Source organism: Bidens hawaiensis, unplaced genomic scaffold (genome assembly GCF_021521415.1).
Source record: "Bidens hawaiensis isolate Kalapana, Puna unplaced genomic scaffold, B.hawaiensis_p1.1 tig00001685_1, whole genome shotgun sequence".
NCBI classification, from domain to species: Eukaryota; Viridiplantae; Streptophyta; class Magnoliopsida; order Asterales; family Asteraceae; genus Bidens; species Bidens hawaiensis.
In genome coordinates, this window is record NW_027491095.1 from 3,020,031 (window position 1) to 3,092,119 (window position 72,089).

A 72,089-nucleotide genomic window follows, 5' to 3' on the forward strand; every position below is an offset into this window, starting at 1 on the left:
ATAAAATGAATTAAACAAAATAAAAACTCATAAATACAAGTTTTTATTAATAAGAAAGTTCCGAATTACATTATCGAGTCGGGTAAACATAAACGAATACAAATAAAAAAATTCGAGATGTCACGACGGTAGAACGACGAAGACGATGATGCTTGGGACAAGCCCACCACACGCAGATGAGACGACGGCGCGGGTGGTGCTGCAGTTTAGATTTGTTTTTGTGTTTTGTTTCTTTTTTTCGAACTCGTTGTTATGTATTTAATATTATTATATAAATTTTGTTTTGTTTCAATTTTAAAATTGTTGTTTCGTTGTAATTTTAAAACCGATAGATTGAAAACAAGAAAATTATTGAAAATAAAAATTGGTTACCCACCACTAAGGCTATGTGTAGTGGAGTGGTTACAAATTAGGCGAATTGCGACACGTAGCGCCCAGTCAGCAAATAGTAAGAATTTGTTTTTGGGGTGTAATGGTGTTGTCGCCCCTCCAGTGTCGCGTCACAATTTTTTTATTATTTTTTATATTATATTATATTATATTAATTATATTATATTATATTAATGTTGTTACTTATTCCCGAACTCGTTTGTTTTTTTTTCGAACTCGTATTGTAATAATTATTATTATTTTATAAATCTGGTTATGCGTTATGCTTATTTTGTTCGTTTTCAATTTTAAAATAGTTGATTCGTTATTACTTTAAAATCGATCAAAAATCTGTTACACCCGATATACAAAAAAAGAAAACAAACATAAGTCGTTATGTACTAATTATTATTATATAAATCTCGTTCCTTTTATTTTGTACGTTTTTAATTTTAAAATTGTTGTTTCGTTGTCACCTTCCAAAACCGATCAAAAAACGGTTACACCCATGCAAAAAAAACAAAACAAACAAAAGAAAATAAATAAAAGAAAAGACAACAAAAAGACAAAAACATAATAAAATAAGAAAAAAAGACAGCAAAATGACAAAAAAAAACACAAGTTTCCAAAACACCCAACCAATATGCGGCGGATTAGCCGATCCGCAGCTTAGTGGGTGGGTGTTTAGAAAACACCCCATGGTGTATCTAAAAAACCCTATTAGTAACTGTGTCACAATCGTACTCATGGCAAAGGAAACAATTTTCCTAAAACTTTTTGTATTTTTAAATAATTATTTTAAAAAAAATCACCAATTTCTTATGTTGATTTATTTCTAGGATACTCATTTTTAATATTCTTAAATTTTACATGTCTAATATTACTCTCAATTTTTAATTTTTACCCATCACTTCGAACTTTCATTGTATTTGTTTTTGGTACTCTCAAACTTGACTGATCATAACTCCGTTTGTGTTCTTGCTAACATGATATTTTTTGAACATACGTTGAATGCTTTTGTGAAAATAACTTAAAACAAAAACTAATTTCATATAATATACCACGTACTCATTTCCTTGGTTGATTTTATTATTAATAATATTATATTACAACCAATACTTAATTAATTTAAAAATATATAAAACTTATGTTTTTTAAATTAATATTTTTCAACAAATTATACATTTTAACTACAATAAAGGGCTTTCATCTGGTTCTTCTTCTTTCCGGCTTGCATTTGGTCGTTTTGTAAACCTGTGAGTTTGTATTAAATATTAATCAATCGTCAAAAGGAGAAACTAAGACCTAAAGAGAACACACTATAGCATCTCAAATAATTTGTGTTGTTGGCCGTACTTTTTCTTTAAAGGATAATGTTACAATTTTTTAAAATTCAAAATAATACAAATAAATCATTTTTTTCATACAAGTCATGATCTATTACAAAATATATACAAATATGAACCCATTATAAAGAGTGCAAGGTTAGCCAATAGCCAACAGCGTAGTTTTTTTTTATTTTTATATGCAATATATATGAAGGTTTTTCAGCCTGTCTATGAGAATTTGAACGCATACTCTTGATTATTTTAAACTTAAAAGCAAACAACCTTCACATGTAGTTGAAGAACAAAGTGAAAAAAAGTTTGAAGTTTGATTAATTATATCAATTAGTTTTCTAAATGAGTATTGAACGGTCTATTGACTTGGTGGTCATAATCATCTCAAGGTTTCCCGTATCAATATATATTTGTTACGACCCAGCACCAACTAAATATTCCAACATCTAGTTAAATGACATACGAATATTGGAGAAAACCCGAGCTGGGTAGGAGAAAACTATGAGTCCGTCACTGATATATACAAATACTAGATGGAAATAACGATATGTAATGTAGCTTGTGGTGCTGAGAATAGGCAAGCCAAATTCTCTTGCGCTAAAGACAAATTAATAACATAATAAATATTTAATCTGATATTGTATCTTTTTATTAAGGTTATATGAGTAACAACTAACAACCCAACTCGTACAACTTTTGTCGTCACTATGGAAAATGGATATAATTCTATTAATTTTATGAAATGAATATTTTTGTATTTTAACCCAATATCAAAAAGATCTCTATGTATTAGACACCCTTGAAGTTTCTATTGTGTCACTTTCAACGTTATGTACCCCCCCCCCCCCCCCAATAGTTCTAATATTAACCAGTGTCGAAGGTTGGAAGTACTAATATGTCACCATCAATGTAATCAGTGTCAAAGCATGCGGCGTTGAATCTCAATTTTGATCGATTAAAATAAATTAGACTAGTCGGATCTAGGGCTGTTCACGAGTCGAGCCCGAGTCGAGCCAAGGTGGTTTCTAGCTCGGGCTAGAAATTAAACGAGGCATCTCAGCTAAGGCTCTAGCTTGATTTTGAAGCTAAACGAGATTTAAATCGATACAACGAGCCGAGCCATGATCGAGCCGAGCCGAGCTTGATTACAAAAATGAGCCAACTAACTCAGAATGTTTCAAATCAAGTTTTTTTAGCTAGTTTTATTCGAGCTTTTATCGAGCGAGCCACGAGCCCGAGCTTCGAGCTTTTTGAACAGCCCTAGTTGGATCCTATCATCTTATTATTCTTTTATATCGAAGCTCGGGCTTTTTGAACAACCCTAGTTGGATCCTATCATCTTATTATTCTTTTATATTCAACATATGCATGCGCTCCTATTGAACTCAATTCTTTGATAAAAATCATACTGACTATTGTTGGATCAATACACAAGCTGATTTAATTTAGACAAATTTTTCTACCACATTAAGCCTATTTCTGTAAAAATTAAATATATCCATGTCCAAAATATATAAGCAACTTAAATTCATACATCGGCATTTTAACAAGTTAAAGATGTCGATTTCCGTAAATATCAAACATATCCATGTCCATACTTGCATAAAGATAATTTAACAATCCAAAATATATAACTAGCTTCATTTAATACATGCCAAATAGGAAAGTAATACTAATAGTTTTTTCCAGATAACAAAAACCACATTTCTCAGGCTTTCCTCATTTCCCCCTCACCTGTCAAAAACAAGTTGGAATTAAAACCGTTTCAGTTAATCAATTCACCATAACTTTTCTTTTCATAAATATCCAACCCATAATTAATCAAAGACACAACCTAACATGTTCTGTTATCTAAAAGTAACAAATACGATGATCACCTTAAACATTCCACCTTCAGCAAGCGCCCACGCCATCACTATAGCAGGCAGATCACGTCGAACCATCGACATCAGCAAACCCGCTCCAAATCCAGCCATCATCCTACCCAAAAACAAAATAATAATAATAATAATAACCTGTTTGCCACCAAATTAAACTGAAAAAAACAAATAATCATAACCTAGTTATAAACAGTAACAAAACAATATTGTTAACCAACAATTACCTAGTATGAACATCGTCCTTTCCTCGTACATGTTTCACCAGACTTTAAACCAGCAGTAGCTCCAAGCAAAACACCCGTGTCACGCGCACGAATCAAACTCCTTCTCGGAATCTTGAGAACAGTGAGTTGGGGGGGGGGGTGTACTAGGAAAACTAACAACATAGGAGTAAATAGTGTCTAAAACGAACGTAAAGGCGAAACCTAAGGCGGCGGTGTCGACGGTGCGGCGGCCACTTCCACCGCTAGCGGCGGCGGAAACAACTTCTTCAGAAAGGTTTCAAGTCTTTTCATGTTACCGTTAGGCGCCATTGATACACAAGTTAAGCCCTAGGACGTTGATGATAAATAGTTAGTAACAAAATTAATTATAAATAAAAATAATATGAATGGGTTGATGATGAACATTGGGAGAAAATAAATAAGTATTCAAACCTGAAATGCTTCAGCTGGGGAAAACGCTTTACTGACCTATTTTTTTAGTGAGGAGGTGTGATATTATAGGCAGGTATCAGTGGATATTGTTGTACATAATGGACAAAAATCTGCAAGTATAGGGTTTTAGACAGTACTATGTACTCAACTGTTTCCCCTCGAATTATTTTTGAAATTTAATTCTTTTACTATTATTTTCTAATACAGAGATGGGTGGTTCTACCGTGAACGCAAAGCCAAACTCGGATGTCAGGGTTGATCCCGATCATGTCAACATAGTTAGCCTGAGTGGGGTGATTGGGCACGACGTGTTCGCGTAATGAGATAATTTAACTGTGAAAATCACCGTTCGAAAAACAAAAAAACTACATGTACTATTTTAGTAATAGTAATTTTATTACTAGTTGAAAAGGTATAACTTGTTAAAATTAGAATATCTGAATTAATAAAAACTTTATGTTTTTTTGTTGTCATATAATGTGTAAGTTGTAGTTAAAAAGTATAGTTTAATGGAAAAAAAACATTGATAAAAACTAGTATTACCAAAATAAGATATAAAAGTTAATAAAAAAATCATAGCATTTCATATGTGATATGTCACTAGCATAGGTAAATAAACTTAGTTTTAAACTCTGAATTGTGTATTATAGTTTCTACGTTATTTAAAATCTTGGATTAACGTTACTAATACTATGTCTCTACAAATTTATAATAATTAATAAACTACATTAGATTTTAATAGATATTTTAAAAATATAATAGGTTCAAAATAATTAGTCAATTCCTCACTCCTGGCCGGAAATCCGATCGTAGCAGATTACCTCATCGGTCATGACTCATGAGAGCAAGCAAGCCTATTGTTACACCAGCAGGAATTTATTACCCAAAAGACAAAATGGCCGTAACAATAAAAAACTGGTAAATATAGTGAAGAAAATTTACAATTACACTTTTATTTCTCTAATAAGATCATTCCCAACCCATCCCCCATAATTATGTAAGGGGATTGGATAATTATAGGGTATAGTTTTGAATGATTGTGAGTGTAAATTATAGGGTGGAGAGAAAAATGTAATGATTTTTTGTAGATTTGGGAAAACATTTGGGGAACATTGTTTGCGCATATTTATTTTTTAATATTTGTTGAATTGGTTGTGAGTAGAGGATAGAGAAAACCGTAATAATAAAGGTATAAAAAGTATTATTTAATTAAACATGAAAGAAAAATATAGTGTTTTGTAGTGTAATTATAAGGATATGGATGTGGGATGGACTATGAATGCTCTAAAGAGAGGGTAAAACTACTCATAACATATTAGTTATTATAAGATCATTATCTTATTAAAAAAAGATGTTGCGTAACGTTACATATATACTTTTTATTTACAATTAAATACTCTTCGTGGTTATAGAAAGACTTCTACATCTTAAATAAAAAGGTAAGCCTTTTGTTTTTGTTTAGAATCGACAAGTATACCTTTTGTATCATAAGAAAAACTAACAAGAGGTGACAAGGTAACGTACAATTGTAACACAATTAGATTAGTTATGTGTCTTCTTACTTTTATTATTATTACTTATTTACTTTCCTTCATACTTAAACCATTAATATTTTGGTTAGATTATAATTTAACACTAATACTGTTTAGGTATTGTTACTAAATTCAAGTAACTTAAAACTCATATTAACATTACATTTTATTTGATTTAATGATTTTTAACAAGTTCAAACAAAGTATTAAAAATAAAAAGTTGTGTTTCTTATATTTCTATATTATTGTGTGATACTATGTCAATAACTAACAAGATAACAATTAGCATATTTCTCGATGAAACTATTAGATCAATTTTCACTTCAATGTGCCACGCCTAATTGCCTCACTGGTGATGTTTGATTCATTAGGCTATGCGTAGTGGAGAGGCTACAATTGGGGGCGAATTGCGCCGTGTGGCGCCCAGTCAGCAAGGGGTAAGAATTTGTTTTTGGGGTGTAATGGTGTAGCGGCTACAACTTGTAATATAATATATATATATATATATATATATATATAATATATGTATATATAACACACACACACATCCATACATGCCGGCCCCACCACCACACATTTCGCCCCTTCTTCCAGGCGAGGAGAAGACCTCGCCCCCACCCCATTTCGCCCAAAAATCGCTTAGCGGGCGGTGTTCGCGCCCCTTCGCGTCCAAAATCACCCAAATTGTAGCCCCACTACACATGGGCTTATGTCCATGGACAATGTTGCCAGATGTAATAACTTGCTTTTATCTTTAAACATTTTATAGATGCTGCCAGATGTTACTTATATTATTAGTCAGGGACTCTACTATGAATGGCAATAACTTTAAAACGCAAATGAAATGCAAGTAACATTGTAGACTCAACGGCTAACACAATGAGTTAAGAGATCTTGTGTTAAAATTATGGTGTTTTAGATTATTTAAGTAATTTTAGGTCATAACAAGTCATCCATAGACTAATGGTATGTGTTTGATGTAAAGTCCACTGATTTACCTTCATATATACTTTCAAATTCATTATTAAGAGTTTCAAGGACAACGGCTAAAATGTGTTTAACATAATCTTATCATAATTAATTATAATTTTATAGGTCGTTGGTTACCACAGATGGCATTGTAAAATTTGATTTTTTTTATGGTTTAAAAGTGAATTCGTCATAGATACTACTTTAAAAGTTTATTTATTTTTTTGAAGAAACATATTCAACAGAATAACTCATGTTTCACTTATACACTTCAAAACATAAATATGTGAAGGAAGTTCGTAAATTTGTTGCTAGAAAGGAATAATTTAATGGATAACTTTAACGTATTGGCCAAATGACTAAATATTAGGGCTGAGCATGGTTCGGTTCGGTTCGGTTTTTAGGTGAAACCGAAACCGAAACCGAAAATTTGGTTTTTTCATATATAAAAACCGTTCGGTTTCGGTTTTTCGGTTTTCGGTTTCGGTTCGGTTTCGGTTTGGTTTTTTTTATTTTTTCTTGTTTTGTTTTTTTGTTCTATTAATTGTTTTATGCAACTAGTTTCTATGTACAAAAATAAATATTAACATTTACTATTCCTTTCACAAACTCTAATTTCTCTTACAAATATATTGAAACCAACAAACTCCTAATTTGTTTCGGTTGTTGTCGCATATGGCTTAGTATAAATATATTTAACAATCATTTAAATTATTTATTTTAATATACCAAGTTAATCGGTTCGGTTCGGTTTTTTCGGTATTTTTGAAATGGGTAACCGAACCGAAACCGAAATTTCGGTTTTCCAAAAAAACAAAAAAAAACCGTCGGTTAATGCTTCGGTTCGGTATTTTCGGTTTTCTGCTCACCCCTACTGAATATTGCTTTGTAAAATAATAAACAAAAGAAATCAACCGAAGAAAATAGTACTTGTGCAGGCTAGTAATCATTGGCAATATTATTTGCGTGCACCACAACTTCAAATGACCATTAAGGTGTCAATCAAAGGCATCAAGTCAAATCGTCCCACATTTGTGTCATCAAACTTCAAAATTTAAATAAATATTTTAGCAAATTACCAAAATAGCTCATTTCATGAGAGAGAAAACATCAAATAGCACGTGAGATTTTAAATTCCCAAAATAGCCTTTCAAATCTCACGTACACGTGAGTTTGTGAGATTCCCCGTGACTTTTCGTGGACGAATCAGATTTTGCCAAGTGTGTTCCACTCCCACCTACCCCGATATTTTTCATCCCAAATCTGTCGGAAACGTAACTTTTGACACCAAATATAACCTGAAAAAAACCAACTGTAATGTGATGTTTAAAGCTGTTTTTATCGGTAAAGTGAGTTTTCAAATAAGATGGATTTGAAAGGTTTTTGAAATTCATCTCCTTAGATGAATTTCAAATGAATTTCAACCTCCGAGACAATTTTAGTTTTAGTTTACAATTTAACTGCCAAGATGATTTTCATTGGACTTTAAACTTTTGTTCATACATTATATAACGTGTTGATTATTTTCATTTCATTTCACTTCTCATAAATCAAACAAAAATCTGGGTGATATCATCTTCAAGAATGAAGTTTAAGCGCGGAGATCCGATAGAAGTTGTTGATATGGGGCCGGGTTTCTTGGGATCATTTTATGATGGAACCATTATTTCACGAGTTGGGAAGGAGACATACATCGTGATTTTCCGGACACTACTAGAAGCTGATCAATCCGGCTTGTTACGAGAATTTGTGAAAGCCAACAAAATCAGACCGAAACCATTTGATGTTCTTGTTAGTGCCTTTGATCTTGGTGAGAAAGTTGATGTGTTTGCAAACGATGGTTGGTGGGTTGGTCGCATTATTAGCAAGGTTGGAGAAAGTGAGTGTCTAGTTCATTTTGACAGCACGAACCAGGATATCCTTTACCCGTTTTCTGACATTCGTGTTCATCAGGACTGGGATGCTGCAAATAAGGTTTGGGTGTACTCTTGTAACTAAATGGTGTTTGGAGAAGTTGAAGGTATGTGGTGCATGTTTGTGTTGTTTGATGGTGTAATAGTTTGTGTAATCGTTGTTGTGGTGTAGTTGAAACATCTTTTGTTTTGTTGGTGTGGTTCAATGTTAGGTGATAATGTAACGTTTAACACTAAGTTAAACTTAGTGTTTTAGTTTAATTAATTAATGGTATGTTTTTTAAGCTATTTTGTGTTTTATGTGTATGCAGTGGTAACGAAATATAAAAAATATTAGCCAATAAAACAACATAAACTAATCTCATCAAACTACATTTTTACAAGAAACGAAATGAAAATTACAATTTCAAAGTTATACATTAGTCGATTTCCATGTAATCAACACCCTTTTCGTCTTCTTGTTTTTCTTTCTTTGAATCGGTTTCACTTTTATTTCCAACCTGATTTTCATGGATCTTCAATCCACTAAATGCTTCCTCCCAAGCTGCATCTATGTCAAAGTCATCACCATCCCATATGGCAAAGGGATCATCTGTTGTTTCGTTGACTTCGGGTGGGGGCAAAACCCTCTTTGCTTCGACGTGCATATCTTCGAAAACATGTATGAAGGTTTCAATGTCGTCGAACTTATCAACATTAGGGAGAAGGCTTGTTTCTGGATTGTTGAAGATCGATGTTGACATTGTAATGAGTTTATGCAACTTTAGGAAAAATTGTTGTGTATTTGACATAAAAGATTTTAAATATGAATTATTGTAGAACCGATAAATTTTGAACGAAATATAAATTTTACGTTACAATGTGGCCCAAAAAATGTAATCAACGTTAAATTATTGGTGGGCCCGCTAAAAATAAGGACCAATTTTATGTTATACGTTAAAAGATGTCCCAAATATATGTTCAACGTTAAAATGTATCTGGATTATATGTTTTACGTTAAAGTTTCCCAAAAATACAATGTTTTCATAATCGGATCGGACGTCGAACCGGAGAGGCAACCGGGTCACCGGTTCAACCAGTCGAACCGGTCGGACCGGCCGAACAATTTCGGGGGAAAAAATGAGGGGAAAGGCCGAAAAAAAGTTTTTAGAATTTTTTTTTTATATAAAACCGGTTCAACCGGTCCGGTTTTCCGGTCGGACCGGTTGAACCGGTTCGGATCGGCCGGTTCACTAGGAGCGAGCGAACTGCACATGACCGGACCGGTCAGGGGACCGAATACCGGTTGAACCGGTCCGACCGGCCGGTTCGGTCTGGTCTCAACAACATTGGAAAAATATGTTGCATGTCAATTATTGGTGGGCCCGATAAAATAAGAACCAAATTTATGTTTTACGTTAAAAGATGTCCCAAGTATATGTTCAACGTTAAAATGTATCCGGATTATATGTTTTACGTTAAAGTTACCCAAAAATATGTTGCATGTCAATTATTGGTGGGCCCGATAAAATAAGAACCAAATTTATGTTATACGTTAAAAGATGTCCCAAATAAATGTTCAACGTTAAAATGTATCCGGATTATATGTTTTACGTTAAAGTTTCCCAAAAATATGTTGCATGTCAATTATTGGTGGGCCCGCTAAAAATAAGGACCAATTTTATGTTATACGTTAAAAGACGTCCCAAATATATGTTCAACGTTAAAATATATCCGGATTATATGTTTTACGTTAAAGTTTCCCCTAAATATGTTGCATGTCAATTATTGGTGGACCCGATAAAATAAGAACCAAATTTATGTACTACGTTAAAAGATGATCCAAAAATATGTTCAACGTTTAAGTATACCCGGTTTATATGTGCTACATTAAAGTGTGTCCCAAAAATATGTTGCTAGTCAATTATTGGCTCGACCGATAATATAAGAACCAAATTAATGTTATACGTTAAATAATGGTCCAAAAATATGTTCAACGTTTAATTATACCCAGTTTATATGTGCACTTTAACCGTTAACAAGATCCTCGACATTGGTTCAACCTAAATCTAAGCGGCACTTTAACCCAGCCATTGGTTGGCGGCAATTTAACCTAGCCATTGGTTGGAAATCGCAGATCCTCGACATTGGTTGCCGGCTCTTTAACCCAGCCATCTGAAAACAAATATCAAGAAATAAACACATCATTGAAAATATGTAACTCATTGACAACTAATTGAAAATAATAACAAACTAATTTTTAATTATCAAATCAGATTCAGATTTACGCAAGGTTGAGAAGGCCACCGAATTCACGACCAACAAGTATATGAACAACCCAACCCGAACAGCTTCATACGGGAGTGGGAGAAGAAGAAGATGGTTGTGATGATATGAAAAACATACAAAAGTTTTGAAAGAGGTTTAGAATAGAAGAAGATAATGAATTTTAATTGAAAATCGTCTCGAAGGTTTAAATTCATTTGAAATTCATCTAAGGAGATGAATTTCAAAAACCTTTCAAATCCATCTTATTTGAAAACTCACGTTGCCGATAAAAACAACTTGAAACATCACGTTACAGTTGTTTTTTTTCAGGTTATATTTGGTGTCAAAAGTTACGTTTCCGACAGAATTGAGATAAAAAATATCGGGGTAGGTGAGAGTGGAACACACTTGGCAGAATCTGATTCGTCCACGAAAAGTCATGGGGAATCTCACAAACTCACGTGTACGTTAGATTTGAAGGGCTATTTTGGGAATTTGAAATCTCACATGCTATTTGATGTTTTCTCTCTCATGAAATGAGCTATTTTGATAATTTGCTCTAAATATATTCTATGAATCAATTTTTCTTTGTTTAATGATCATATATTGAATTCAATCAATCATACCTAGTGAAGTCACACTAACAGCAAAGCTATAAGTAGGGTCTGTGGATGGTGGGATGTAGGCACACCGTACCTCTATCCAACGGGATAAAGAGGTGGCTTTTAGAGAGCTCTGAAATACAAATGTATGAGGCAATATAAATGAAAGGAGATAATAATAATAATAATAATAATAATAATAATAAAACAACAACAACAATAATAATAATAATAATAATATATGCTGTGTGACCAAAATAAGATAAATAGAAGCCTTAAAATGCTCTTTTTACCCTAAAATCTTTAAATTTAATCCCATCTCTCTAAGAATTCCTATATTTAACCATGTCATCAGAGAGGTTTAGGTTTATCAAATCACTCATAATCCTCTCATCCCAAGTCAAAAATTGTTCTATAAAAATTGTTCTATAAGAAGAAATGATTTTAGGTCTTTGGCTCTTAAGGGCACGAATGTCAAATATAATTACATGCAAATGAAATAAATTGATAATGTAGTAAGTGTTAAACTATTATACAACGTTAAAATATAGGTTTGGTTGATTTTGAAATGACTAAATATAAAAGTTAGATAGTAAATTATTAGTGTCATGAATTTATTAAGCTAGAATAACATGAATCTTCTCTTCTCGAACGGTTAAAAATCCTCTTTGTAGTTTGTATGCACGTTATGCCTTGTTTATTCTTCTAGTTTTTGCTTCTTATGCTTATTGGCGATATAACTTGACCTATACACACATAGTGTTGGAGTGAATTTTAATTGTGAGGTGTGAAATTTAGTGGTAGGAACTAACTCCTCATGTGTAAATTGTATGATATTTTATGGTAAAAAGATTAGTAGGTTGATAGCTAGCCTAATTGAATGTTTTATCGCAATATTTTGTTAAGCATCTTCATCTTTCATAAAAGTGGAAAGCCTATGAATTCTACTTTATTGTTTTCTCTTTTTTTTATGCATGCATTTCTTGTAATACAGATCTAGCAATTCGTTTTTGTAGCAATTACGACACCCATAAATTCATTTGTTGATGTTCATATTATATAGTATATATTAAAGGAAACATATACATTAGTAGAGGTTCAATCACTTATTGTCACATGAGATTGTGAGATCGTCAATATTGTACCGAGGGCGTCTTTAGAGTATACCGAATCAGTATAGCTATCCTTCTTCTGACACAGCAATGCACTTTCAATAAGTATTGGAAAAAGGTGCTAAAACTCCTGACGTATACGAAGGAGTGCGGTTCGTTCGATAAATTCCTACCTCTCTATCTATCTCTGAGATGTTTGGATTTTTCAAAACTCCATGGACATGCAGGAGAGAAATGCTATCCCCACTCGGACCAAGAAGAAGAAATATTTGAATATCAATCTCATCGATATCATCGATCTCATAAGTATCATACCAAATCCCATCAATCGAATCACTTTTGCGAGAAATACGAGACATCTAAGTCATACAAGTAAAGAGATCTATTCATTAATAAGAAAAAGAAAAAACGTGAACGAGGACTGGATTGATGATAAAATAGAATCCTGGGTTGCAAACAGTGATTCGATTGATGATGAAAAAAGAGAATTATTTGTTCAGTTCTCCACCTTAACGACAGAAAAAATGATTGATCAAATTTTATTGAGTAAGAGCCACTAAGTTTAACTTTTTGTATTATCTCAAAATATTTTTTAGTATTTATTGATTTAGAAGTAACAACGATAACAAAAAAAGAAGAAGTTGTGGTGGTAACGCTACATGGTTGCAACTACAGGGTCTCTAGTTCCAGCCTTCTTGAAGCCGTTTTTTTTTTGTTTGTTTTTTTAAATAGAAATAGTTTTTGTATTTATAGATTTCACACTAAATCAATAAATAAAAAATTAAAGGTGGTGTAGTCTTTTGTTTTTTTTAAATACGTTAGTTTGATTAATTATTTTTTGGGTTTTGTTTTAGTACCGTAAAAAAACCTAGCCGACAGCAACTGGATTCACGCCAACTTACGGAAACAACGTCATAGAACAGCATCGGCGCAATGCGCCGGGTAACAACCTATTTTTTTATATGTCATAGAAACCTGGAGAAGATTCATGAATTTTTTACATCGATACGCTGAAAAAGTCTATGCATATACAATGACACCAAAAAAAAAATTAACTATAAAATATTTTAATTATACAAAATTTTTCCTTATTAAATAAACAAGCAAACTATTCAAACTTTTATAAACCTGTTAGGCGGCCCATTAACATTATAACCCATTTTTGAGAATTTAGAACATTCATCTTAAGCCCATTATTGATTATCCAATAACACTTACCAGGCCTATGTACCCATCCCATTCCCAAATCGATCAATGTCAAACCTCTCAACCACGTTATGTTGGGAACAGCCTTCTCATCCTTCAAAATCCATTAGTAGTTTAGTATGTGTTCAAAGTTATATAACTCTAATAGCTATTTTATATCCATACATGATTAGATATCGTCGTATCGACTGTCCGATATCAAGTTTTGGAAAGAATATAACATATTATTAGCATCACATTAAGTTTTAATCTGTAACAATTATGTATATATAGTGTTGAATCTTCAAATCTATAACACAATTAGCTATATAGAATACTGTAACAATTAGTTAATCTAATGCATATCGTTAATCATTAAGTTTGTAATATATATTAAAATCTATAAAACACAATAGTTTGAGTTTTCAACCAAATACTTCATTAGGGGCCATTTCTGTTTTCCATTAAAAAAACAATTGCTTGTAAGAATGCTCATTTAGACTCACAACCACAGTTCTGGCCTGTTTATCCCGGTAACGATCAACTCTTTAATTTGGAGAGCATTGCTAGATAGAATCTCGACAGAAGAGGCATTCTCAAAGCGATGCATCTCGTTTAGCCTCTTTTGACCAAGCACCACTCGTTCGCTGCCAAATTTGCGCAAACCACAACCACCAAGCACCATGCATCAATATCAATTGGAAAAAGGCTGGATTCAATTAACCAATGCCAAGTTCGATCTGTTGTTCATAGTTTCATACCAAGGTTTTATGGGTCTCATATCCACCTATTTTGTTTATAATTGGCGGTCTAGAAACGACATGGTGTTCGATAACAAAAACATATCAATATACAACCTGAGTCATGCTCTTAGTTACGGTTAACCTTAAGAGCTTAATCACATAAGGTGATTATGCATTAGTGCATTACCTTTAACACATGATGATACTTATTCAACTTATATAACTTAAGATAATTATCTGATATTAGCATCACTAAATCAGAATCTTTCGATTTTCAAGACATATCCAACTTTAGAATATCTATCCGAAATTGGAAAACAATACCAAATCACAATCTCAACAAGTAAATGACTTGCAAGTTTTTTTAGAAGAAAAATGTTACAAATGTTACTTATGAACCATAAGATGAAACAAAAGAAAACACACAAAAGAAAAGAAAACAAACAAATTTACCCTAATTACACATCCAAAACAAATACCTAACAATATTCAAGAACCTTCACCATCAATCTGCTTGCACAACTCTTGATATGCCAAGAACAAAACCCTATCTTTCGCTCCGGTTCGATGATTCCCAGTATGCTTACAAAAATACTTCAACTGCCCTAACGTACAACACCCAACCATCTGCCCTAAAAGCAAGAACAACCAGTTAATCAACTTCTTCTTATTAATCACCGGCTTCATACTGTTTTCTTGATGACAAAACTTGCACGTTGGTTAAACCGGACTCATCCACTTTGCGGGAGCGCGATCATGAAAGTCGTACAAGTGCATGCGCACGTAATCGGACACTTCGTTATATTTTTGTTCAAGATTGTATTCAATCTGGTATCCTTTTTGGCAGCGTTTGCATTCCACGTCACCCGTGATGGTTTTGATCATTAGGGTTTGGGTCAGGTGTTTTAGCGTGTGGACTTTGCAACGGCGGTCGGTTGCCCATGGGAACAGCGGTGATCACCGCGGGTTTGCCTTGACGTGGTGCATGGGAGGGTTTTTTACGAATGCGTCGCGGGGCGTGTGGAAGGATAATAAGTGGGTTTTCGGGTGGCGGTGGTGGTGATGATGATGATGGTTTTTGCGTCGACAACACTGAACTATTATTATTATTATCATTATTAATATTATTATCAGTGTTGTCGACGTAGAAACTCATGGTGAGTTTGGTTTTCGGGTCGTCTTGATCGGTGTTAAGCGGTGGTGGTAGTGGTGGTTGTGGTGGCGGTGGCAATGGTTCGGGTGATACGAAGAGAAACAATGGGAGGTCTTGATCGATTACGAGTCGAGGGCGGGTTGATCTTGAATCTGAGAAGGATTCAAGAATGTGTTCATCAAAGATTGGAGAGCTTTCTTGAAACCATTATTATTATTATTATTATTGATTTATTGATGTGTTGAGAGTTGAATTGAATGAAGTGATGAGAACCCTAATTAGGGTAGTTATATAGTGGAATTAGGGGATAAGGGTTTTGGTGGGATACAATTTACAAATTCATTTTGAAATTTGAATTTTATTATCTTTTGCCGGGGAGATAGGGATTAGGCAAACAAGATGAGCATATCGAGTTATGTCTATTCGAATTTTTATGTCTCATATCAAATTGATCCTAAGGGACAATTGTATTAAGTATTAGTGTGAGTTTTTGGTACAACATGAAACGAACTAACATGAATTTCATGGGCTTGGGCTTAGTTTAAACGAATTTGGGTAGCTTAGATCGAATCAAAAACATTTTTGTTTAAATGAGTAGTGTTTGGGTTTATCTGTTTATTTTTATATATTTGAAAATATATGTTTTATGCCATAAACTCAAAAGATTGAATTATTTACGTCAACTTTAAAAGATAAAACTATAACTTAGATTAGGTTTTATAGTTTCAATGTAATTATTTGTAAGTAGCAACATGTTAAAATATATACGGGTTAAAAGAATTATAGTTGAGTCAACTTTTGCGAACTCGTGACGTACTTAGGTTTATGTGTTTCACAAGATTGTCGCGTTCGTGTTGATCCGACTCCTCAATCTTTGAACACGGCTAAAAAGATGCATGCATACAAAAGACTGGAAAACCAACTAACTTCTTTTAGTATGCAAGAAAATAATAATAATAATAATAATAATAATAATAATAATAATAATAACATAGGAATCAAAAAGTAAACCAAATGAACAATAATTTAAAAGAGATATTAGAATACACAATCTATTCATCATTTTATACGAGTGGGGGTTTTATAATATATGAAGTGGTTTAAGGTGTTGTGGGTAAAAAAAGAGAAAATAATGATTTTTCTATATATTTTAAAAGTTTATGTATCATCCTATAATTTTTTAGTACCTTTTGAAAGTGGTTGTGAATGACTAATTAATGTTAAATATATAAAAAAAATATTTAATTAAAAAAAATAGGACGAAAATTGAAAAAATATATAAAAAAATATTAGTTAAATATTATTTTAGTTGGGTAATGTTAGTGGGACTTGGGCGAGAATTGCCAAATCTATCAAATTTTTTGAGGAAATTGAAATTAATTCTTTTGATTTGTTGAAAAAAAAAAGTTGGAATGAGAGGAAAACTGAATTTGGAACGAGTTTTTGTTGGGAGGTGTTCTCTTAAAGAACAAATTTTCTATAATCTACAACTTGAACCGGATAATGGATGTTCTATTACGGATAATTATGTTAATTTAAATTGGGTTTGGAATTGGCACAGGATTATGAGGGCTACTGCTAAACGTACCCCTCTCCGTACTGTTTTTATTAAATGTACACCCTTGATCTTATCAAACTGATTACGTTTTTCCCTTAACATTAATTAAATACATAGTAGTCCCTCGAATATTTTTTGTTTCAATTAGTATTGTCCACTTAATATATAAAATCAAAACTATTAAGATGTAATTCATAATTAATTTATTTTATTATTAATATGGTAAATATTATTAATAATTTTTTTTTGTTTTTAATAGTATCTATATTAGTATTATCACATACACACAATATAATAATACATTGACATTGATAATAATAAATATTATTATTATGATCAGGAACCACAAACACATAAAATAAGAGAGAGAAAACACAAAACAATATTAAACTATATAGTTTTTTATATAATGTTTTAAAGGGAGACCACAATATGAAAACACAGGGAATAATATGTCAAATAAAATTGTTAATAGACTGAAAGTACAGTGAAGAGGTTGCGACAAGTAATTGAGAGGGGTACGTTTAACGTAATCCGTTTCCAAGAGGAGAAGCTGAATATTTTTACTCTGCTTAAATGGCTTTGCCGGTTTAGTTAATAGCTAAATAGCCACTTTTGTATCCCTCATTAGTCATTCCCTCGTGTTATGAAACAGGACCTAGCCCAAATAATATCCAAACACCCCAGCCTAATCCAATGGCCCAAAGAACTCCGAAGATATAAGCAAGAGGAAAATATTAGGAATAACGAAAATTATGAATGAATGTGTGTATGCTTCTCATCATTTCTCTGTGTGTATGATTTCCCATCCCCTTGTCTAATCATTATATATCTTGTATTACTTTCGGTTCCTTATTGTATACATTGTGAGTTCATTCAGGGCCGGCTATAAGGGAGGGCCGGGTGGTCGACGGACCCAGGCCCGACATCCCGATAGACCCAGATTTTTTTTTAAAAAAATTATATATATATTTTTATGAAAAACAGTATGTATATATAATGTTTAAACTTAATTACACAACTATTAGCTTGGTTTAGTGGTAAAGGGGTATGACTTTCAACCAAGAGGTTGTCGGTTCTAACCTCACTTGAGTCATTTTAACCATATTTTTATAAAAAAAATGTTCTTTACACAACCAAGTCATAAGGCTCAAAAAATTAAGGGTCATTTAAAAATTAAACTGTTTAAACCCAACAAGATATCCTTTTTTATTAAGGCCCAAAAAAAATTTCGCCTTTGGCCCCAAAATTTTTAACCGTTCTCAGAGCCGGGTCTGAGTTCATTGGAAATTATTATCTTCTACTCATAATTGTAATGTTGGGTTAGTGAAATATCAAATCACAACCCTTATTTGCTGTATATTTCATCACCATTGCATAATCATTTATTGATAATTCAACAAATCTAAGTAATATGTACATAAGACTATTAAGTATAAATTTTTTTGTCAATTCTTAACTTACGAAAACTATTACTTAATAAAATTTAATATAATTTTTAGATGAAAAATTTTTTGTTCACAGTTTTGCAAAAGTCACTCACGTGTTGTTTAAAAAAATTACTCAAAATACGTTTGTGATATTTGAAGCGGAACATTTCTTAAGTCTTGTGTATCTTAAGTCCTGTATATCAACGATGATACTTTGTCATAATCCTATTTTCCTAAGGCCATTCTAAACAAACGCAAAAATGAGGAGGGTCACGTCAAACTGCTAATTCAATGGCATAACCGAGAAAGAACCAAAGTCACATGGGAGGGTTAGGGATGTATTCGCTTTAGAGTGCCCTCACTTTCAGCGAGATATAAAGACGAGGTCGCTTTTGGAGACACGAGTAACGATACGAGCCAATCAAATATTCAGGCTCAACCGATGAGAACTCGGGCTGCTGATCCTGTCGAATAAAAAAGGTTCCTATCATAGAGACAAAGAGGGCATTATTTTTGTATTTGTTTGCACCCATTATAAGATTTGATTTATGATGTCAACAAAGATTCAACTATTATTTTTGGGTAATCCGTGATAATAATGTGACATGATCGCCTAATCTACTAATCTAGTGAGTGGATTGTCTATAATCATTCACCATCATTTTTAAATTCAGCAATTCATAAACACAAATTTAATAAAGCCGGTTTCATTATGATCAACGTTTTTTTATTTGTATTTATCATCAACGTTTGTTTGTATTCTCAACGAGTCATTCCCAAGAATTCTATTTCGTAACTGAATAAAATAATTGTTGAGGTATTATGAATAATTATGAAAATTCTAATCTCATAAATCATAATTAACTAACGCTTTTTATACTAAGCAACTTTCTTTTGGGTATTTGCTTTTTGAAATGTTACGACAATTTTGTTAAGTTTGTTTTATATACCAAAATAAAAGTGTATATATATATATATATATATATTCAAAGTTGCAAACTTAATTGTGTAGCAACTGTGTTCAACAAAGGTGTATTGGTTTCGTCATATCTTAAAGTATTTGGAAGAGTGGCCCAACTCTCGAATAATGTAGTGTTTACATTTCCCCTAAATCGGTCCATTGCTCTCCTTGGAAAAAATCCATTCTGTCATATAATCTTACCACGATCCTTAAACTAGTCCATTATTCTCTTGGTGACCACGATTCCAACATGTATCAACCTACTTTGTGTGCTCATGCACCATTTGCAATAACAATACAACGAAGCACACATCTCAACACTGCATCATGCCACTCCACATGACACGTCCGGGATAATTATCTCTCACTGGTATAGCTCAACATACGTGAGCCTTTAACTGAGATTAACGATCCCACGTTGTACTAATTGTAGTCGCAACTAAAAGCTTTAGAGAACAACTTGAGGGAACAACGTAGTTAGGGGGTCGAACAAGCTTCGATACTATTTGTCACAAATACATCTGTATTAGTGTTATGTGGTTTCCTTGGTTCAACAAGGACCAACCTTCTGTCTAGGATATAATAAAGGTTCAATAAGGAAAAAAAAATTTGAAGTCACAAGAAAGATAAAAGGAAATATAAAATAAAAATAAAATATAAAAAAGTGAAAGGAAGATACGGAGAGAGAGGATGGTGGGGACGTGAGGATGGTGAATGGGACCCACCACGTGAAACCTTCCCTTGGATGCCTATTTATCAAACAAAATACACTTACACGATTGGCCACCTTTTCTATATTTAAAACTCAATAAACATAACTAAATCAAATTTGGTGTATATATAACAAGGCAAAACTCATAACTCGTAAGGCTATGTGTATTGAAAGAGTTAAAAAATGGGTTATTTTACGTCATGTAACGTGCAATCAGTAAATGATTAGTTTTTATTTTTATAGTGTAATGGTATTGTAGCCCTATACGCACACACACATATATAATAATAATACACACACACAACACAGGCGACATATAGTTGTAGCCCACCCACAATTCGCCTCATTTGTAGCCTGGGACGGTGTTCGCGCCCTATTTCCCCCCATTTCGCCCTTATTTATCACCCACTACACTTGACCAAATAATCCATTGAAGAGACCTGTTTTGTGAATGATAAGAAAATCAAGAACCGAGAATACGAAAATGAGAGGAATTTTACACTACGAGCTAACAAAATATCATATCCGATTAGCTATATGAGACAGAAAGTTAGCAAATGGATTTCATTTTCAGAGGCTTTATTGCAAAATGAACATTTGAAAGACTAAACTTGGATGTTTTTTTGTACTAGATCTTCCAGGGTCGAGATACGATCATCTCCGCTTTCCAAACACAAATATATATTTTTTTCCGAGACCCAATTATTCCAACTCATTAAAACGGAGCATTTAACATAACATTTTTCATATATGCCGCTGTGACTTTCTCCGATGAGTTTTCTAGTCATACCCGTTTATCCTAAGGATCCAAAAATAATGTCTTGGCATAAATCTAATAGGTCGGGCAACTCGGAGGTTTCGTTCGCGTTTAAAAGGGTTCTTTTCCACCTTGATCCATTTCCAGGATTGATTCAGAGTGTCAGAACCGTCTGCAATCACATAGATATTTTCCCTGTTGTCAAACAAGTTTGAAAATACATCTTTAAAAGGCACCGGGACAAGCCAAGTGTCAATCCAAAAACGTACTTTGTTTACCGTTCCCGGTGTTTCCTTTGATCATATTTTCATCTTCAAATATGAAAGCGCAAGATGGTTTTCTAATCTCCAAAGCCCTGCAAAAAAAGTCGTAAAAGATGCGTGTTGGAGGCTAGCAGGTCGTGAAAGACGTGTTTGGTGGCCAAGCAGGTCGTGAAAGACGCGTTGAAGCCTAACAAGTTGTCAAAGACGTGTTTGTAGGAGACATTTTTGAAAACTTTTATTTATCAAAACAAAAGTTGAATCTATCTACATTAATGGGACATTCTAGAAAATTTTGTCACTTATATTGCTATATGTGACATATATAGATGTTTTTTTTAATTATTATATTTTATATATAACAAATAAAAAACTAATTAATAATTTTTTGAATAAAAAACTAAAAATATTAATTAATATTTTTTATTAATAATTTTGACGACAGGGCTGGCACATCGGGCACCGCATTTCAATGAGAGTTTCGACCTGATGAACAAAACACAATCCGATTCAGCAAACACACCAGTCCTAGCTAGTTGTTCCATCCTTGCAACGAGGTAAGTTTTATTATCGTGTTTTGATTTAATTTGTGTCTAAGAATTTTCCTATTGAATAGTTATATTGATAGAAATTTTAGGCTATTAAATACTTCTATTATTTTAGGATAGTTAAATGAGTCTCTATGAGACTCTAAACTATGTGTTGTGTTATCAGAATTGGGGCCATCAGTGCGTCGTCAATAATTATTAAAAACATTTGGGTTAAAGGCTACGAAAGCTATGTTTAGATTTTTTATTTAGTTTAAACCATTAAAATTTTAAATTGATTTATTAGGTTATGGTTTAAGTTGTGTACAATTTTTTTTCTAAAAAAAAGGTTGAAATGAAGTGGGTAACAGGGTTTTAACCTTAAGAATGCATATTGTGTTTCAAAAAATATATATAAACAATTTTAAAAGAATTTCGAGCCTCCCTGGGTGATCGTGCCGAGAGCCACCACTTCCTCGAGATGTCTTTGGCTGGCATCCACATAGAACTACAGGTTGTGGAACATCTCCTTCATCGTAAAAGAAACGTGGGTGTAGTAGCGTGAAGAGAAGAACGAGCATGGGGGCATGACCCGCATTCTAGATGCTCATTTAATTGATTGACTCAATTACAACCCTGCACGACGTTCTTTTCTGTTTAACTTTTATTTCACTAATTATAATACCGACTTACACTTACATAGCCATAATACATGTTAGTGAGTTTGAAGAATGCAATCGTTTATGTAAACATGACATCACTCTTTTTCACTCACATGATAATAACACATCATCTAACTCAAACTTCTGCCAACAAAATAGATGGTTGTTGAGTGATAGCCGACTCAATTACAAATCTTATCAAATGTATTGTAATAAACATAAGTCAAGTATCAGATCTCTTTTCTTTTATTCTTTCTGTCATTTTTTTTTTCTTTTTCGACCATGCTCTTAAAATACATTTCAAATAATGCTCTTCCTATCTATAAAATTTAATAACATATCTATATATTAATAAGGGTAAAGTTAAAATACAAATTACAATGAAAATGAAAAGAATGAGAAAAAATTTAATCCATTAATATTAGATTTGGATGGTGGATTTAATTTAATAATTTAAAAATTGATGAGAAGAATATGAATGTAGTAACCCAATTATTAGTGATTTTTTTTTGTTTTTAATTGTTTAAACATGATTGTACAACAGACCGTTTCTTAACAATATACGATAAGCCTATTATTTATTTATATTTTGCTTAAATATAAATAATGTTTTTTCATAAATTACCCTATTTATATTTTGCTTAAATATAAAATAACGTGAGAGGTAAATCAGCCTCACTCAGCAGCAAGGTGATTGACGCTTAGGATCGGTTTCGAACCCACGACCTCTAGGTTATTGTTCCAAGTCTTACGCCCCTTAACCAACTAAGCTACACGACGGGGACTAATTTTGCTCTTATGTTCATCGAGTACATGGTTAATCATTTAGCGTTGAGTTGATTCACATGTGCCTATGTTTGTGATTTTAGGCAGTCGAGTTTACAAGTCTAATAATTCTAAACTTGTAATAAATTTAAGTTTCTATCAATACATAGCAGAAAAACCTACTTATCATAATAATTCGATTGGAGACCACCAAATAGTCTTAATACCACAACAAATAAAACCACTCGAGTCTAAACTTAACTTCATATCGATCATATATCGCCCTTGAAAACCCGGTCTAGTCCGATAATCCTTTTATCATGACTTAAAACTTTCCATCTATCCATATATAATTTTTCAACAACTATGTTTGTGTTTGCTCATTTAATTGCGTAAATTTAGTGAATCTAAAAATTAATGAGTTTGTTGCGAAAAATAAAAAAAGAACAGAGATCAAAGTTAGCATAAATGTTATTCTTTTTAGTACTATAATATTGAAATATTTATTTTATTTAACGTGTTCTCGCGGACATGTAAAGAGAAGACAGACGACGAATCCTGTTAGATCCGTAGAAAACATTACTATAGAGGGGAGGAGGGGTAGAGGACGACCGAAATTGACTTGGGATGAGAGGATTAGGCATGATTTGATAGACCTAAACCTCTCCGAGGACATGGTTGAGGATAGGAATTCATAGAGAAGTAGAATTAAAGTTAAGGATTTTTAGAGAGAATTGAATACCTTAGGGCTTAGACTTAACTTATTTAGGTCACATACCATAATGGTATTTCCCTTACATATATTATTATTATAATTATTATTAGCTTTTATATCGCTGTTAAACTGTGATCTTATTATTAATATTATTATAATTAGTAGTAGTTTTTATATAACTGTTAAACTTTGATTTCCTTTATTTTGCTTCATACACATGTACTTAGAGCCGAGGGTCTCTCTGGAAGCCACCTCTTTATTCCTTTGGATAGAGGTACGGTGTGCCTACATCCCACCCTCCCCAGACCCTACTTATAGCTTTGCTGTCGGTGGGATTTTACTGGGCATGATTGATTGATTGATTGATTTAACGTGTTCTCGTAATACTTAATGTTATGTATAACAAGTATTTTCATTATAGCACCCAATGACTATATCCAACAATACGTAAGCATAATAATATATAAATTCACAAGGCGTTTAAATTAATTAAATTTTAGACCATGTATTTTCAAAAGAGCTACATGTAATTTTATGTATCTAGCTTATAAGTATCTTACAACAAAAAGGTATTTATTCTCACGTCATAAGTCACAAAGTAATATCTCCTTTTCGTATGGTGATGCCGCTGGTTTATTGTAGCAACTTCCACATTTCTAGAAAAATAATTAAACTCAACATAATACATGTTCACACAATTGGCAATACTAACATCATATATGTAATAATGAAATTATATATAAACCGTAAAACAGTGTAAGATAAAAATATAATCTGGAGAGAATAGAAAACAAATTGTAGAATGGACCACATTTATTAATTAGTTACAGAAGCTGGACTGAACCATGGTCCCCTTGAAATTTGAAGACTCGGGTCAGATACATACATGTTTACGCTCACGTGTGCGACTACGTCTTGTTCTTCTCTGACAATACCTGACCTGACCTCAGGTGACTCGGTCTCCCTTTTCCCACGTTCCCTTATTCTCTTTCTTTTTACCAAATTAATTTCTATAAACTGAATTTATATATGCATAAAATGGTTATGTTTTTAGGTCTTATTCTACCATAAAAAACTAACTGCGCGCTCGTTTTACAGAATTTGTGAGAATTCAAAGAAATCGAAATTAAAATCACATAGCATGACGTGTTCGTTTCGTTGAAGCTGGAATCTTAATTTCATTTTGATGTGTTCGGTTCGATGAAACTGGAATTAGAATCAGAATTTAGTTCCTTCAAATTCCTATAATAAAGGAATTTCAAATCTATTGAAAATGTGGAGGAATTCAAGTAAATTCATTAGAATCTTTTCTCAAATTTTATTTTATTATTATTATTATTATATTTTAATGAGGACAACGAATAAACATTTTAGTTTTTTTTTTTTACTTTTTTTTTGTTTTTGATTGATATTTTGAGTTATGAATTTTGTATCATTATTTTTAAATATTTTTTTGAGAGGTCTTTAGTCTTAATAGAAAACCCCTATAGAATAAAAAAATAAAAAAATCATAATGCAAAATATAAATAAAAAACAAAAAAGCTAAGAAAAACTAAAATGTTTCCGATGTTATCCTCGTTAAAAAAATCTAATTCCAATTCATTTGTGGTGATAAATTACAATTCATTTGTCAAACGAACATATCAAGAATGGATTTGGATTTCAATTCTTTTCAATTCCTATTGAAATATTCAGATTTCAAATTCAGTTTTTTCCAATTCCAAGTCCTTTGCAAATTTCAATTCCAATTTCATTCCATTATTTGAAACGAGCCCTTACTTTTCATTTGATGAAAAGAATAAGTATTTTTTTATTCTACGAACCTCTAATTTTTTCTCGTCAAACGTGTGGGTTACAGCTTAAAAACTAGTTTATATATACTACATAACCGAAGTTCGCTTGAGCCGAAACTTAGACTAAAACGCGGGGGAGGGGAATTTGAATTGTCGAACCATACGGGGTCAGAGTTTAAACTTACGGACGAAAATAAGTAAATTTACACTGTTGAAGAAAAATGGCATCACTATCCTTCTCTTTTGCCCATAGCAGTTTTTCCTTTATTTTTTTTTTGTATTGTAGCGGTTGCTTGAGTTTATTTCTTATTATTTATTATGATTACCTTTTCGTGATTCTATTAATATAATATAACATCTTATAAAATTCTGAATATATCATTGTAATACTTTTTGATAAAAGCTTTGTTCAAGATTGAAAGGGTTAATGGTTAAATATAATTTATTTATTTATACCGTGTTGAACCTAACTAATTATATCGTCTAAACAATATCATAAATTTGTAAATCATAATGTTTCCTTTTCCCAGGTAATGTAAGTGAAGAGGTAGGTACCAGCAGAGCCCAGTTGAACCCGCAAGACTCACCTTGAAAAGGGACGTCTGCGCAGTTGAACCCACAAGACTCCTTAACGGAAGTCTGCGCGGTTGAACCCGCAAGACTTAACTTAAAAGGGACGTCGGCGCCGAGACCAACTGGATCCGCAGGACCCACCATGCTCAGAGACGTGACGTCCTTACGCGCAGTACGCAAGCTGTTCCCGCAGGAAAAGCCTCCCAATGGTGAAGTACTCTGCCTGTTCCCGCAGCCGCGGATACAAGCCATCAGAGAAGGATACCTGTGCAGCAAAGCTACACGCACAAGGCACTTAACTCATAATAATTCAGTAATGTCACCTGAAGAAGGAATGAGCAAAGCCGGGAACTTTCCCGCACAAAGCCGGGAGAACTCCCGCCCAAATGAGCCAGTCCGTACGATACTGTAGGATCTTTTATACTGTATCTAACGAGGTATGGACAAAAGATCTAACCAAAGATACGACAGCTCACTGACAACAGTATGACGAGCAGCACGCTCTTGTACTGTATGTCACTATTAGCCGCTGCCTACTCACCAACCTGTCGGAGGACGTGCATAGCCTGCAGTTGGTGGAACAGGAATAGTACACAGCCGGCCTGGTCACTATCAGCCGCTGCCTACCCACCAACTACCAGCATGGCATGTGCGTAGCCCACAGTTGGCAGAACAGGAACACTATTCAGCCGGCTGTACCTTCTTGGAAACCTACCTTCGGCTATAAATACTCCAACACCTTGGAATGGTACATCATCTTATCATCTCATCTTATATCTTATATCTTATACCTGATATCTGCTCTAGCAATCTCTTAATATACACTTATATTCAAGAGCAATCTAGTCTGATTCTCACGCCGGAGGGTGGTCACAAGGAGGTACCCCCCCCTTCTCAGTGACGAGCTCACGGTGTCTGTTTTGCAGGTTATCAGAAGAACCATCTTTTTCGGGTCTAACCCCTCGTGGGAAACATCTATTTAATCCCCAGATTACCCGTAATCTGCCCGGGGTCGATTAGTGTTTCTTCATTGGCGCCATCCGTGGGAAAAAAACTAGAACTTAATTCCTTTTCAGTTTTCTCAAAACTTCTGGAAAGATGGTTAAAGAAACTCCGGTAACCACAATCCCAGCTACTGGGGGGAATACCGGCGACTAAACAGTTCTTACGAACACTACCCCGGTTACCCAAGCTGGGGCAAGTGCAGTAAATCGCTCACTGGGATACACCGATACCCAGTTAGAGAGACAACGAACGAGGCTCCCCCGCCAAACACTCGATGAAGTTAAAGCGTGGGCGGAAGCACGTCAAAAAGAATTCCAAGCTGAGTTGGATGAACGCTTACGTTCACTCCAACAGGCTGATGAATTCATACAATACTCGGACGATGATTCGGAGGAATCCGATAGTGACGCAAACCCTCGTCATAGGGCGAAAGGGAAGCGTAAGGAAACGGACTCCCAACCGAGAAGGCGTTTTGGAGAAACCTTCAAACCAAAAAACGCGGGTGGAAACCCACATGACTTCTCCAAAACATTTACACTAACTGCTGCAAAGGCGGGAACGTCCAAATTTGCAAGGGACATTGCGGAAGTAATCGCCCCAAAAAGTGCCAAACAGATGTCCAACATCGGCACTTACGATGGTATATCTGATCCAGACGATCATTTGAATAGGTTCATAGCGGGGGCAACCGTCAGTAGTTGGACGGAACCTACGTGGTGTTACATGTTCCAAATGACGCTTGTTGGGGCAGCTAGAGCGTGGTTCGATCGTCTACCGGTCCACCACATCTACGATTGGGCTGACTTCCAGCAGAAGTTTAGCCAACACTTCAGCCAGCAAAGAAAATATACCGAAGAGCAATGGACAATCCTCAATTGCATTCGAGAGAAAGATGAATCTTTGCCAGACTTCATCACTCGCTTCAACTCAAAGAAGCTAAGTCTGGGTAATATTAGCGAAGATCTTGTTCGCGCTGCTTTCATCCAGGGCGCGAATGACCCAGAGCTCATCCGCACCTTAACGGGTAAAGATGGCATGCCATCCACTTGGGATGCCATCATGACAGCGGCTAAACACTTTGCGGAAACGGAGAAGCAACTGGGTAGAGATCTCCCCCAGAGCACAAACCTCTACACCCAGAAAACAAGAGAAGACAACGTCCTTACCGCCCGGCTAAACAAAAAGCGGAAGCTAGGCATTTGGCAGTCAAGGGTAAACTTTGACACCTCATCCGGCTTGCAACATCGGTTAGGCGGAAGGGATAACGTACAGTCGAACCAGAACTCCAGATGGACGCCACTCACCAAAAGCGTCACCGAGATATTCGCCACTGAGAATCTCCCATGGCCAAAGGCTCCAATAATCCGACATCGTCACAATGCCGATCGAAGCAAATACTGTGACTTTCACAGGACAAAAGGCCACAACACTGAAGAATGCACAGACGTGAAGGACATCGTCAAAGCATTTGTCAGAGATGGGACGTTCGCGCACCTCGTGGCGTAACGAACGCTGAGCAGGCTGATGCGTGTAGAACCCCAGTTGGGGGAAAACACTAAAATTGCAGCTTCAATGGTGGAGACTACATACTGCGTAAACAACGAGATCCCGAACCAGGTGCATATCGGCTCGATGGCACTCCCATCCCAACAACATGGAAGGGAGCTCAATTACACAGTTTGCATATAGATCAATTCCAAACTTGTAAAGAAAAGGCCCAGAGCCACTTCTAATGGAAATGATTCTTCTTAGAACATTGATGCTAATGATCTTACATTTATACTTATGAACTTTCCACACTGATATGCCGGTCTTCACCGCATACATAAGTGGGGAAGTCGTTGCTTGTGGAAGGCGGCAAAACCCGCATAAACACAAAAAACGGCAAACCTTCACGTAGGTCAGTCATAGGTAAAGTTTGGTGATCCCACTAAATGAAAGTGCCGGTCCTAACCGCACAAATCATGATAAACTGAACTAACCTATGGACAACCGCGCGTCGAACGGTTAATTTATTCAACACTGATGCCGGTTTTCACCGCATAAATAAGTGTAAAGAAATCGTTACTTGTGGAAGGCGGCAAAGCCCGCATAAACACAAAAAACGACAAACCTTCACGCAGGTCAGTCATAGGTAAAGTTTGGTGATCCCACTAAATGAAAGTGCCGGTCCTAACTGCACAAATCATGATAGAAGAAACCAAACTAACCTATTGACAACCACGCGTCGAACGGTTAACTTATTCAAAATACTTAGTAAATTTCTAACAGAAGGATGAGGAAAACCTACACGCAGGTCAGATGTAGGTAAAGGTTAGCCATCCTACTAAGTGCAAGTGACGGTCTTACCCGCACAATCACGAACGAGGAAGCAAAACTTCAACCTATTATCTACCACGTTCAAAGGTTAACTTATTCTAAACACTTAGAAAATTTCAAAGGAAAAGATGAGGAAAACTTCCACGCAGGTCAGATATAGGTAAAGTTTAGCCATCTTACTGAGTGCAAGTGACGGTCTTATCCGCACAATCACGAAAGAGGACGCAAAACTTTAACTTATTATCTGCCACGTTGAAAAGTTAACTTATCTAAGTACTAAAGAAATTGCTAAGTTAAATCAAAATATGCATGAAATAAACAAGGCAAGGCATTAGCAAATAATCTTTATTCCATCGAAATTCAAATATTACAAAGATTGCTGGGTACATACCCGCATACAAAAGAAGCTATACAAAAATAAAAATCTACTCTAATGGTGGAAAGGGATCTTCAGGATCAAGCTTCAGGACCACTTCCACTTGGACCCGCACTATCAGTAGAGTGTGGCGGTTCAATGAAAGCTTTAAGGATAGCCAGCCCATCATCAGCAACAGCAACTTCATTCACCTTCTCCACCACCGGATGCGGGAAGGCAGCATACTGGTTCACTGCTTGGTCATAAACAGCTTCAGTATCCACATCATGCAAAGGGAAGTTGGAAGGCGGGATGCCTTTCTCAACGAACCCTAGACCAAGCAGGAAGCCGGCCTTTTCCCCATCCTCATGAGAAGCGTTGAGGGCTGCGCTCATGGCATCGTCGTATGATGTGTCCGTGAAGACTCGATGCACAACCTACAAGAAAAAATACAAGTGTGAGAACCTTTTCTATGTACAAAGAAAAGCGTAAAGATATGAAATTACGCATACCTGAGACAACGCTTCTCGAAGAAGCCATTCCTTGGCAACCAGAGCCTCCTGGAGGGCGGCTTGAGCTTGGTTACGGGCGCGTTCGGCTTCACTTTTGTTAAGGTTGGCGAGCAACACTTCCTTAGCAGCAGCCTCTTCAACGCCCTTTAGCTTCCGCTCAGTGTGGTCAAGCACGCCCCTCTGGTCCAAGATCTCTTGGAGCTTCTTGGCGTCTTCCATAGCCAAGGCATCATGAGTCTGCTGGAGCCCCTCTAGCTTGGCTTTAAGCTCCTCGTTCTCAATGCGTAGAGGCTCAGCAATAGCTTCAGCCTTGGTGGCCCTCTCAGTTGCGTTCCTTGCAGTTTCCTTAGCCAGCCGAAGCTGTTCGTTGACAGCTTGGGCAGCCTTGGAACGGGCCTCGAGCCGGGCCTGAACTTCAACCTCGAGGGCCTTGAAGGCCTTCTCCTTTTCCGCAGCCACTGCGGTAAGCCTCTTGTTCTCCTCCCGGACAGCCCGCGCCTGAGCTGCTTCTTGGATACGAGCTGCTTTTAACTTGTCGTTTTCACGACAAAGCAGCTCGACGCGCGGCTGCATCCGGGCCAGGAGAATCCGAAGCTCATTGGTTAGCCTACCCTCCTGGTAGCTAGCCATTGCTTCCCCCAACGCACCACTGGGAGCTGCGTGACGAGCCCACTCCACGCACTCCACAGGCGTGCGAAGGGTTGTTCCTCGGCGGATGTTCCATCGTGGAACATACATTTCATTGGAATCCGACACTGCAAAAAACAAAAAGCAGTTAGGAAAACATGATATATATAAAAAAAAAAAAAAAGGCCAAAAGAACCCTACGCACCTGTAGGGTCGACAACAGGCCGATAGCCGCCAAACCCATCACCTGAACCCAAGGGAAATCCATCCAAGAGGTCAGGCAGATGGGAAGGAGGCAGAGGTTGGCGAGAAGCCCCAAGCATACCTGAAGGATCGGCCGCAGTTGCCGACGTCGGAGGAGGCATGGAGGCCGCCGTGGTAGAAACCAACGGAGGTGAACTCACAACCGTGGTCGCCGCTGCGGAGAAGCCCGCAGAAATAGTCACCGCCGGCTCAGTGAAAGATTCAGTAAATATGGCACTGACAGCCGGCGGAGATGTCATCACAGTTGGAACAGTTGGCTCAACTGGGTGAGCAACTGAACCAACTGAAGCAGGCGCAGTCGCCTGGGTCACCGCCTCAGGTAGGTTGACCAAGCCTACCGTCATGGGTCCGGAGGTGCTCCTCCCTGCTCCACCCTGGAATGCGGTAGCATCCACGCCTGTACAAAGAAGATATAAGTATAATGGCGGAAAGATATGAAGTTAAAAGTGAATGAAGTTTGTACTTACGGGTTTTCTTGAGCCTAAAAGTGCGAACAGGCGGGGACGAACCCGATGGAGCCGGCCTCTTCACGCCGCTCACCGTCGTCGTCCTGGGCTGCTCGGAGGGGACAGTCGTCTCAGCCTCCGGAGCAATGGTCTTATCCCCACCAGGGTTCCCCGCCACCTCCTCGCTTTCGGTCTCTGAATCAGACCGATGCACCGGATCGGCAGTGGAGGCAACCTTCGCCTTCCCCTTCCCGCCGGCAGCCTTCTTTTTCCGTACCAACGGAGGACCATCTGCGGATTCCTCATCAGAAGATGACAAGATTAGAGGAATTCCAGCAGAGGTTTCAGCATTGAGAGGTCGAGGGTTGAATAACTCCTTACTTGGCCGCGTGGCGCTCAGAATAGGGTGGCCTGGCGGGTAGACCTCCACAAACCGATCCCTCGTTTGCTCCAAGATGGGCAACTCGTTCTCATTGAGAGCACGAGTACCCATCCGGGCGGGACCATCACTCTCCCGCGGCTGCAGGAGAGATTGCAAATCGTTTCCCTCTGAAATAAAAAGAAGAAACAGTTAGAAGAAAAACCTATATCAACAAAGAAGATAGAGCATACCGTAAGGGACAGAGTTCAAACCGTATTCGAGGACGATAGGAATCTGGGACGCCTCCTTCCACACCCGGCTCATCCCAAGCATCACCATCCCAGACTCCGCAAAGCGGTACACCGGAGTCTGGATCCGGGAGATCTTGGCGAACCACTCCGCCTCCTGGTGGTTGAGGGCGTGAAGGGCGGGGAGTGCTCTCCCATTCTTAAAGGTCATCGCAAGAGGGACGACGCGAGCGGAGATATAAAAAAACTCCCGCTTCCACGACCGAAGACTGCGCTCGGTAGCGCAGATCTTCAACCCCTTGATCCGATTGACCAAGGTGTACCACCCCTAGATGCACCTCCAGGAGTAGAAGGTCATCAACCGGTCAACATGTGGCTCCACGCCCAGAATGAGGCACACCCACTCAAAGTGGCGGATCTTGGCGATCGCCATCGGGTGTACCTCCGTCAAATGCACACCGTGCCTCTCCAAGACACGGTATACAAACTTCGTCAATGGGAACCTGAGATTCCCATAAACGAAGAATGCAGCATACACCCCTATTTTGCCCTTGGGGGCATCGTACACCGTCTGGTGTGGCCCCGGAAACTCAGGCTCGAACGACTCGAGCATGAACTTCCGGATGATGTACTGAAAAAGCTCGGCCGGAAGAGCACACTGGCACTCGCCAGCAGTGCTCTTGTCGTCCTTTTCGAACGTCGAAATCGGGTTCTCGACGAACAACTCCGACTCCTCGGCAGTAGCCTCGAAATCACGGGTAGAAGACATGTTTCGGATGAACAGAAGCGATTTCAGAAGAATGCTCGACGAAATAGTGAGTATTCGCCGGAAATCGTTTAGAAGATGAAGAGAGAAGTGAAAGTGTGGATTACAAAGGACCCTCTCCCCCTTTATATACTCATCGCAATTAATGCGATGAATTTAATGCGGAAGAGAGAGAAATCGCAGATGCAATGAAACTATGACACGTGGCAAAGTGCAAGCTGGCAACAGCTGTTGAAAGGACACGTGCCATTAATTTCGCGGCCACGCGCCTGAAAAAGCGCCTGGAATGACCATATACCGTCACGTCGCCATAACTTCCTGCACGTCCTGACACTGTCAGAAGAAACCGTCGGACGACGTTTCAACAGTTTGGACTGTTCTTATCCTTTCACCAACTCTTCGAATTTCAAAAAGATTCAAAATTAAGCGGGAAAATACCCCTTACCTTGGCAACCAAGAAACTATAAGACAGGTGCGAGTACAGTGTTAAGGCAAAACCCTTCACATACTTAGCACCTGCAGGGAATTGAAGCCAAGAACACCTCGGCAACCAAGTAACCATAAGACGGGTGCGAGTACAGTGTCAAGGCAAAACCCTTCACATACTTAGCACCCGCAGGGAATTGAAGCCAGGAATACCTTGGAAGTAAAGTAACTATAAGACGAGTGCGGGTACAGTGTCAAGGCAAAACCCTTCACATACCTAACACTCCGCAAGGAATTGAAACCAAGAAGGATCTTCTGGGAAGTGCTTGCGGAAACGGGAATAACATCCCCGCATAGTGGGAACGTCGAGAACTAGATTGTTTGAACCTCCAAGATGGAATTGGTTGTTTAAACATAATTGATCACTATGTTCAAAACTACCAAAACCTCATGGAGAATCTACACAAGTGGAACTCAACGCTCCTGACTTGCGAGGAGGTTACAGACCTACCCGCATCACACCCAAAGATCAAGCAGAAAAGTCAGGAATTTCTGCACGTGACATTAGGACTTCCGCGGGAAGAATCCCCATGGAAAACCTTAAAACTAAAACCTTTTCAAAACCCCTTGTTTAAGTCCAAAAGTTCACCTCACTTATTAACAATTCATGAGAAGAACATTGGACTGGGGGGACTTGAAGAGGTAGGTACCAGCAGAGCCCAGTTGGACCCGCAAGACTCACCTTGAAAAGGGACGTCTGCGCAGTTGAACCCACAAGACTCCTTAACGGACGTCTGCGCGGTTGAACCCGCAAGACTTAACTTAAAAGGGACGTCGGCGCCGAGACCAACTGGATCCGCAGGACCCACCATGCTCAGAGACGTGACGTCCTTACGCGCAGTACGCAAGCTGTTCCCGCAGGAAAAGCCTCCCAATGGTGAAGTACTCTGCCTGTTCCCGCAGCTGCGGATACAAGCCATCAGGGAAGGATACCTGCGCAGCAAAGCTACACGCACAAGGCACTTAACTCATAATAATTCAGTAATGTCACCTGAAGAAGGAATGAGCAAAGCCGGGAACTCTCCCGCACAAAGCCTGGAGAACTCCCGCCCAAATGAGCCAGTCCGTACGATACTGTAGGATCTTTTATACTGTACCTGACGAGGTATGGACAAAAGATCTGACCAAAGATACGACAGCTCACTGACAACAGTATGACGAGCAGCACGCTCTTGTACTGTATGTCACTATTAGCCGCTGCCTGCTCACCAACCTGTCGGAGGACGTGCATAGCCTGCAGTTGGTGGAACAGGAATAGTGCACAGCCGGCCTGGTCACTATCAGCCGCTGCCTACCCACCAACTACCAGCATGGCATGTGCGTAGCCCACAGTTGGCAGAACAGGAACACTATTCAGCCGGCTGTACCTTCTTGGAAACCTACCTTCGGCTATAAATACTCCAACACCTTGGAATGGTACATCATCTTATCATCTCATCTTATATCTTATACCTGATATCTGCTCTAGCAATCTCTTAATATACACTTATATTCAAGAGCAATCTAGTCTGATTCTCACGCCGGAGGGTGGTCACAAGGAGGTACCCCCCCCCCTTCTCAGTGACGAGCTCACGGTGTCTGTTTTGCAGGTTATCAGAAGAACCATCTTTGCCGGGTCTAACCCCTCGTGGGAAACATCTATATAACCCCCAGATTACCCGTAATCTGCCCGTATATGCCTATATGGAGTGCCGAAACCGTGCCCGTATCGTGACCAAACGAATCGATATTGTCCAAACAAAATCTATACCCTATACCGATAGCGGTATTCATTTTTATGGCTCCATTCAACATTTCAATATATAAGACGTGTCGATTGCTATATTGAGCGTATGTATCGCTCCAATACTTTAGAGAACCAAACATATACCGACCGAAAGCCTTTTGCATAACACGGAAAATGCCACTAGCTAAAGACAAAAAGAAATTGAAATAAAACAAAATTGGGTAGATGGATAAGGAGTTAAATTTGACAAAATGTAGTAGAAGACTCCGACATGGAAATAAAATCAGGGGGTGGGTAATAAATTTAAAAAGACAAGATGTGGTCTGACCTTTCACTTTCTTATATTAACAAATATGCCCCTCTTCTTTCCAAGTACTCTCCACATATTACTCTTTGGTCTTTACTCTTTAGGCTCATGAACCCGTGATTCCATGAACGGTTAGTTTGTATCAAAATGAAGAGTATCAATAGATCGAGTCTAATCACGAAGTACGGATAAGGAAGCTTCATCGAGTTCATAAGTCTGATTAAAATATAAAGGTCGTTAAACGGTTTGTAGCATACTAGTATCAAGGGTTTTGAAACTCTAAATAGTAGTGATGTTCCTCACATATTGAGGGTTCAAGTCCATTAGTGAACTAATGTATAGGTTACAACCAGGATTAATGGATGTGTGAGTTATTTGTGTTAAATATGTTTGATAGTGTTTTCTCAATTCCGGTCAACTACGTTTCTAATTTAGATACATACATAAAACTTGTTAGTAAATGTACGAGTTGAGCTCCAGTGTGTCTACAAGCTTTTCGATAGTAAAACTCCAAGTAACTTTGCGCAATATCTATGATAACAATAGAATGTAACTATAGTCGTTCATTGAACACAAAGAATGCAAACGGCTAGAATCCGGAATTAAATGTAGTAATTATCTATTGAAATAAAAAAAAGCCAAACATTTATGTGTCTTCAATTCTAGAATGAGGTTTTGTTATCCTTTTTTCCATATGGCTTGTAATAATTATAAATATAGATAAGTAATATAATTAGATAATTAGTTTTATTAAACGTATTAAGCTGGAGCTTAAAAAACTACTTTTATCATGAGAATGAGTTTTGAAAATTGTGTTTGAATGAGTCAAGCTTGTACTCTTTTAACTTAAATGGGCCAAGCTCGAATTTAGATGAGATAACGCTCAACATAAGTCGTTACATCCTTATATTATCTATGTAGGCTTATGTTGTTACTTGTGAGTAGGGCTGTTCACGAGCCGAGCCGAACCGAGCAAAGGGTTGCTCGTTGCTTGGCTCGTTTACAACCGAACCGAATGGCTGAAATTCGAACCAAGCGAAAACCGAAACGAGCCAAAATCGAATCGAGCATTTTTCGATCGAACATCGAGCGATTTCGAGCATTATTTATTTATTTTTCAATCTAAATTTTCAATAAGAAACAAAATTGAATGTTGTAAATAATATATTTTATAAATAAATTAGTAGTTTTTAGACAAACATGTAATATATTGTAAATTTTTATTAAAAGTAAGTTTAGAGTGAGATATAAACGTAAACAAACTTTTAGTATTCTAAAAACTTGAATCGAACAAATAAAACTATAAAATTGATGGAAGATGAAAAATTTAAAGGGGTAAAAATAATTGTAAGCTTATATTTATGTGTTTTGTCTATATATTTATATATTTGTTCATATATAATTATATATAAAAAATAATTAAAAATATCCGAGCCGAACTGAACCGAGCAGACCCTTGCTCGTTGCTTGGCTCTTTTACAAACCGAACCGAGCAGAGCAGCTCGTTTTCAATCGAGCGAAAAAACGAGCGAGCATTTTTCGCGCAATTTTCGAGCGAGTTCGAGCGACGAGCGGTTTGGACGGCCCTGTGAGTATAAATTTTCTGGGTGGAGACTGGAGATTGGTTAATTAATTATAACAAGAGAGTGATTCACCGAAGCCCAACAGCCAAATCCTGGCACTAGGCCCAATTACATTAAACCTCAACTTAACGTATTGACATTGCCAAAATTGTATTGTAGGTGTATCTCTGTGACTCTGTGTGTTTACGTCATGATTTATGTATAGACTTTTTGGGCCGTTGTTGGTTACGACAAGAGTGACAGAGCGAACGCCTAACCAAGGTCTGGCCATAGTCAAAATTGTATTCTAGATCTTTTGGTCAAACCGAATGGGGTTGATCAAAATTGTATTCTAGGTCTTTTTGACTCAAACCGGTTTAGGAGCATGAAAGGTCAAAATGGTCCAAATCGATTCGTTTAGAAACCTGTTTAAAACGGTTTTTTCTCAAATCTATCCGGTTTTTAAAGCCGATTTGGTAGTTCAAAAGGGGAACTGGTGATAGTATTGGCGGGCTAGGTTGGTTTAGGACCCAGTTTGGTTAAAACCGGTTTGAAGTGAACCGGTACCAAACCGATTTTTTTGTACATTCTAGACCCAAACACACAGTACCGGTAATTCTAGTGCAATAAATGCCGATAGCTTCTTGGCTTAATAGCCCCATTTGGTATCCTTTATTAAAGTGATGCGTATTTAAGTCCTACAAATGGAGCATAAGATTGATTTTAGGGGTGTATGGTTACCATTAAAAAAAATACTAATAAACAATCTAGTGTATCAATTTATTAAATATTCATTCAAATAAGATCCCTATTAGGCTCTTTATCAAAAATAATAACATTCTTTCTCGCGTTATGCTTGTTGAATCTCTTTGTTCACAAAACGAACATACTTATGTGCCTTTTTAATACTATTTTATTGTTCTCTTGCATAAGCCCACATTGCAATAAAGTAGATATTAAAAAAAAAGGTTTTAAACAATATAAAAAATATTAATAAGAATAATAAAAATAAAAATCAAGTAAAAAATGTGTTGTAAAATAATGGTAAAAAGACTGGTTAAATGTCGATGAAAACAAAGTTTTAATGTTTTTAAGAAAATTAAAGTTTAAATGTTTATTTCAATAACATGAGAGGGATGGCCCTGTGTCAAATGAGCCCAATGGCAACTTCATGGAGAAAAATATATTGTTGGGCCTATGTTTTAATGATGGACTCAGGTTTCTGACCCATATCCATTAGATGATGATAATAATTCGGAGTTTACTTTTAAGTATTAACATAAGCAAGCGAGGGACGGGAACAACGCATCCTGGATCAAATTTTTAAAAGAACACATGGTATTAATTTTGTTTGTTTTCAAGAAAATATGTTGATGTAATATCTATGTTTCTACATATTGGAATGGAATCATTATTACATCAAGAAAAAAAAAATATGTATGTATGTATGTATGTATAATGCTGATGGTTCAAATATTCCTTTCAAAAGATTTTGGGGAAGCTTTTCGATCTAATATGATTTCGTGGTTAATTCCACAAGGCCATCCGAGGGTCTGGCTTGCTTATGGCATCCTGAATCCTGATAGCTTTAGTTGGTGGGATGGTTAAGGGTTATTCTGATTTGTTTCATATCCTTCATATATACGCGCCCGCCCCGCCCCGTCCCCAAGAACCGGCTGCTAAGGACTTATTGGGCTTTACCTTCATCAAGCATTATTGGGAGTTTCTTGAACGAGATTTTGTTTAGTGTCTGCCCTTATTCCCAAAGTTCTTGACTCAACTGTTAAACCTTAGACAAGTGAATCAAGAACACCAAACACGATATTGCATAAAACGTTTATGCGACTATTTTCATTAATAGAAAACAAGAACAAAATACTTTCTACTATTTCTGCTCTACACAAATAAAACCTTTGATGAGTTTATATAACACCCACAATTCTAATCTTACTCAAACTAGGAAAAATAATCAAACTAGACTTCTAATTTATTTAATAATAAATAAAAGATAACTATGACACTAAGTTATTCAACTTGGTCCCTGAACTTTGGATCTCCACCAAACCGCCCCTTGAGATCTTCCATACCACCCTTATACTTTTCATATTAACCATTCGGGTCCTTCAAGTTGGTGTTGCTCCAAGTTTTACATCAACCTCTTTTAAGTAAATCCGGCCTATAAACCTAATCGGATGTATCGGTAAGGTTATCTCCAAAGTGTTGTTAATCGACTCAAACTTGTCATTGGGTCGGTTATATCGGGTGTAGAATCAGTTTTTCTAACGGAATATACTTGACAGGCCTCTTTTTATCAACGAAACAATATCATGGCTAAAGAAATCCAAGTTCCATATCAACTTTGAAAACGCCTTCGATTCTCTCAACTGGGATTTCCTGTTTTGCGTCAATTAATCTTTCTACCGCTTTGGGACTCCGATTCTTGTAATCGGGGCACCCACAACGCAGGGTCCATCAAGGTGACCCGCTTTCCGTGTTTACCTTTTTTCTAGCCGTTGAAGCTTTCACAAGCAATGTTAATTGTTTGTTAATAGTGCATGTCCTATGGGTATTTTTCAATGCCCAATAAACTTAGATTTCTCAAGAGTTTGCTTAAGCTTCGGAGCACTATAGGATGTACGCCATCATTGGACGTCCCCCGCCAACTGGTCCAACACCAACGAAATCGGGTGGTGCCGGAATTTGATCCCAAAACAAGTTTGCCACTCATCATATTTCTCTTCATAAGTTTCACTTTCCACACTATAGCTAAAGGGAAGTGGTCATTCTGTATTAAGATTTTTTTTGTGTTTTAAAGGATTAAAAATTACACTTTGTAATTACTGTACAACAATTAAGATGTTTGACTACAGTCAAACAGTTTCTTACCACTGTAGGCCTAGCATGGATTGCACAGGATTCTACAATATGTAGAACACATTCCCATTCACCATGCTCCAACAGTAACAACATTCGATCATTAATAAGTTATATGGCCTAAATCCACCTTACTTCGTGCATAAAATTTCTAAAATAGTCCAAAACAAGAGAGAGATTCCTAAATTAGTCCAAAACTTTTCAAAATTTCAAATATAGTCCATGAAAATCATCGGCTCCGATGCATTAGGATTTCCGCCGATGGTTTTCATCTTCCAATAAAAGTTTGCCATGTGTAAAACACTTCACATAACCCGTGGGTTTTGTTATCAAATCTATCTTGACCGATTGTTTTGGACTGAAATCCATCTCCGCAAATTTGACTGAGTTGTGACTTCTTAGATCAATTTTTAGTAAATTTAGACTTCCAAGATGATTTTTGAAAAAACATGCAATAAGATATATTGTTTCTCTTATTTTTCTCTCACTTATCAATTCTCTTCATTACTTGCAGTTCTCATAAGTAACGAGAATTTTGGATGGTTGCTCTCAACTAGAAGAATGAAATTTAAGAGAGGCGATCGGATTGAAGTGGTTGATATGGGTCTTGATTTCCTGGGTTGTTTTATGATGGAGACAACCGTCGCACCTCCACTACCCCATCTTCAACCTCCTCTAGCCACCACTGTCAACCACCATGTAAGCATCTGCAATTCAGATCTGGCAACCACCTTCAACCACACTAAGAGAAGAAATACCAGACACAAATAGAAGGGGGAGAAAATATAATCTGACAAAGTTAACAGACAAAATTATCGTTTTTTTCAAACTTTTTTGAAAATCATCTGAGGAGATTAAATTCACTGAAAAATTATCAGTTTTTCAAACTTTCTTGAAATCCTCTGAGGAGACTAAATTCACTGGAAAATTATCGTTTTTTTCATACTTTTTCGAAAGTTATCTGAGAAGATTAAATTAACCTGAAATGCATCCGGGTAAATGAATTTCAATAAAACGCAAATATCATCTTTTTTTGAAAATCACTGGCCATATACATTTAAGTAGAAAACAATGATTTTTGAGGAGATGAATTTAGATTAAAAAATATAGCCCAGACAGATTTCAACTTAAAAATGTCGTCACCTTTACACGTGTCAGTACCTCATTGGTTATCGAAAACTTGCAGTATGATTCCAAATGCATCGACAAAGATGATTTTTGATGGACTAAAATTTTAATTTACACAACTTTTGGACTATTTTGATATTCTCTCTCATCCATTAGACTATTTAAAGAATTTTCCCCTTTTGATCATCATGTAACCAGCTAACTTAATTAAATATCATTTATTAGGTCATCCTTTATGCTAATCAATTTCAAAATCATAAACAGTTTGGCGGGAGCTGGGAAGTTCATTTGCATTCATTTGTTTAATAATTGGACGAAGATAAACAATACAATTCCATTGGTTTAATAAAATGAACGAACATGAACAAATGACACTTTCGTTCATTTATTTTCGTGAACGTTCGGTAACGTGTTTGTTATTTCCGTTCATTCACGTTCATACATGTCTGTTTGTTTATGTTTCTTCATTAAAGTTTTTTTATGTTTTTCTTATATTTTATATTTTGTTAAACTTATTGTCTAAACATGTAAACTTTGGGTAGGGTTGTGAACGAACCCAACGTTCGGCGGAAAGTTTCTTTATGTTGTTCATTTAATAAATGAATGAACATGAACAAAGAATTTTGTTCAATTAGCTAAATGAACGAACACGAACAGTGGCATGCTGGTTTAATTGTGTGCGTGGACGTTCGGTGAGGTGTCGTTAGCGTACTTATGTTTGTTTGTTCATTAAAGGTTTTTTATACTTTTTAAATGATTTTTTAAATATTATCATATAGATTTAAGCGAAAGTAAATACTATAAAAAATATATGAGTACTATGCGATTAATTTATATGTAAATTAATATATGAATATGAACGTTAAAAAAACGCTAACACAACCTTAATAGCGGGACCAATGGTATTGGCGATTCTCAGTTAGCAAAATCAAATAAAACTTTGTTTATGTTCATTTGTGCCTGTTCGTTTGTGTGTGTGAACCGTTAACGAACAAGTTCATTTCCTAACGAACATAGACGCTAAATTTTTTTCGGTTAGCTGTTCGTGGTGAATAGTTCATTTGTCCAGTAAAAGCTTAATGGACAAACATGAACAAGCCCTTGTCCGGTTCAGTTCCGTTCGTTTGCATGCCTACTTTTCACACTTATTTTTAAATAACAATGGTTATGGTTACTATTTACTAAGTTAAGTATTTTGGCTAATTGGATTTTAATAATCTCACATTTTTACAGTTGGACGATAATAATCCCACCACAGAAAATAGTTCACTGGTCCCACCTTTCACACTAATTGTTTTCATTCGTAAAAAAACTTACATTTTCAAATTTCAAACTGATGTTTTAGTGCGTTTAATCAGATTGAGAATGCTAGTCGATTGATGTAAAATTTCAAATGCCATGTCAGATAAAAAATATGATAATTAATTATTGTACAAAAACCACCCCTATGTATGTAAATCTACTCTTTTAATTTAAAAAGATTTATGTAAACGTGGCATCAAGTCTACCCTTAAGATTTAAAAAACTTTTGTATCACGTTCTGGCCTCTATAATTGAAACTTTAAATTAAGAAGACGAGTCCACTTGGTCTACATGAAGGTACTGCTTGGGCGTCACTGCATTCACAACAAAGGGTCTAATGTCTAATGTGTGGGAGTGGGACTAGCAACAATTCCATCCATTCAAATTTAACCACTCACATTTTGTTAAAAATAAAAATAAATGAACATTAATTTTGTTGTTTAACTTAGTTAAACAATTAGCCATTTTTTATCTAAAAGTTAGCAAGAGCATGCATGCATGCATACTTACAAGACGAAACAATTTCCCTATTTTATATTAAACTACCACATTTACTCTAATAATGACACAACCTTTAAAAATGGTTAGTTGGTCTATATTTTTCGTAAAATTTTGATATATGCACCAACCTATCTATCATGTGTGCTTTCTCGCATGGCATAAAAGTGTTAGGAAAACTTAATGAAATACTTATAAACTTATAAAAATCTGATTTGACATCTGACCGAGTACGTTTACTGGCGTTTCCGTGACTTAGCAATGTAGATATATATAGTTCTATCTTTTGAACCACTTTCATGTTTTTCACAATTTAGTCATCAGACAACCTATTAGTTTAACATGGTTATACGTTCTACATAATTTGACAATTCTAAAAAAGGTAGTAAAAATGATTGTCCTTGTCCTTTAGTGTTGTTTTGGTATCTCTGCATAATAGTACCTTGGGCTATATCGAATAATGACACAACCTTGAAAAATGGTTAGCCAGTCTGTATTTTGGTAATGTTAAGACATTAATCGGAAAGTTGCACATTCCTTCACTTAGATGAAGAATTCTTAAAATCGATTGAGGGAGGTGATTTCAATTTCTTTGTTAACCAATCGGACACATGTTTCTATGTGAAATTAAATTCAGTTTCAATCCCTTGAAATTTCGTGAACAAAACGAACCCTTAATCATATAGCAATTAACTCACACACTCTATAAAATTACTGATTATACCCACAAGCATTTATAAATTAACATCTTTGCCGCACACCTTAATGTTGTTGGACTACAAAAGCCTTTCATAACCTCTAAAAACAAGTTATACAAGTCCTTGTGATATAACCTTTGAAAAGGGTTAACTTATTTATAGTTTCTGTAAAATTTTAGATATATGCACCACTTATCTATTATTTGTGCTTTCTCACCTAGCATGATTGCATGAAAGTGCTTGGAAAATTTAATGAAAATATTTTTGATAAAATTTATTTTGTAATGAGTTATATAAAATAATGTTTGTTTTTCATATTTTAAATAAAACTTGTCGTCTGCAAAGGACACATATTGGTGGTAAGATGGCTTCCTTTTGAAGGTTGAGAGTTCAAATCTTGCAGCGTACATATATAAGTGGTTAGGTATAGATCAAGAGCTGTTCTACGATAATAAATAAATAAAACTTCTAGCATGCAATAATTGCCCTGATGTTATAAGATGAAGATGAGGATTGGGCGAATATGGCTCTCATTTATGATAGATACAAAGAAAGAATTTTAGCTCTTCCAAAGGTGAAAGGTTGGATAACCGATCAACATCTATACATGTATCAAGGCTTTTGGCATCTATCTGGTAATGTGGTCTCGGTTGAATCTGTGATGGCCTTACAAGACTCTTTCAAAGCTCTTCCAACAGATATCTACTTGGCTTCATCGCCTAAATCTGGCACCACATGGCTCAAGGCGCTAGCATTTGCTTTGGTAAACAGAAACCGATATAAAAACAACTCCGTTTCAACTCACCCGTTGCATGTCTTTAACCCCCATAACTGTGTACCCTTTGTTGAAACCGAAGTTTTTAGAAACACACCTACTTACGCGCACGCAGATGCAGATGCAGATGCGCCACGTCTCTTCGCTACCCATATGGCCTACACTTTACTGCCACAGTCCATTCTTGATCAGGGTTGTCGGTTAGTCTACATATGCAGAGACCCTAAAGATGTTTTGGTCTCTTGGTTTCATTTTGCAAATAAGTTAAGAGACAAATCAAGGGGTTTACTGACATTTGAAGAGTCATTAAAGCTGTTTTCTAAAGGTATCGTGCCATACGGACCCTATTGGGACCATGTGAAAGGGTATCGTAAGACTACTCCCATTGGCAATCTCACAATCTCAATCTTACATTATAAAATTAATTTCTCTCTCTCCAATCTACATAATTTAACTCACCCCAATCTTTTATACACATTCATAACCCTTCCCAACTTAAAAAAAATGTTTTTTAACGAAGTCCGTTTTTAATAAAATTTATATCGGAATGTTCATAATTTTTTTTAAGAAATATCGTGTATTTAATTATTTTTTTTAGTTAGAATATTAAAAGTTAATTAAATAATTAAGTTATTGGGAGTTAGTTTGGATTACAATCTAGGTTTGCTCCACCAACCTAGATTGCCAATCTAGATTGCATTATTTTCTTTTTCAATTTCTGTTTTAACTTTGGACACACCAATCTCATTATGAGATTATCAATAGGAGTAGTTTAGCACACCCCCAAAATGTTTTATTCTTAACGTATGAGGAGATGACAAAAGATACCGTGAACAATGTGAAGCGACTTGCCAAGTTCTTGGGCTACCCCTTCACAGAGGAGGAAGAGGCCGAAGGTGCGGTTCAAGGAATTGTTAAACTATGTAGTTTTGAAAACTTAAGTGAGATTAATAAGCATGGGATGTTTGCTGAGGGTGTATCTAATAATGCTTTCTTTAGAGAAGGTAAAGCTGGAGATTGGAACAATCATCTAACCGACGAAATGAGTCGTATTTTAGATGAAATCACTGAAGAAAAGTTTCATGGTTTGGATATCTCCTTCTAAGTTTTCTTAGTAAGGTGAAAAATTAGTCCATTTTCACTTTCATTATGATTGAAGTTGTTCTTTCTGTTTTCGTGCTTTTCACTTCATCTGGAAGCATGTGCTAATGTTGTTTGTATTATTACTTTCTGTAATTTCTTTGTGATTTGGCGTATAATTGAGTATCTTTGTTTCATATTAATTAAGCTTTGTTGGTCTGCAATTAAATTGTTGTTGTCACATCACACATGAAAGAACTTGGGTGAATTTAATTGTTGAATAAATCTTGTGGTATTCTAAAGAAAATAATTCTAACCTAATCTATATATAGTTTAGGTCAAACACGACCTGAACATTTCAAACTCAGTTGCAACCTGGTCCTTTCCCGGTTAAAACCCATTTTCAACTAGACCCGATTTGATCAAAAACCAGGTTTGAAAATCGTTGACCCAACCCAACCAGATTCAATCCGGTTTGGGCTTAAAACACGAGGTGTACGCCCCCGAGAGAAAGTATTATATGATAAGATATTGTACTTCTATAATTATTACATATGTTAAAAATCTTATGTAAAACTCTAACCTGTTTGGGCCTTAATAGAACAAGGTATCCTGGATCAAAAAAACAAACTCATGGTGTTATTTTTGTTTGTTTTTTGATGAAACTATGTATAATGTGACTGTTTAAAAATCCTCTTCAAAAGATTTTAGGGAAACTCCATCGAATATAATTTGGTTATTCGTTGGGCGATTCGAGGGTCTGGCTTGCTTATGGGATCCTGGTAGCTTTATGAAACACTGTTCTGTAAAGAACAAGAGTTTATTACAAGTTAGTGGGATAGTCAAGGATTATTCAGATTTTGAAGTAACACTAGTTCAACTCAAGAGAGCCAAGCCTTAGTTTTGGGCGGGTTAATGGTTCAATCTGATTGCCAGAAGTGCATACCGATTCAACCCGCAAAACCGAACACCGTGAGCTCGTTACGATAAGGGGAAGATGAGGGTCTTCTCGTAACCACCTCCCGCCGTGTTAACTAGTACAAGTTCTTAGAGAGTAATCGTAAGAGCAAGAGAGTAAAGATTCTTAAACGGTTGGTCCAAGTGAGGTATTTATAACCGGAGGGGTGGAGAAGGATTGGCCGAGCTGTCACTATCAGGAGAACCTTCTATTCTCATAGGGGAGCACATGTAAGGCCTCTGATTGGATGTGACAGCCGGCGGTTGTGGATGGTTGTCACCTAGAGGTACAGTGCTAGCGTCCTATGATAGGCTTAACGTGTGGTCACAATTCATTTTTTCCTGGTTGTCGCCCTCCCGGAATCTTGGTTTGTAATTGGCTCAATCACTGGCCGTTGTTTATTGTATGTCTCCTCCATGGGTGACAGGTCTTCTGCTTACGGGTGGTATCAGCGGACTTTCTATAAGTGACAAGTATTGTCCGCGGATGATAAGAGGCTATCTTGTGGTCTACTTGATTCCGCGGATAATAAGGGATGACATGCGGGTAATATATGAGGCCATCCTGTGGTCTACTTGGTTCTGTGGGTGGGTTTTGGACCCTATCTCTTTAGATTTATGTCATGTCCTTAATGTGCATGCACCCCGCCCCCAAGAATCGGATTTTTTTTAACTTTATATATCTTGATCAAGCATTATTGGTAGTTTCTTGAACGAGATTTTGTTAATGTCTTGTCTCAATTCCGATTAAATGTAATCGTTAACCGAGAATGCGGCTCCTACTTTACTTTATATCCCCAAAGTTCTTGACCGAACCTCTTCAAACAAATTCCAGTCCATAAACCTAATCAGATTAAGGTTATCTCCAAGGTGTTGTGAATTGACTTAATCTTGTTAATGGGTCATTTATATCGGAAACACAATCAGGTTTTCTAAACGAAATACACTGCACGGCCCTCTTGTTATCAACGAGACGATATCATGGCTAAAAATTCAAAGTTCGAGTACTTTGCTATTCGGAATAAACTTTGAGAATGCCTTCAATTCTCTCAACTCGATTTTGCATAGATTAGAGGTATTCAATCTTCTAATAGGACTTTGATTTCGAGTCTTGTAAACAAGGGTCACCCACGATGAAATTACAACATCAACGTGAGGTCCATCAAGGTGATCCGCTTTCCGCGTTCATCTTTATTCTAGCCATGGAAGCTTACACAAGCTTTGTTAATAGTGCATGTTCCATGGGTATTTCTCTTTGAGGTTGTTTAAGCTTCTGAGTACTACTATATGATGTACGTCATCAGTGGGCTTCCCCACTAACCGGTCCCACTGTCCCGGAGTAAATCGAGTGGTGCCAGGATTTGATCCTCAGACCTCCACCCACATTAGATTCCCACCTCCTGTATGTATCAATCAGGTGTTCAAATACCAACTTGTATTTTAAGAGTTTACTTTTGTGAAATCAAGATTTATATTCAGATGGATTACTTCCAAAAATTGTTACTTAGCATTGGATCATATAACAGTGAAATATAAAGTGTGCCCTCAAAAAGCTAACCGCATGCATGCAACAAACATCGTGCAGATCGGTATCATAATTATACATGTTTATAAGTTACCAATACACCTCTTAAAAGTCCACAAATCCGAGAAAAAGTGGCTGCTAGAAAGAGTTGTAAAAACACACCACATTAACCTTACATAGAATCCTTCAAGCTAAAGTAGGAAGCATCGGTTGCTGAGATGGTTTCCGAAAGTCTTGACTTTGACTTTGCATTAACGTCTTCTTTATAGCATACATTATTGAAACGTTTCGCACTGTAGTTTGGAGTGGTAGTCGGGAGGGATAAACCGAGGCAAGCTTGGGGCACGGTTGATCCTTTATAAGCTTTACATATGAAGCTTATGAAATCTGGGTAATCCTGCAACTCACAAAACAAGATATGCCAAATGCCATTTACTCATTTATGTTACAAACTTGCATTATTAAAAATAATCCAATATCCTCACATCATAAAGTGGTTGACCGTCCACAACAACCCATGGCACATAAGTATGAGGAGGCTCAAGGGCGTTTATTTCATCCTCATATTGCAGCGCAAGCTGCAAAAAAAATGTATGATTAATAAATCACAAATTAGTAATTCAACAAATGTGGATAAACATGTAATCAAGTAACTAACCTCGTAACTGTACCCACTAGTAACGCAATCAGTAACAGGTTTCGGGTCCAAATTGAGTTTCTCAAAACAAGTTCCCCACTCATCATATTTCTCTTCATTAATTAAACTTTCCACACAATAGATAAAAGGGAAGTGGTCACTCTGCATTAAGATAACAGGGAAATGGTCACTGAAGAACAATTAAGTTGTTTGACTACAGTAAAAAAACACTATGCTGAATCTTACCACTACAGGCCACGCATGGATTGCACAGGCCTCTACATTGTTAAGCACACATTCCCATTCTCCATGCTGCAACAAAACAACATGAAGTCATCTTTGGCTTATTTGTGGTGTTTAAGTATTTAACTGTAACCATATTTGATCTAGGGCCGTCCAAACCGCTCGTCGCTCGAACTCGCTCGCTCGAAAAGTGCTCAGAAATTGTTCGCTCGTTTTTTTGCTCGATTGTAAACGAGCCGCTCTGCTCGGTTCGGTTTCCAAACGAGCCAAGCAACGAGCAAAGCCTTGCTCGATTCGGTTCGGCTCGAATATCTTTTTTATTTATTTGATATATAATTATATATACAAATATATAATTAATTTATAATTATCATCTATTTAAATTCAAATGAATGAAACACATCTTACATATTTAGTCCTTTGTATTTTAAAAAGTTTTGTTTTGGTCCCTGAATGAGTTTTACTTTGCATATATTTTGATCCTGAATATGTTATCTAGGTTTTCCACCCAGCATCATTTTCATTCCACCCAGCTACCATATTTTCATTTACCATTCTCCCTGTACACAAACCCTAGAAATTCTCCTGCTCAATTGGAGACTAATTGTTTCAATTCAGCGCTAAACAAGTACTAGAACGAGGAAGACACGACGCTTATGAACGCCTATTGGGCTACTGGAACTTCGTTTCCACTTATCCCTCAAATCGACACTAGCTTGTGAACGCTTATAGGTTATTAATCCTTTCAAATCGTCACTGATTAACATCGTTGCAGCAATGATAACGCTAATTCTGGTCATGCCATGTCTTCGGACTAGGTATGGAATCAGTGGTGGACGGGAGTTACCATTTTTCTGAAATCGTGAACGAGCAATACCGAGCCAAACCGAGCCGCTCGGTTGTAAACCAAGCGAGTTCGAGCAAGACTTTTCTGCTTGTTTCCCTATATTCGAACCGAACCGAGCCGCTCAGTTTCAATACGAGCCGAGTTCGAGCAGACGCTCGCTTGGTTCGGCTCAGTTCGTAAACAGCCCTAATTTGATCATCATGCAATCAGCTAACTTATTTTCTATACAATTAGATGGTTGTAAAAATCTCAACTACGTGCCGATTAATCGCTAGTTGCTACCCCACCAACTAGTTGAAAATTAATCGCTATTTGGTTAAAACCAGTCAAAATTGAAAACTTTATATATAAAATTTGGTATGTATATACATTGGGAAAATTACACATGAATTCCAATTTGATTAATCCCTATTAATCTTGATTAATCGCTCAGGATGTAAACGACCCGACCCGCTCGTGAGTTACTTGAGATCGACGTGTTAAAAAATCGAATCGAGCCGAGCTTAAACGAGCTTGACCCGAGATTTTATTAAGGCTCATATGATAAACTAGCACTAGCTCGAGCCAGCTCGTGAGCCTAAACGAGCTTGAGACTGAGCTTTTATTAAGACTCATAAACTAGCACGAACTTGAGGCAGCTCGTAGGGCTGTCAGTTCGTGTCTTAACGTGTTTAATAGGTTAGAGACGGCGCGCTTAACACAAGTATCAAACATGAATACGAATCGTTTAACCACTTTATATGGCATGGCTATAAGACGGTTCTAAGTTTCAAGTATCAATAAGGAGAAATGACGGAGCATAACCTACTAATTCCAATTATTAAAAAAAAAAATAAAAAAATCACACACCACACTTCTAAGTTTCATGTATCAATAAGGAGAAATGACGGAACATAACATGTTAATTTAAATTTATTAAAAAAAAATCACATACCGGACTTCTAAGTTTCAGCCCAGGAACCTAAACCACCTTCTTATTTATATAATTTTAATTTACCATACTTATACACTAACTATTACTAAAAGTAAACATGATAAAAATAATTAAACAATTTGTATCATAATATATATAAAAGTTAAAATCGATATCTATATCTATATTCTCTAATAAAAATCTACATGTTTTGTCACTTGTCACTCCAAATTTAATCCTCACAAATTTTTTAAAAGTTTATTATTATTCATTTATTAAATACACATAAATTTACTAACTATTAATTTAATCTATTTTTTTTATTATTTTGCCTAAGTCTTAGTTTAGTAAATTAACATCCGTAGTTTAACAACATATCAAAATAGAAAACCCAGACTAAAAAATTATTATTAACTATCCTATAAATTATATTTTCCATTTTCCATAACTAAATAATCTAATAAAAAGGTCTTTTTTTCTAAACATTTCTCAAACTACTAAAATATCAAATAAATAATAAATAACAAACGAGCCGAATTCAAGGCTTTATAAATACAGCTCTGAACGACCCGAGCCTTCTAAAACTAAAACGAGCCAAGCTCGAGTTTAAACGAGCTCAAGCTTGGCTTTGCCTATTAATACACCATCATGTTACAATTGCACTACAACTTTTTTTCTAATTTATCAAAGAGTTAAATCCAGATCATGCAAACAATTAACGAACGGTAAAACCTAATAATATGAATCAATTAAATTAACCTGACAGACGATAGTCCCATTGGACCGTAGCTTAGCGTTTCCGTAGGGACTGAGCTTAAGATCAACGATTGAAATCAGTCCGTTATCGAATATCTTATATAAATAGTTGAGTATAAAATTCTCACAGTACGGACAAAGTGCTTCGTAGTATAACGACAGTTCTACTTTATCTCCGGCGACGGCAGCACAGTTGCCGCTACGATTAGAAGAATAAGAACTGGTCGGCGATTATTGCGATGATGAATCTCCATCGTTGATGAGCTTACTACCTAGTACCTACCCCACACTGTGAAATGTGAATGAATTGAAGAGTTGAAAACTATGTGTTTATTTGTTTATAGAGATAATAATAATGGGCTTGAAATTACTCAGTTAGTGTTGGTTTTTGCCAGTATTTACGGTGTGGGGAGAGGTTGGGTGAAGTACGAAAAGGGTGAAATCGTCCATTTGACCTTGGGTGCATGTGATGTGACTAATATTTTGGAAAGTTTGAACGTAAAATTTGTCCTCTTGTTGAATACTCCAATAAACATCAAAAAGTAAAAACAGTATATTAAGCCTATGTGTAGTGGGGGGCTACAATTTGGAACGTTTTACGTCGTGTGGTGTCCAGTCAGCAATGGGTGAGAATTTGTTTTTGGGTGTAATGATATAGGGGCTACAATTAGTAATATAATAATATTTATATATAATAATAGTATATATATATGTATATAACACACACATACATCCATACATGCCAGCCCCACCACCCCCTTCTTCCAGGCGACGAGATGACCTCGCCCCCGCCCCTTTTCGCCCCAAAATCGCCCAGGGGGGGCGGTGTTCGCGCCCCTTCGGGCCCTAAATCGCCCCAATTGTAGCCCCACTACACATGGCCTAATAGTGAGTTTATCCTCACAAGTCATAAGTAACTCATAAGTCATAACAGATCGGGGATGAAAAAAACCCGGTTCACAGATCCCACACGAATACCGAACCGGTTTAAACAGTGACTGACCATAAATTTTTTTCATGAGTGGCGGTAACTAGATGATGCATATGTTGTATGTTGTAGGCTAAAACCAAGAAACTGATCAAACAAACATACCTTGTAACGTTGTATATAATTGTAGGCAAATAGGCAATCGAACAGAACGATGGATTGATTAGTGAATCATGAATCACTTTCTAATAAATCTATTTATTGGTTACACAGTACACACAATGATTTATCAAATAAAACAAAGATTACTCTTGATGGAAGTTAAATATTGAAATAATTGTGAATGTATCGATGGTATCTTGTTGTAACCGCCCATGCCTATATGCAATCGATTGAGAGTGAACTTACAAGGAATCAAAACATTGATACTCAATAGATATAATTCTAGCGAGTAATTAATGACAATTCCCATATGAGCCGAAATAAATAATTAGAAGCCCACTTTACATTATACTTAAGCCCAAATAAGATTATTTCTTAAATCCAAATATAATAGTCAATTACAAAATCCAATAATATTAGAGTTAATCGTATCATACTCCCACATCACCTAACTCGATTAATCACTAACATTTTATTATCTCAACTAACAGGTTCATTCAATACACTAAAATACATGATAACACTAAAATTACCAACAACATATATGAATGACGTTTGTCTCCTATTTTCGTCCGTCACTTGTTTTTCTCATATTTGACTTTTAGTGTTTCAAAGCCAAGTATTATTAAATACGTCTATTTGAGTGCTCTTATGCTTGAAAAAAATATAACAAAACGATTTGGTATCCTACTTGGTTCCACTCGAGAGTCACATTCGTGTTTTCAATGCATTTGATAGCAAATCAAATTTAACACTAAAAGCAATTTTGAAAATCCTCTAGTTTTGAAGCAAGAAATCATAGTTGGTCTCGTTTATGAGTTCTTTGGTATTGATTTTGAGGTAAACATGGATTAAAGTTGAATTTGTTGGCGTATTATAAGAATAGTATGTGGAGTTGATTTTACTGTTTATTTTGTCGAGTTTACGGTGGTGAATTGGCTATCAAGCTAACAACATTGATCATGAATCCAACACAAGATTTATAAATCGGGCCGTGGGCTTGATACTAATAAACAATAAATACTATTTTATATTGTTCAATAGTGTGTCAAAGCCTTAAATCATATGAAATATATAAAATCATACAAGTAGTGAAAACCTTATTTTTGGTGGATTTGTTTTACATGTTTAATTACCTTTGAATGAAATAAATGGTTTCAATCATGTAAGCAGAAACATAATTTTTTTTATCATAAATGTTTGTTAACAGGTTATCACAAGTAATAGCATTCGCTTTTTGGCTTGTGATTAACAATGGAGACGAATGCTTCGGGAATGATTAGCCTGAATGGTTCTAATTATCATTTGTGGAAAACTAGGATGGAGGATCTTCTTTATGTTAACGGATTTCATCAACCGGTTATTTGTTCTGAAAAACCCGAAGACAAGACTAATGAAGAATGGAACTTGTTACACCGTCGGGTTTGTGGGTATATTAGACAATGGGTTGATGACAACATGTTAAATCATATTATTGGAGAAATAAATGCTCATACTATGTGGAATAAACTTGAGCAGCTGTGTGCTCAAAAGACATATCATAGTAAGTTGTTTTTGATCATACAACTGATGGGTCTGAGGTACCATGATGGAACTGCGATGTCGGATCACTTGACTATTTTTCAGGGAATTATTAACCGGCTTTCTGAACGCGGTGTTAAAATTGATGATGAGGTTCAAGGCTTGTGTCTTCTTGGTACTCTACCTGATTCATGGGAAACATTTCGAACTATGTCATCATTAAACTCGGCACCATACGGTGTTATTTCACTGGAGTTGGTTAAAAATAGTGTTTTGAATGAAGTGAGAAGGAAGTCACAAGGGTCCATTTTATGCTCAAATACTTTAGATGTTGAGGAGGCACATCTATATGCTGATATAAAGGTTACAACTTTCACTGACCCGTTTGAAATATGTTTAATCTTTATACTTCATTTTTTATATTATGCCTATTAATGCTGGCAGGTTGCTCGTGACGAGGATCTTCGTGAACAAATAGGGAAACATATATATTTTGATTTAGTGGATCATGATAAAGTTCATAGTTTCCGTGTTAAAAAGCAAATCTCTTTCGCTCTTTTTAAGGCATAACCTTTAGTTACTTATCCACTTTATATATTAAAATGTAACTTACTCTAATAACTACCCAAAATGTTCAGGAGGAAGTAGCTAAAGAATTTGGTATACCGGCACAATGTCAACGTTTCTTGCTTTGGGCAATACGCAAAAGTCAAACCAACCGCCCAAATCGTCCTCTGACTTCTCTAGAAGAAGCTCAATCTGTATGTGCTTATATTGTTTTACCAATGATGTTTTTGGTGATCATTAACATGTTATATTGTAATTTTTATGTGTTTCTTAGGTGGAAGATTTGACAGAATTATTAAATAAGGCTAACAATGCTGAACTTAAGCTGTTTTTGGAGGTAGAACTTGGACAGGTGATAATATTTCATTGATATGCATTTATTTATATGCTTTTTCATATTTTAGGTTTATTTTTAAAAGCTTTATATTATAAATTCCTATTAACGTAGGATTCATGGCCAGTTTCCCTACCTAAGAAAACTAAGCAAGAGATTCTACTTTTTTTCAAGCTCTATGATCCTTCGAAAGAGGAGCTTAGGTAGCTTTTCTATTAAACATTACCTTTGTTATTATATTCAAATTGTTTTGTTTTAACATCTTTTTTTGTTGGGAATTTCGATTCAAGGCGTTACTTGGCATGCAAGGTTAAGTAACATGATTTAAATATGGAGTGGATAATTATAAACAATTAAATGTGCTTAGATTTAATTGTTAGTATAATTATCATGTCCTATTATTTAGCAATCCTAGTTGTAGTCTAAACGTGACAGGTTAGATTATAAATTACCCGTGCTTTGGGGTTTAGAGATTGTAATTGGGTAATTGAGTTTTGTGAAGTTTCTCAATAATATAACACACATGTTTGGGTGTTAGCTAAATTAACGAGTTCGTGTTCAATACCTAGTACCAATTCCATTATTTGGTATCAGAGCGGAAGAAGGACCCGTGTTGAAGCCGGAGAAACCTGTGACGTGAACATCTCCTACGGACAATTTTATTGTCGTTCAATCCCTGCAACCGGCGTTCAATTGATTCGACAGTAGCAGCATCCAAACCCGTGACGTGAGGGGGAAGCAGCAGCAATCGATTGGGTTCGTCGGCAGGAATCGTTGTTAATTGACATACCTGGTAAACCGACGTGTTGGTCGGACCTGCGCAATTGTTGGTCGGAGTAACTGTGACGTGAGGGAACTTCCACCGCGGCGTTCAAGACCTGCAATCAGAACTAACCCGTGACGTGAGGGAAATTCCGAACAGGTGATGCAACGGCAATCGACGACCGACGTAAAAAGATCTTTACTTGGTCGACATCCTGTAGTGAATCTTGGTTGATTTGTCTGGTTAAGAATTTGTTTTGTAAAGAGGTGCAGTTTACGAGGTGGAGCCATTCAACTTTGACCAAGGTTAGAAAGTGACAGGTGCTTCATCAGACTTATTTGTCATATTGTTTAAGTTGGTGAAAGGGGTTTTTTTAAGTAAATATAATTGAACAAATAATTATTCAATTAGATACTTTATTAAGGTGGTTTGGTTGTGCACAAATCATGTGTTGGAATCATTGAATCAAGATCACGTGATTTTTCGGTAACCTACAGTCGTAAAAACAAGATGGGTGATGTGAACCAAGCGAAAAAGGAGACGATCTCAGGGTCGTTTCAGTGTCCGCGTTTGACGAAAACAAACTACACGATTTGGAGTATGCATATGGAGGTTATTTTTGGGATTCATGGAGTTTGGGATGTGATTGACCCGGGCTCTAATGACGCGAAGCAAAATAACATCGCGAAGGCATTTCTGTTTCAGTCGATTCCCGAGGAACAGATACTTCAAAACGGTAATTTTAAATTGGCAAAAGAGATGTGGGTAGCCATAAAGTCAAGAAATATGGGCGCGGAATGTGTGAAGGATGCTAGACTTCATACGTTAATACGTGAATTTGACGGTATGATGATGAAAGAAACCGAAACCATTGACGAGTACGCCTCGAGAATGACCGCGATCTCTTCTAAAGCAGCCACACTTGGACAACCGTATAAAGAAAGGAAGCTAGTCCATAAATTCTTCACAAGCCTGCCGAGCCGGTTTATCCAAGTTGTAGCATCCCTCGAGCAAATGTTAGACCTTAAAACAGTTGGTTTTGAGGATGTTGTCGGGAGGTTGAAGGCTTATGAGGAGCGTATAAAAGGACACGTGTTACGTTCTGAAGAAGGTAAACTTTTGTTTAATAATTATGAATCATCTTCGAGTTCGAATCAGTTTTCACGCGAATCGAGTAGGGTGCGCAGGAAAGGTTTGAATCGAGGACGTGGTAATGGACATGGTGGTGGACGTGGGAGTCAGAACCGTGGTTCACAAGGAGGGCCCAACGAAGGGGATAAACGAAAGGGTAAAAAGGACTACTCGGAAGTTCAATGCTTTCGTTGTGATGAATTTGGTCACTTCGTTTCGAGGTGTCTAGAACGAAGGAAAGAAAGGCAAGCACATTTGGCCGACACAAAAGAAAAAGACTCGTCCCTCTATATGGTGCAATGCGTTCAAGAAAAAGTGTACTTGAATGAACAGAAGGTTATACCAAAAGATTACAAGGGTGGTTCGAACGAACAAGGCTTGTGGTATTTGGATAACGGTGTGAGTCAGAACCGTGGTTCACAAGGAGGGCCCAACGAAGGGGATAAATGAAAGGGTAAAAAGGACTACTCGGAAGTTCAATGCTTTCGTTGTGATGAATTTGGTCACTTCGTTTCGAGGTGTCCGGAACGAAGGAAAGAAAGGCAAGCACATTTGGCCGACGCAAAAGAAAAAGACTCGTCCCTCTATATGGTGCAGTGCGTTCAAGAAAAAGTGTCCTTGAATGAACAGAAGGTTATACCAAAAGATTACGAGGGTGGTTCGAACGAACAAGACTTGTGGTATTTGGATAACGGTGCGAGCAACCATATGACGGGTAATTTATCCTTTTTCTCTGAGTTAAATAAGCGTGTTGGTGGCAAAGTTAAATTCGGAGATGGATCTTATGTTGATATTTGCGGGAAAGGCTCGATATTGCTAGTCGGTAAAATGGGGGAGCAATAATTATTGACCGACATTTATTATATTCCTAGTTTACAAAGTAATATTATCAATCTTGGGCAAGCAACGGAAAGTGGTTGTGATATTCGTATGAAAGATGATTACTTGTTGATGTATGATGATCAAGGAAAATTGTTGATGCGCGTTACTCGGTCCAAGAATCGTCTTTATACGATTAAGTTAAAGACGGGAAAACCCGTGTGTTTACAAACCCGGATTGATAACGAGAATTGGCTTTGGCACGCGAGACTAGGACACCTAAATTTCGAGTCTATGAAACAAATGGTGAAAAATAATATGGTCGTTGGAATGCCAAAAGTTGATCAAGAAAATCAAATTTGTGACTCGTGCTTAGTAGGGAAGCAAACGAAGAAACCGTTTCCGAAGTCGGCGACTTTTAGAGCAACCCGAGCTTTGAAACTAATCCATGGAGATTTATGCGGGCCCATTACTCCTAGTACCATAGCCGGAAATAGGTACGTGTTCGTCTTGATAGATGATTTTTCACGTTTCATGTGGACTTTTTTGTTGAAGGAAAAAAGTGAAGCGTTTGATACCTTCAAGAGATTTAAAGTCATGATGGAAGCGGAAAATAGTGAGAAACTCAAGACGTTTCGAACAGATCGAGGGGGAGAATTTACTTCTCGTGATTTCAATCGGTTCTCTGAAAACGAGGGGTTTATTCGGCATTTAACCGCTCCATATACACCTCAACAAAATGGTGTTGTCGAGAGGCGGAACCGCACGATATTGGATATGAATCGGAGCATATTAAAAGCGAGACAAGTTCCAAATTACATGTGGGGTGAAGCGGTGAGGCATTCAACCGACGTGATTAATAAAATTCCAACTCGAGCATTAAAAGACAAAACACCGTATGAGATGTTAAAACGAAAGAAACCGGATCTTAAATTTCTTAAAGTTTTTGGATGTGTTGCGTATTCAAAAATAGTTGCGGAAAATATTAAGAAGTTAGACGATCGTTCGACTCGTTTAGTTTATCTCGGAAGCGAGAAAAGTTCGGCGGCGTATCGTTTATACAATCTATCGACTAGAAAAATTGTTGTGAGTCGAGCAGGTGACACGGTGTTTGATGAAAAGCAAAGTTGGAATTGGGGTAAAAGTACAGAAACAATCGACGAGGAGGATCGAGCACCTGGCATGTTTTGGCTTAATTTTGGTGATGAAATTGACACCGGAGAAGGAACCGTTAATACCGAAAACATCGGGTCGAACCCTAAGTCAAACTCTACGAGTTCAAGTGGTGATGGGGGTGACGAAGACAATGAAGAACCGATAGTCGAAAATGCTCCAACAAGCCCGGCTGATACAAGCAACACGGTTACACCTGAGCCGACTGTTCGGAGATCTTCTCGAGCCACTGTTACCCTGGTACATTTTAATGATTATGTCTTGAATTCGAGTATAATTGATGAAGATTTGCTATTGCTTGCGGATGATGAACCGGTTAGTTTTGATGATGCAAAATCGAAACCTAAGTGGATGAAAGCAATGCGTATCGAGATTGACTCGATAAATAAAAATAATACGTGGACGTTGACCGAGTTACCACGTGGTGCTAAGGCGATCGGTTTAAAGTGGGTTTTCAAGGTTAAAAGAAACGCGGATGGCTCGCTTAATAAACACAAGGCGAGACTCGTGGCAAAGGGTTATGTTCAGCAACCCGGAATCGATTTTGACGAGGTTTTCGCACCAGTGGCTAGACTCAAAACGGTTCGTTTACTTTTATCTCTCACAGCGAATGGAGGTTGGGAATTGCATCACCCCGATGTCAAATCCGCGTTCCTACATGGCGAGTTAAAAGAACAAGTTTTTGTTTCTCAACCGCTTGGTTTTGTTAAAAAGGGTGAAGAACACGAAGTATACAAATTATCCAATGCGTTGTACGGCTTAAGGCAAGCTCCGAGGGCGTGGAATACAAAGTTGAACGGTATTTTGTTAAATTTGAAGTTTCACCGGTGCATAGAAGAACAAGCGGTATACCGAAAGAAAATTGGAATCGATCTCTTAATAGTCGGTGTGTACGTTGACGACTTAATCGTGACAGGTTCCAATTTAAACTTATTAATGGAGTTTAAGCGCGAGATGGCTTTAAACTTTGAGATGTCGGATTTGGGAAAGCTAACTTATTATCTCGGAATTGAAGTTTCACAAAGCAAGGATGGGATAAAAATTAAGCAAGAAGCGTATGCGAAGAAAATTTTAGCAGAAGCGGGAATGGAGATTTGCAATCCTGCTCAAATTCCATTGGATCCGAGTATAAAAGTTTCTAAGTTTGAAGACGAAGAAGATTTTGATGCTACGAGATATCGAAAGATTGTCAGGTGTCTCCGGTACCTTTTACAAACTCGTGCCGACCTGGCGTATTCGGTCGGAGTCGTAAGCCGGTACATGCAAAGCCCGAAGCAATCTCATGCAACTCTTATAAAGCAAATTCTTCGTTATATTCAAGGTATTCTCAGTTTTGGTATTTCTTACACTCGTGGGAAAAACGTGTTAGTTGGTTATAGTGATAGTAGCAATAACATTGACCAAGACGATGACAGAAGCACTACGGGGCACGTATTTTATCTTGGGTCTTCACCAATTACTTGGTGTTCTCAGAAACAGTGTACGGTTGCACTCTCATCGTGTGAAGCAGAGTACATGGCGGCAAGCGCAGCCGCGTGTCAGGCGGTTTGGCTAAGAGACTTGATAAGTGAGTTATTCGACAAGGAAATTCAAGCAGTGGTGTTACGTATCGATAATACATCAGCAATAGCACTCGTGAAGAATCCGGTTTTCCATGGAAGGACCAAACACATTAAATCTCGGTTTCACTACATTCGAGAATGTGTTGATCGTGAAGAAGTAAGTGTCGAGCATGTTAGCGGTGTTAAGCAATGTGCCGATATCTTGACGAAGGCTCTTGGGAGAATCAAATTCAAGGAGATGCGGGAATTACATGGAGTTGAAGACTTGTCGGTTTCGAGTTCGAAATTCCGGGGGTGATTATTGGGAATTTCGGTTCAAGGCATTACTTGGCGTGCAAGGTTAAGTAACATGATTTAAATATGGAGTGGATAATTATAAACAATTAAATGTGCTTAGATTTAATTGTTAGTATAATTATCATGTCCTATTATTTAGCAATCCTAGTTGTAGTCTAACGTGATAGGTTAGATTATAAATACCCGTGCTTTGGTGTTTAGAGATTGTAATTGGGTAATTGAGTTTTGTGAAGTTTCTCAATAATATAACACACGTGTTTGGGTGTTAGCCAAATTAACGAGTTCGTGTTCAATACCTAGTACCAATTCCATTATTTTTAACGTGTGTGTGAAAGGTATGTCGGGCGACTCTGTGAATCGTATAGGAAAGCCTAAAGAAATAGTGAGAAAGCTAAATGAGCTGGCTGGCTTTGCTCCTGGTCAAGAAATACAACTGTTTGAGGTCACTCTATATTTAATCTTTTTTATTTTTTTATATGAATCATTTAGATTGACATTTTATTCATTTAGGAATTGAAGTTTCAACCTGATGTCATGTGTGTACATGTTGATCACGAGCTCACATATCAGAAAAGTCAGGCATGTTTCTATATGTTATTTATGTTGAAAGTAATTTCAGACTACAAGTCACAAGTCGGTGAACTTGAGGCGCCAATAATGACAAGCTAACATAGTTGGTTATATTTCCTAATTACAATATGTTTCCTAATTGTAGTGTAATTATAATAGGTAATGTCTTGGCTAGCAAGTTAGGTTAGTCATATATAAACATGTCATGGTTAGACATTATAGATGGTGTGGTGTGAGGTGTAACCGAGTTAGGGTTCATCCAAGAGGCACACACGAGATGTAATTGAGTTAGGGTTCATTTAGATGCAACCGAGTTAGGGTTCATCAAGAGTCAAACCGAGTTAGGGTTTGAGAGTTTGTAATCAGTTTTTAGAGTGATATTTTCTGATTAATATAAACGAGAGTTATTCGTTTAATTCGTGTGTTGATTATCGATACGGGACTTGAATTTCTAGTTTCATCTTTTAATCGTAGTGTCATCTTTAACAGTTTTTCTGTTTATAGCTTGAAGATGGGGACATCATTTGCTTTCAGAAACTTCTTCAGGCTAGAACTATAAAATGTCGTTATCCAGATGTTCCGTCTTTTATGAAACATGTTCGTAACATTCAGGTATGAATTTTATCAGGTTTCTTGTTAGTAAAAGTTCTTTCCGTCAGTATATAACGAAATGCTACTGATCTATAGCTATTCTTTTACACTATATCACCCTGTGAACCGAAGTAAATCATTTGGTGAAAAGTTTATTTATTTAATATTTAATAAATGAACTAACATAAACACGGATTTGATTGTTTATAAATGGATGGTCGCTAAATGCTTTTTGACTGACTAATGGTTTATGCAGAACTAACACATCTATACGATGGGCCGGGAGTTTTCACCTTTTGAGGAATGTGCAAGGGCATATGGGAAACATAGTTTTCGTTCTTTTAAGACATTAATCATCCAACACAGTTAAAGGGTTGTTCATTAGTGGTTTTTACCTCCTTGCTGCAATGTTTACCGCTATTGATTTTTTTGAACTTTGTTTGCACGTGAAAACGCAACAAGTTGAATTTTTTTAATTGAAGGAGGCTTGATCCACAATGTTCACGGTCTGGTTTGAGTAGTTTAAGTTACAGATCCAACCAATTTAAAATGACCATTTTAATGCATTTTTAAACTTATAAGCTACATGGTAGTCTAGGTTACAAAAATGGTTCAGTACTTCAGTCTATTGTTCTGGTATATTTATGGTTTCTTTAGAAAGCTATAGAGATAGCCTGATCGTATTTTCAACAATTTCATAAGTCGTAGAGAATCGTAGAAGCGGGCTTAAACTCATTACATTGCTTAATTGAAAGCCACATTTCCACAAAATCACAAAGCAAATATCCATGCGGTCATGCACTTTCTTTTTTGTAGAATCCATATGTTATAAAGATCCATTTTTCAAACAAGCCAACCATTGGTAGAATACTATGAAGATAAAAGTGGTTTTAAGAAACATAATAAAAGACCGCTTATTTTTTAACATCTTAATAATACATTATAACTAATTAAGTATAGAAATAATGAAATATACACCATAGTATGCTTTTGTCCTCTACATAAAATACAACATTAAATATTCAAATAGCAACATACCCACCCCTATTTAAACTTCAATCACATAACTCGTCCGTCAAGAAACAACGTTGTCCAAACATCATTTTTTGCCGTGCAGAGAGTAGTTTATAAGAACTATTACACAAATTTACATTGGGAATTTTTCATTTGCTTGCAGTGGATTGTGTTACCTTCTTTTATGCTGCCCTGTTTCTCTTAAACATTAAGGACATAAGATTTGATCTTAACTTTGACAATAAAGGACTTGATGAGTCATCTGGATAAGTAACTGGATGAAGAGGGATGACCCTTTCATGAGGGGCAACAATCGGGTTTTTAGCTGACGCAAGACACCTCAAACAAGCTTTAGGCAAAGTGGGCCCCGTGTACATTCCACATATGTTGGTTATAATGTAAATGTAGTCTTGAAACCGCATATCACAATGAGTTTATGATGGATGAGTAGCTTTAGTATGATGCGGGTTGACCAGCGAACATTTTTGTATATATATTTTCTTTATAAATAATTAACGTAACAATTATGATTCAAAACATTGTCTATTCAGGGATGTTGACAAATAGGCCACCCAACTATTCAACCTTTTTCATAAAAATGACGTGCATATTGAAACTACTTTACGTAATACCAAAATAAATAAGTTGTTTTGCGTAGATCAAATCCAGTCAAAAACAAGCTAGGTGATGAATATTGAATACGACCCTAAAGATTTTTTAAACAAACAAAGATACCCGTGGTTACTTTTTGTAATATGTGAATTAAAAAATTATCAAACGCCAAAGGATTGAATGAGACTTTTATTTGGATGAATTGTAAAGTAATTTAATAGTTGGGTGCGGGCATCTAAATGAACCAAACATTAAGTGAACAGTTCGTATTTCATTCGTGTTAATTCAGTTTGCTTACAAGCCTATTTGGGTGGTCTTAGCAAATGCATTACTGTTTCAACGGTTTAGGATATAACACACATTCCAAACTGACCCATTCATGAGTACTATATTACCACTATAAATTAAAGTATTGATGGTTTTAAGAGTAGAGTTAAAGAAACTAACATCATAAAGCGGTTTTCCATTGACAACAACCCACGGGACATATTTCTTTGGTGGTTGAAGAGAATTCGTCACGTCTGCGTATTGTAGTTCAAGCTGCAATATGTGAATTCAAGTTAATATGTGGACTTTAACTTTAAGTGCTCAAATAATTAATTAAACATGTGAGAAGTGTTTACCTGGTTTCCTAACCCGCTAGTGTAACACTCTTTCACGGGTGTTGGGTCCAAACTTAGTTCTTCAAAGCATGATTCCCACTTATCAAACTTTTCATAGTAGAGGTATCTTTCCACGCAGAAGATGAAAGGGAAGTGATCATGCTGCATACATATTACATGATTGAGAAAAATAATATTCACGAGTGTCAAATTGTCACTTGAAATGATTTAAGCATATTGTGTAACACTTATACAAGTTAAAACATATAGATCATCACAGTTGGATTAATTATTACTCCTTAGTACACTGCAAATAAAGTTCAACCACAAGCAAGAAAAATCAGTCAGAAATTGAACTGCACAGATGTACTCTTACTGATTTAACATACAAGCAGATATTAATTATCTTGATAAAGATATCTAATCCCGATTTACAATCCTAATCAGTGTAGTAAAAATCGGAATTACTCGGCGACAAGTCGCTAATCGGTGGGTTACTGATTGTTTTTTTGCTAATTGGTGACATTAGGTGGTAATCGTCAAACCGATCAAAAGTCGGCCCAAATCGAACCTATTTCTTATTTTTATATTTTATTTATTTTTTGAAAGGCAATCGGACCTTGGTTTTCTCATTGATTTGTTATGTTTTAGAAGTATTTATGTGAACAATTTTATGTAATTTTTCAAAATTATATATGTATTTGAAATTTTATATATAAAAATTTCAATCGATTAATCAGTATTCGGTACCCCCCCCCCCCCCCCGCCCGACTAGCGAGTCCTACAACACTGATCCTAATAATCACGATAAGATCAAAACAAGCTAATCTACTAGAACAAAAATCAATATATTCAAGTATGTTTGGATTTCCAATCCAAACTATAACAAATCCAGTCATTCAATCATCACAGAAATCATGTTTATCCTAAAATTCAAACCCATACAGACACAAAAGCGGTCAAATCTTACCACATCAGGCCAAGTATTAATCGCGCAGGCTTCCACAGTATTTAACAGACATTCATTTTCACCATGCTGCAATGAATCCACACAGAAGAAGCAACAAGTTAGATCTTATTATATTCCTACTTAAAACCAGCGCTGTCCAAATTCCAAAAGGCTCGAAGCTCGCTTGGAAAAAGCTCACTCGGATTGCAACCGAGACAAGCCAGCTCGGTTTGTAAACGAGCCAAGTTCGAACCATGGGTGGCTCCCTCGTTAGCTCGGGTCTGTTTAGCTCTGATATTTTACTTTTATTTTATTTTCTATATATTTATATATTTTAAACTTTTTATGTTTTAATATTTAATTATATGTTATGTATTAGTGTAAACTTGATCTGAACAATTGAACTTGTTATGTATAATGTTAAACTTATTTTGTATTCGGTTGAACTCGTTATGTACTTTGTATTTGGTTGAATTCATTAAGAACTTATTTTGTATTCGGTTAAAATTTATTTATAAAATTTCTGTTTTATAACTGAGCCGGCTCGAGTTCAAATTTTCAGCTAGGTTTCAAAATCGAGTCGAGAGTCCAAGCTTGCCCTGGCTCGGCTCGTAAACAGCCCTGCTTAAAACCTAAAATTACATTCTAATTACACAATTATAATAATAATAATCATCTGGAAAACAAGTGATGTTGCCGTTGGAGTTGACCTTAGCGTTACCGTACGGATACAGTTTCACATCGGCTATCGCACCAATTCCTTCGGTAAACACATCGATCAGATAATTAACAATAAAGTTCTCGCAGTACGGACAGAGTGATTCGTAGTAGACTGTAACTTGAACCTTCTCAGCTTCTGTTACTTGAACGTTCTGCAAATCTTGCACAGGAACGATCTCAACAGAATCAGTTGAAGATGAACACGTGTTGAGTGTGAGTAAGCAGATTATGCAGATAAGGAAGATACGAGCTTCCATGGTTGGTTGGCTCAAGTTTTGTGGAGCTTCAATGTCAATGCTTTGTTTGAGTCGTAGTTATTATTATAACAAAGTGTGGGTGTACTGATATTTTGGGTAGTTTGGGGGATTTACAGCTTTGGTACTTTTTTGAACTCTTATTTGTTTTGTGTTTTAATTTTTACGGGCTTTTACGGTCCGGTTTAAACGATTTTGATGAAAGATTTCTATTATGTGGTTTTAGAAAATAATAAATCAAACCGGTCGAGTCAAACAAGCGTGTCTAACTGTTTAACGTGGTTCGATATGAAAAGTGTTTTTTATTTATTTATTATCTTTAAATCTTTGGTTTGTATTATGTTTTGAAAAGACAAAGTGAACATTAAAAGTTTATATAACTTATTAGTCGATATTAGTTTATACTAGTAGTGTGAGAAATGATATTTCTAGCTTTAACTTTTGTTGACAATGACAATCACACTCTATTGGAAAACTAACTATGTATGATTGTATGTCCCTGATGAACAATTGACTGATTTAAATGTTAATCAAAATGTTGTAGATTAGTTTGAAACGACATTAATAAGTTTTAGGGTTAGACGAGTTAGTTTTTCGTTAAAGTGGGATTGTCATTGGCAATAAAAGTGGAAGTTAGGAGTTTTATTGATAACATTAAACATTGTTAGCATGAATAATTATCGGTCAATGAGTTATAGTACGGATTATTAAAATGCAATTTTTCTTTCTAAAATGATAAGCTCATTTATGAATCTTGCACACACACAAAGTGAAACTTTATTATTTGATTTAGTATTTACAGAATCGATTAGTGGATGGAAATGTTAAATCTGTTTTGTTTTTCAAACAGTAAAGTGTTGGTAGAGCCATATAAGTTGCAATCATCCGGTTAGTTTATTCTTATTTAGAGGGTTTGATAGATTATAATTGTTTATAAACATCTCTTGTGTTTCTTTCAAAGACAATATAGGACAAAAAATCAAAATATTAGTAGTATAAGGGGTGTTTCTGTTGTTCTTCTATCTTTCGCTGTAGAGTGCATTGATCAACATGCATTACAATAATAATATATACAAGTGTATAACAGGCATCCATGGACTAAGGAGCTTGTGGCTCTTGTTTGGACAAATCAATACAAAATCAACCTTAACATTTTAGATCTTATATTATGATATAAATAACTTATATACATAAATCCTTGTGAAAGAAAAAAAAAACAATCAAGTTATGAACAAGTTGTTTTTTTTTTTTTTTTTTTCGTATGATGTTAGGTAGCTATCTTATTTTTTTTTCCATAAAAATTGAGGCATCTCCTAATATAGATTTGTTACTAAGAAAAATTTAATAAACAATTTATAACTAGTTTTTTTAATCCCATGCATGCCGAACCTACAATGTATGATAATTGATAAGTTGTTGCATATTCCACATTTTTATTTTTATTTTTTTTTTAAATTGCCAAATTGTTTGAGCTACTCTATGCTTCATCTCCTATATATTGATGTGAGAAGAGTTTGTAAATTATAGGGCGAGATTTTGAGTGGTTGGAAGTGTAAATTATAGGGTGGAGAGAGAAAATGTAGTGATTTTTTGTAAATTTGGAGAAACTTTGTTTGTCCCTATTTATTTTTAAATATTTGTTGAATTGGTTGTGAGTAGAGGAAAGATAAAAATGTAATGATAAATGTATAAACTATAAAGTAATATTATTTAATTGAACAAGAGAGAAATGTAGTGTTTTGTAGTGTAATTATAAAGATGAGGATGGAGAATGGAACGAGAATGCTCTTAGACAAAAAAAAGGGTGTCTAGTCTTTAGAGAGCTTCTAGGTGCTAGGCTTTCACATGGCTTTTATAGATGCGTCTACTAGGTTTTATAAAAGATGGTTGTATGTTGCAATCTTGTTGTATGGTCAAAAGAGGTGGCTATCTTTTATGTCGGATGTCTTTTATCTTTTCGCTCTTTTTTTACCCTCGTCCTTAAAACACGACATTAGTTGTCTCTTTTTCATCTATGATGGACACGTTTACACGACACCTGTGGAGTCGTAGGAAAATATCATTGGCTAAATATATATAAGTATTATTTGCCTATATCTATTGATACTTAAATTTCGATTCACGATCGTCGTGATCTTCACAGGCGAAGTAAACAGTGTTATTGTATTATTGGTTTAGGGGTCTAGGTCACTTTGAGCGATGCATATTTGTATCGTGTACAATGAGCATATATATCTTTGATACGGCTATGCACGTAAAGTTGGGTTCTTGTCATTGAAATAAGTATAAAATAAATTGGCATAGACGATTCGCAACATGACAATAAAGTTCACTTTTAATTACAGTTTGCTACCTTGTTGTTTGTGGTATTCTTGTTGTTGAGTTCATTTAGAGTGACTTTGCTCTCGAGCGGGCCTGATGATTTCAACCTTGATATTTTGGCAATAGTTGGTTAGGTATGTTTTGGTTAGTGTTCCTTAAATATGTAAATTTCTTTTAGTCTAGAGAAATCTGCATTTTGTCTCCCTGGTTTATAGTCACGTTCGATGGGTTTACCCTTGATAAAGAATTTGTGAAGTTTGGGCCCCTGTGTTTCTCCGGCGGGTTCCTCTTACTCCTACCGTCAGTTGACCCGTCGTTGACCCATTAAAAAAAAGGAAATTACTTTATTACCCCTGATTCGTTTATAACAACTCGAGCTACCGTCTTTCCCTGATTCGTTACCATCTACGGCGATTCTCTCAACCTGTAATTGAGCGGCATTATCCGGCGACCCGATTGACGGATGTCTCAATCCAAGTCAAGTCAATTCTCCTCGGGTTCACCTTCCAAGCCTTGTCGTGCAGATGAGCTTTGTGTGAGATGTTCATGTGGTGCTGCGACATGTTACCGGATATCCAGGACCGATGCAAACCCGGGGCGTCGATTCTTGTGCTGTGTAAGCTTTAATTACTCACGAATTAGGGTTCTAGTTTGTTAAACGATGATGATTTGGTCTGTTGTGTTGCTTAGGTCAATTTTAGGGTTGTTTGTTTGTTAATCTGTTAATCGATGATGATGATGATGATTTGGTAATCTGTGAATTGTGAATCGAATTAGGGTTGTTTGTTTGTTGATATATTTTGTCCGTTACAGAAGGGGAGTTGTGGATGGCTAAAATGGGCTGATGATCCCACATGCCCTAGTTGTGAAAAGGTAATTCAAGCAATGGTGAAGATGATGAACAAGAAAGATGATTTTGCAAGAATGAAAACCAAAGAAGTAACAAGCTTGAAGATGTTGCTAGGAATTAGTTGGTTTTTGTTCTTCGTTTATGTGTGTTTTTATTGATTAGCTGTTAACATTGTCTTTGTAGTATGGGATAATGTAATCTTTGTTGTTGTTATTTAAGTTTATGTTAAATTTTAGAGCTTCTTGTTTCATCTATTTACTTTAAATTTGTTTTCCACATTATCAGTCATGTTGCAGCCATGATGAAACTGAGAATGTTGAGTTAGGGAACGATGATATTTGAGAAAGTGCAGTTTGACCAAGACAAAAGTCAAATGGAAGACAAGGAATATCAATTGGGTGAAGATGAGTTGATGGCTTATTTAGTGCAAGAAGATGACTTATTTAGACCAAGTGAAGAACATGAAACGGATCCTGGTGATGATTATGACCCTGAGTGTAAGGCCCCGTTACCGGTAGCCCTACTTTCGTGTTGGATTTACTCATAAACGCAGTTCTAAATAACAGAGTTAATTAAAACATTCGCGGAATATAAAAACTTTCATAAAACATTACATAGTTCATAACTTGTCTCAAAACATCCTTTGTCTTTCAACATTAAAGCATTAAAATTAAAACATCATAAGTCTTCAGATGCCAGACTCTTATTCTTCTGCCATGTGTCCCCACTCAAGCCAGCTGTCTCATCCTACTCACCTGCGTGCATACTAAAAGTCAGCTACACTGAGTGAGTTCTAGTTAATCATACATTATACAATACACATAAACTTATATTCTTTCATTCATACTTTCATACTTTCTTACTTTCATACTTTCTTACGTTATAAAGAGCATTACGCCCTACATTCCTCGAGTATTATTAGGGCTCGGTACCCTCCTTCCTCGAGTATTATTAGGGCTCGGTACCCTCCTTCCTCGAGTATTATTAGGGCTCGGTACCCTCTTTCCTCAAATATTAGTAGGGTTCGGTTCCCTAGTTCTCGAATATTAGTAGGGTTCGATTCCCTCTTTGTTACCATACAACCATACATCATACCTCGAGTATTATTAGGGCTCGGTACCCTTTTCGTAACCATACAACCATACAACCATCATTTCCTTCTTTTATTAACTTTATCACGTTCATACACATAAGCATACAGATCATACTTATCTTATACATAGCGTTACAACCTGACAGTACGTGCAATATCCGAAGATCGTTCACGTACCATCAAGCAATCATTCATACATTTCACATTATTCACATAAGGCATACACTTACCTCTTAGGATAAGCGTATTAACAAACATATTGAGTATGCACACAGCCCCGAAAACATAACACATAAATGGGGCTAGAAACTCACCTGAAGTCGGTTACGTTCACCGTTAATTGTTATTCATTTCTTCAGTTGGGCACGGCTAACTGTATAATAATTACATGTATCAATTAACTACCTCATGTTGTATTTCTATCTTTATATAACCCACAACGAACGGGGGTCCGGGGGCAGCGCCCCTGGCAGCGGGGTCTAGGGGCGGCAACCCCTAGCAGGGTCCAAGGGGCAGAGCCCCTGGCTGGGGTCGAGCTGTCTTAACACATTTTTCATTAGGTTTTTAATTTATTTTCTAAATTGCTAACTCCAGCGAACTTATCATTAAGCGAACTTAACAATAAGCGAACTTAACAATAAGCGAACTTAACATCAAGCGAAGTTAAGTTTGGCGAAGTTAACCTTGAGCGAACTTATGCCAGGCGAAGTTATCAGTTAGGCGAACTTAGCCTTAGGCGAAGTTATCAGTTAGGCGAACTTAGCCTTAGGCGAAGTTATCAATTTAGGCGAACTTATCAGTTTGCAGGCGAAGTTATCAGTTTGCAGGCGAAGTTGCCCAGTTCAGCCACGGGTTTGGTTTTTATCAAGCATTTTGACGATTTTAATACCCTTGTTATGGTTCGACATCACCCACTAACGTTCCCTAACCATTTCGTTCGTATATATATCCCGTATATACTATAAAGCTTGGATTTTTAAGCTTAAGGACGTTCAAAAGGCTAAACGTTCAATAAAACGTAAACTTTAAAGGTCAAGAACATACCTTTTATACGTTCGGTGTGGTCGCGGTTTGCTTGGTTATCTCGTATATTGAAGATCTAATAATGGTTGGCTTGATTTTTGGACTCGAATCCCGTTCTCTCTCTCTCGCGGCCGTGTGAGGTGATGGATGTGTGTGTTTTTGAGTGTGTAGAGATTTATGAAAGATGGAAATGATAGTTAGGGTTTTAGGATGGGTTAAGGAGATATTTATATCCCTTAAAGCCCATGGACCTAAGGCCCATTACCCTTAATCCATCTTAATTAATCCAAGTCCATGGTCCGTTCTATACTCGATGTTAATTAATAAATAACGCGAATCACTAAACGTAACTTTCTTTATTTAACATTATAATATTTAGGATGTTACACTGAGGTTGTGAAAGAAGCTTTCAAGTACACCAGTGAGCTGGAAGAAGTTTACTTTCATGATCCATATGAAGACGATCCAGTGTGGGACTCTGACTGGTCAAATGATGATTGTCATTGGAAGTAACATTGTAGTTGGTTTCTAGTATTGTTTGCATTTGAATTGTACTTTAATTTGACATGATTAAATCTATTGTAATGTTTGCATTATTTGC

The 72,089-nt window shown here is 36.4% G+C and overlaps 3 protein-coding genes and 1 pseudogene across 3 annotated transcripts; 2 read left to right on the plus strand and 2 right to left on the minus strand.

Moving 5' to 3' along the window:
* Positions 1–8,330: 8,330 nt before the first annotated feature.
* LOC143592357 (protein AGENET DOMAIN (AGD)-CONTAINING P1-like) lies at positions 8,331–8,976 on the plus strand. The gene is made up of 3 exons (XM_077072296.1): positions 8,331–8,720; positions 8,832–8,879; positions 8,971–8,976. Exons 1-3 carry the CDS (start codon positions 8,331–8,333, stop codon positions 8,974–8,976), a joined length of 444 nt encoding a protein of 147 aa, XP_076928411.1.
* Positions 8,977–15,805: 6,829 nt separating this feature from the next.
* On the plus strand, positions 15,806–45,991 carry LOC143592369 (flavonol 4'-sulfotransferase pseudogene; annotated as a pseudogene).
* A 2,280-nt stretch (positions 45,992–48,271) lies between these two features.
* On the minus strand, positions 48,272–53,886 carry LOC143592374 (gamma-interferon-responsive lysosomal thiol protein-like). The gene is made up of 6 exons (XM_077072311.1): positions 53,858–53,886; positions 51,635–51,830; positions 49,119–49,184; positions 48,894–49,034; positions 48,721–48,813; positions 48,272–48,632 (listed from the first exon to the last, which is right to left on the minus strand). The coding sequence occupies exons 1-6, from the start codon at positions 53,884–53,886 to the stop codon at positions 48,408–48,410; spliced, it is 750 nt and encodes a 249-aa protein (XP_076928426.1). The 3' UTR covers positions 48,272–48,407.
* A 9,247-nt stretch (positions 53,887–63,133) lies between these two features.
* On the minus strand, positions 63,134–66,302 carry LOC143593423 (gamma-interferon-responsive lysosomal thiol protein-like). Its single transcript, XM_077073057.1, has 6 exons — positions 65,910–66,302; positions 65,248–65,316; positions 64,299–64,439; positions 64,123–64,215; position 63,769; positions 63,134–63,472 (listed from the first exon to the last, which is right to left on the minus strand). Exons 1-6 carry the CDS (start codon positions 66,201–66,203, stop codon positions 63,246–63,248), a joined length of 825 nt encoding a protein of 274 aa, XP_076929172.1. The 5' UTR covers positions 66,204–66,302; the 3' UTR covers positions 63,134–63,245.
* Between the last annotated feature and the right edge of the window lie 5,787 nt (positions 66,303–72,089).

Bases quoted from the DNA above. Each gene is read 5' to 3' on its own strand.
- LOC143592357 (XM_077072296.1), top strand. From the start codon at position 8,331: ATGAAGTTTAAGCGCGGAGATCCGATAGAAGTTGTTGATATGGGGCCG. The intron at 8,721-8,831 runs GTTTGGGTGTAC...GTTGTGGTGTAG, and splicing joins ACTGGGATGCTGCAAATAAG to TTGAAACATCTTTTGTTTTG.
- LOC143592374 (XM_077072311.1), bottom strand. From the start codon at position 53,886: ATGATTGAAACCATTTATTTCATTCAAAG. The intron at 49,185-51,634 runs GTTAATTTAATT...GTTTTGTTGCAG, and splicing joins ATGGGACTATCGTCTGTCAG to CATGGAGAATGGGAATGTGT. The intron at 48,633-48,720 runs GTGAGGATATTG...TGTGAGTTGCAG, and splicing joins ACGGTCAACCACTTTATGAT to GATTACCCAGATTTCATAAG.
- LOC143593423 (XM_077073057.1), bottom strand. From the start codon at position 66,203: ATGGAAGCTCGTATCTTCCTTATCTGCATAATCTGCTTACTCACACTC. The intron at 65,317-65,909 runs TTTCCAGATGAT...GTGGATTCATTG, and splicing joins CCAACGGCAACATCACTTGT to CAGCATGGTGAAAATGAATG. The intron at 64,216-64,298 runs GTAAACACTTCT...CACATATTGCAG, and splicing joins CTAGCGGGTTAGGAAACCAG to CTTGAACTACAATACGCAGA.